The sequence below is a fragment of the Mytilus californianus genome, unplaced genomic scaffold (assembly GCF_021869535.1).
Source record: "Mytilus californianus isolate M0D057914Y unplaced genomic scaffold, xbMytCali1.0.p SCAF_4, whole genome shotgun sequence".
In the NCBI taxonomy this organism is placed as follows: Eukaryota; Metazoa; Mollusca; class Bivalvia; order Mytilida; family Mytilidae; genus Mytilus; species Mytilus californianus.
Window position 1 is genome coordinate 71704023 of NW_026262690.1, and position 72089 is coordinate 71776111.

At 32.6% G+C, this 72089-nt stretch overlaps 1 protein-coding gene across 4 annotated transcripts; it reads left to right on the top strand.

The window, feature by feature from the left end:
- The first annotated feature begins 8026 nt into the window (after nucleotides 1–8026).
- LOC127738450 (monocarboxylate transporter 11-like) lies at nucleotides 8027–58758 on the top strand. Of its 4 annotated transcripts, XM_052249709.1 has the most exons (7): nucleotides 8027–8172; nucleotides 29501–29564; nucleotides 31827–31970; nucleotides 36174–36320; nucleotides 40606–41700; nucleotides 44266–44429; nucleotides 56695–58758. In XM_052249709.1, the coding sequence occupies exons 2-6, from the start codon at nucleotides 29513–29515 to the stop codon at nucleotides 44421–44423; spliced, it is 1596 nt and encodes a 531-aa protein (XP_052105669.1). In that variant the 5' UTR covers nucleotides 8027–8172; nucleotides 29501–29512; the 3' UTR covers nucleotides 44424–44429; nucleotides 56695–58758. The 4 variants fall into 4 exon arrangements, with proteins under 4 accessions (XP_052105669.1, XP_052105665.1, XP_052105667.1 ...); XM_052249705.1 differs by lacking the exons at nucleotides 8027–8172; nucleotides 29501–29564; nucleotides 31827–31970; ... (1 more) ...; nucleotides 40606–41700; nucleotides 44266–44429 and adding an exon at nucleotides 46386–47620; XM_052249707.1 differs by lacking the exons at nucleotides 8027–8172; nucleotides 29501–29564; nucleotides 31827–31970; ... (1 more) ...; nucleotides 40606–41700; nucleotides 44266–44429 and adding an exon at nucleotides 48486–48719.
- The last annotated feature ends 13331 nt before the right edge of the window (nucleotides 58759–72089 follow it).

Genomic DNA, 72089 nt, shown 5'->3' on the forward strand with positions numbered 1-72089 from the left:
TAATTTCCAACAGTATATTGAAGAAATGGATTCCGGACACCCATTTTATATAAGAACCATGCCAATTTCAACTAGCTGGTTTGTAGTAAGATATGACATTTTATTGTATTAAAGTGTCGCCATCTGTTAAGACAATTTATTTTATTAAAGTGTCGCCATCCATTAAAATATCTATACATAAAATTGAGAATGGCATGTATATACACAATATCATAAAAACCTAACATTAAGTAAACGGATGTCAACGGAAAACGTACATACATACCTAAAAAGACAAAACATTTTACATGTTAAAAGTAGTTCGTTAATAAAAAATAATCATTAAATAACTTCTAGATTACAATATGTTTTCTCCGGTAAAATAAATACAATATAGGGAACTAGCTAAAGAGCAACCATATCCTCATTACACATAAGATAAATGAGTTTTTCAATATTACATAATAAATCCAAATCAACATTTAAGAGACAGGCTTTGGCATATAATTCTTGTCTAATATAAAGGGAAAACAATAATTAAAAAGAAAGTTCTTCTCATAATCAATTTGGTCGCTATCACAATAAATATACAAACGACCTTGTTATGGCTCTGATGGTCTAGCATATCGACCTGTTTCAACTTCTAAGTTGCAACGAACCAACTCTGAATAGAGACCAAGTTAATAAGGATATGAATAAAAACCATATTTCATTCACGTAAACTGAATATCCGGTGTCCGAAGGTCAGACGACTTCATCTTACCTTTTATAATTTTTCTATCATAGCAAATTGCTGACACTAAAAAAGGAAAGTTTGATAAAAAAAAAATCCTTACGTCGTAAAAAGCGCGTTTGATCATGCATGTATGGCATTTATCACGTTGAAAATGTAGGGGCTTCATCTGTTACAGGATGTGTAAGCAAGGACTGATATCTTTGATGTCTTATTTTTGCAAACAATGTTTTCTCTACCATTTGTTCAATGATAATCAAGAAGGTTACATCCTTTATGGGTGGACTTTACATAGATAAATAAAATAGTATAATAAAAAAGCAAAATGAGCATGTTAAATTTGATGTATGCCTTTTTGTGCTTATTTGTTACATTTGTTTGTGTTTATAGTGATTAAGATGATAAGACAATGTTGACTGCTGTACCCCTATTTTTGACATTTTTACATCGAATGATCGTGAGGGCATTCCGGTGTATTGCTGTCGCCTAGATTTCCATTGCGTAAATTTCGTGTTGGGATTGTAACCGATATGATAAATACGCGGACATTATCGAGTGCAAAATAACATTTCTTATCGCTTGTTATAAATTCATTTTTTCAATGGATACTCCTAAAAATATTTTTTTAGAACATAAATTAATAATATGAAAATGTTTTGTCGTTAGAAATATATATATAAGTAAAAAATCTTTAATATCTAAGCACACGTACAGAAAATGTGTGTTAACGCATGCGGCAGAATATCTCAAGAACGTTTGCAATCTCCCATGCAGATATCGGTCCTCGCTCTCTCTCTCAAGGACCGATAACTCTGCATGGGAGATTGAAAGTTTGGCGGTAAAATATGAATGCCTACTCAAATCCAATCTATTAGAAAAATCGAATTATTACAGAAGTGTCCACCATGCACTTGCACTGCACTATTATTAATATAGTAGAATAGAATGATATACAAATGGATGAAAATTATATATACATGCAACTGTAATATACAAATATTAATATAATATATAACAACAAACCAGAGTATACTGATTTGTATCACTTCAATATCATATTTATTACGGTGAGGTTGAATTCCCTGTCATTTATTTATCATCCACACACGAACTTGTCTAAGAAAACAAATTTATATCTGTACATTATTATAACCTCACTTTCAGGTATAGAGATGTGATTTTTTTTTTCTGAGACAAGTGCTTGTGACCATCCACAAGAACTTGCAGTCATCCGATGTTCAGTACTTCAGTACTTTGATTACCTATTGTGTCTGTTTGTTTTGTTCACGCATCGTTGTCAATATAATGGAATTTGATGCGACTGTCATACAAGTGAGAGGTTTAGCTAGCTATAAAACCAGGTTCAATCCACCATTTTCTACATTAGAAAATGCCTGTACCAAGTCAGGAATATGACAGTTGTTATCCATTCGTTTGATGTGTTTGAGCTTGTGATTTTGCCATTTGATTAGGGACTTTCCTTTTTGAATTTTCCTCGGAGTTCAGTATTTTTGTGATTTTACTTTTTTCCAGAAGTAAAATATTTTCTGCACCTTGACATCAACATTTACTATCAACACAAATATAATGTTGAGTTTTCAATTCACAAAGAAACTGCTCGTTGACGTCTATGTCGAGATCCCATTACCTAGTTACTTGTTCAATAATTATGGAATTTAAGAGGAAATCTAAAAGGATAGCTGATTCTATATAATTTCTTGTGAGAGTGATGACTCTAGGCAATCGCTTAAATATGAGACTTTTGCCATGCATAATTGATGGGCAGGCTGACATAGTTTTGCATTGGAGTAGTTAAGTACCTGATACCAAGTGTTGCGTGTCAAATTCATACACGACAGCGCTATCTTTTAAAAACTACTTCGTCGTTTACATACCGATGATGTGAGCAAGTTTAAAGGTCGTATCTCTGTTCGGATTGTGAAGATTAGTGACATATAAATTCCAGCTACAACTATCTATGATGTGACCTACTTCCTCTATGTGAGCAATTTTAAAGGCAGTATCTCTGTTCGGATTGTGATGATTGGTGATATGTTGTCAAGTCTTCACAATGCCACACCATCTTTTCCCTGCCTCTAAAAGAATAGGTTCTAGGATATCGAATGTCATGTAGAGTTTACAGGTTGGCTTGCGAAATGATTCAAAATGAGTCTTTTTAAGGCACCCTCAATGGGAATATACCATGCATCTGTTTATGTTCCTCTTTATGAAAATTTTGATGATTAAGTTTTCCTTTTGGTTACTGTAAAACATGTATATGCACACTATTATTTTAAAAATCCATTTTAACCACTATAAACAAATAATTATTACAACATTAAAGAATTGTGTGTGCTCCTTACCAATATGCAACTCAACTGTAATGTCACGCAAAATGCTGAAAAAAATGTTCGAGTGCTAATTAGATGAAGATTAAATCGTATGCAAGGTGTTCATTCTTATCTTCAATAAATGAAAAATTAAATGAAATGCTGAGTTCTAAGCTCTATCAATGATTTCCTCGTGAACCCCATTTGTATCCATGACAAGGTGACATTCGTGGTTACTTGTCCAATCAAAAGCCTGTTTTCTTTCAGTACAATATGAGATGTATAAAATAGGAAAGTTTTAGGAGCACTTACCTGTCAAATACTTTTTCATCAAAGGTGAGTTGAATACACGTATCATCTTGAGGAGCAAGATCTGACTATTTTAACTGTCTTTTATTAATCGGTTCTATCGTCTATTTCATCAATCAATTCAGATGTGATTCAAACTATACAACATGAGTGTTAATGTAGTACTGAATCAAGAATGATCGGTACAGATTTTTCATAAATTGGTTAGTTTGATACAGAAAGGATGTTTATTTGAGGAACTTTTCTTTGATAATGTTAAATTGAAGACAATCTTATGTTTTTTGTTCATATGGTAAAGTTACAATTACATAACCCTTATTTGTTATCTAAATCAAGTGCATTACAAGTTCTTGTACGTTTCCCTGAAGTTCATGACCATGCAGTTGAATAAAGAAAGTGTACAATAAAAGTCTGCTTACATTCTCTTGTTTCTTCACTGTTCAGTTGTGTCCTTGCTCAATCAGAACATGCATGAAATATTTACCACTGGAATTAAGCAACCAATCAATCAAGGACCAATTCTGTACTACAATATACCATAGTGCATGCTATCTTACGAGTGCTACATTGGTATACTGCAAAGGACAACAACATTAATATTTGCACGATATAGTACGATACTGACTTGAATCATGAGGGATTGGATCTCTTCAACAGTGATTTTCTTTTTAGTAATTTCCTTACAGTGCCAATTTTTACGTTGGCTTAGAGTCTCGAAATATGTAGGGCATATTAAACTTCAATATTTACAATCTTGCAACGTCTTCTATATGTTAAGAAATGATAAAGATAGTACTTATCTTAAACCCCCTTCCTCCCAAAAATAAACAAGAAAAAGCAGCAGTAGCAAAAAACTAGAAGAAACATAGTTTTTGTAAATATACAATTATAGCCTGTTGAAGAGGTAAATACTCATTGAATAATGGCATTTTTGTTGTTGATACTGACTACAAGGAAAATAATCAAGCGAGCTAGTGAAGTCAGTATCACAGAGAAAATGTAATCATACATAATTTATTTTTTTTTCTTTTTTAAATTAAAGTGCTAGTATTATCAGAGTGTGTGAGAATACTTGCCGATAGTGTAGACGTTCACTAGTAGCATGAAGAACAATTAAAAACACATACTTACGGTGGTTATAAAAAAATAAATGTAATAACATAAAATTAAATGTAATAACAGCAGCAGTAGAATAAACTAGAAGAAACATACTTTTTGTAAATATACAATTATAGCCTGTTGAAGAGGTAAATACTCATCGAATAATGGCATTTTTGTTGTTGATACTGACTATAAGGAAGAAAATCAAGCGAGCTAGTGAAGTCAGTATCACAGAGAAAATGTAATCATACATAATTTATTCTTTTACTTTTTTAAATTAAAGTGCTAGTATTATCAGAGTGTGAGAGAATACTTGCCGATAGTGTAGACGTTCACTAGTAGCATGAAGAACAATTAAAAACAAATACTTACGGTGGTTATAAAAAATTATATGTAATAACAATGCTAATTAACAGACGTTGTACTTTGACGTCTCCTCATATAGGGACACAATAAAATCCACAAGAATGATTTGTAAATAATTATTTTTCATTTATCGTTAATAATTTCAAAGTCCTTTCATTGTGATTTCTTCTATATGTATGCATATAGTTTTTTAATTCAATCTCTTTAGATATATAAACTCCTCAAAAACCGACGTTTGTTTATATTCATGACATTGCAAAAATTACTGATATAAATCATATAATAACTTGTAATTTGCTTAGTTGGATTATATATATGAATAAAGAGCTGCGCCATGAGCGCATGATACGCACGTCGCTTTTTCAAAGAATAATGTTCCATAACTCATCAATGTCATATCAGAAATTATAACAAAGACTAAAGGGAGGTTATTTTAATAGATTTAAATCAGTCACCAAAGTTTCATGAAAACTACTCAAAGAACTTTTGAGTTATTGTCTAAAAACTGGGAAATCCCCTTTTTTATGAATAAAATCCCAAAACTCGGAAACGTAAAATCAAAAAATTTATAAAAATCGAAAGGGAGCTTATGTCAATAGATATAAACAACTCATTAAAGTTTCATGCAAACTGCTCTAAGCGTTATCGAGTTTTTGTCCGAAAACTGGAAAATACCCCTTTATAAATAAATATAACCCCATAACTCGGAAACGTAAAATCTAAAATTTATAAAAATCGAAAGGGAGCTCACGTCACTAGATATAAAAAAATCACCAAAGTGTCATGCCAACTGGTGAAAGCGTTTTTGAGTTTTTGTCGGACATGTTGACACCGGTATACCATAATACGTCCCGTAAATGGGCGTATAAAAAGAAAAGAAAAATGTTTGACCTCGAAAACGGAAACAATTATAATAGCGTGACAATGAATAAACTACACGTAATAACCAAACACCCTATTGTAATGATGTTAATAACATTCTGCTTTAAAGAAATCATTTTGAATATAGATGAATTGCTGATTATACATTTATGTCTATAAAATAAAGCTTAAATTATACAGACTATATCATAAAAAGGAGGTAAAAGAAATCAATGGACAAAAAAAAAACCAACATAAGTCGACGAAAGGACACAAAGATCAGTCCATAAAACACTACATAAAAATCAAAAGACTGAGAAACACGAACCAAATCAAATACCCTGACGAACCATATCAAATACCAGGGTATTTGATTTTGTTCGATTTCCCAAATTAGTGAAAACCACCACCACCACAACTTCTGTACTTATTTATAAAGATGCATATTTTAGAGTGACCCGAAAGTCTACAACTACCCACCAGGATACTACAGTGTACGGGGGTATAGAAATTGTTCCTCAAGTTCCTTTTATTGACTGATACTAAAAAAAAGTCGTATGTTTGGAGGTTAATGTACGTTAAATCCGATATGACTCCTGGGTATCTGCACGTTAAAATTTCTTGAAACAACGCGTTTGGACTTCCGTTTGTTGCAAGGCATAACAAATCTGCCTTATCCAAAATGTTCTTATTTTCCAGTGGTATTCCGTTCAATTTGTAAACGTCCTGAATATGCACAAAAACAATCAATCTATAACAGTCTGGTAACTGTATTAACAAATCAATTAACAGGATATTATTAGTTACATAGTGTGCTAGTTACCTAATACGATATATATGGGGTCAGTAAATTTCATATGGGGTTCGACCGTTGGTCTATAAAAAACAAATACTTGTTAGCTTTTAATGTGTTTTATGAATTTATTTCAATCGTTCATCAATTTCTTCGTCTGTTGAAACCTTTCAGATTTTTCCTCAACACCGTGTTGTTTTTACAAAGGGACGTAACACCACTACTAACCGTGTATTGAAATTAACCACGCCTACTAACCCAATATGAAATATACACGGTCTCCACGCGGTTGCTTTTAACCAATCATATTCCTAGAAATGTATAGGAGGTAAGATAAGATATGATAACTACACATCTTACTAGTTAAGATGAGACAATGCCAAAAACGGCCTTTTGTGCTGAGGCGACGTACGTAAAGCAAGCACCAATCAAACAATCAATCATTGCCAAAACGACCTTAAAGAGTATTATGATCGATGGACACAATTACCAGATAAATTTATATAAGAAAAATGAAGGAAACTATTATCTACAAGCCATCACCGAATACTATACTAAATATGAGATGAAGATGATGATCGAAAGAAGTTATGTATGAAAACGTTTTATTTTGATTTTAGGCATTTGAAAAATTTGAAAATTCAATATCAACTAAATAAAGTAATAAATCAATAGTGGGACCATAATCAAGTACACATCTTTGTCAAACATACCTAATATATCAAAGTAAAGTTTCTGAGAGAGATAGACCGATGAACTTGGATCATTATTTCCCCTTTCTCGACGTACCATTAACTAGTTTTCTCTTGTTTTCAAGAAAACAATACCCCAAGGGTTGATTGAGTTTAAGTTATAGAAATATGGTTATCCCTTGGTATTCTTCAGATCTGTAGTAAAACGCTTGCCAAAGTGAGGCGTACGTTTGGCTGTGTGGGGTGTTACATTTGCTACCACGTCCGGTAAGTAAGTGGACGTTAAATCATATGCCTCGTGTAGAGAGGGTCTAGCTGTCTGCAATTTTAGAACCCTCGCAATGACTCTTTGAGATTTCCGTAGGTGGCCTGTTACAAGGTCAAATTTCTGTCCCATTTAATATGTCCTGATTTTTCAGTAGCATTCCAAGTTTCCTGCCCATCATCCTGGTCGACACCTATTGTAATCTTTGTGAATAAATTCTCTTCCTCGACATGCTTGAAATATTTGCCACTGGATATTGAGCAAACGACAGTCAAGATTACACAAATCTGTACGACAAATGGTAAATATAATGCGATGTTATCAAAATAACTCATTTTTATTAGCCGATCAAGACGCTCAGGATTAGGAGAATAATAACAAAACCGTAAATAATAAACACAATATGATGATGAGTACACGTGGTTGACCAGAATAGTTATTGACTGGTTGATTAACATTGACTACTAATGTAATGGATTACTATTTTTCACTGATTTGATTGATAAACATTTATTACCTACACACTAAAACATTTGTGTTTACGATACAAGTGAAAGATTGACCGTTCAAATCCAAATATACGTAACATAGTCAACTAATAGAATTGATATACTTGCTTTAAATGTGTACTAAAGAACCCTAACATGTGTACATTTAAGTAGGTTAACTTCCAGTTTATTAAACCATATGATGTTGGAGAAAGTTGATTTGTTTAAATACAACACCAGGTCAACACACTTAAGGTATGTAAATATTTACATTTTAGTATGAATGGGTTCACCTAGATTATCATTTAATTTGTATATCTATGTGGAGCAAAATTATGAATAAATATCAAAGCTTAGCAACACAAATTTGTTGTGTTGAGCGTATATTCTTATATATGTATCGGTTATAAATAGCTCCATCAAACAATAAGATAAGATATTTTATTTCCAATTATGGGCCCCAAAGGGCATAAACATTACAACATCAATAATTTTTCATAATACAATACAAACAATGAGATAAAAAAAAAGTTTAACGAGAACTATTTAAGTTCTTAAAGAATACGTAGATAAAGAATCTATAGTATGTTTTTTTTAATACTAATGCATTTTATTGCAAGTGTGGTTGATATAGATAACAAACAAGCAGCCCAAAAAGAAAAAAGAAAAATAGATATCCATATATGTATAGTACGCAAAAAGTTGGATCAATTAAACATATAATAATTAGCCAAAAAGAAAGTAGATATTTAACATGTCCATGACTCATCCTGTGTCAGCAGCAAATAGGAAAGTATTATGGTTTCCTAAAGGCAGCTGACACCAGGGGGCGATACCTTATGGGCCATAGGCATGTAAAATGTGTGTAAATGTCTCTTTCTTACCTGTATCAAAAGCAAACAAGGAAGCATCATAGGTAACTTGAATGCAGTTGATACCAGGGGACGATGCCTCAAGGATATAAGAGAACATTTGAATAAATAATATATTCTAACAATCAATTTTTTTTTTTAAACGGCTAGTATGTTTGTGATATTCAGATGAATATAATTTTCTATGTCCAATCAAATGTATATACACACATATATTTCCTTTAACTAATCTTCACTAAGGAAGATGTTTGTATATAAAATTACATATTATTTTAAGTAACTCAACATTTTCTACACTAAATAACCAGATAATTTTGCTTTGACTGCTCATATGATTAAAATAAGAATTATATTTTGCAATGCTAGCTAACATACAATTTCTATCATCCTCAAATTTGTTACAATCAAATAGAAAATGAGCCTCATCTTCGACAGTATTGGAAGAACATTTATTACATATTCTGTTAATTCGGGGAATACCCTGATATCTACCTAATTCTATTTGTAATCTATGAGAAGATACACGTAATTTAGTAAAACTTCTTCTAAGTTCAAAATTCTTGATCAATGTTAGATATTTTTCAAAACCAAAATTTGTTTTATATAAAAGGTAGGTTTTCAGTTTACTGTCTGAAAATTTATCTATTTGTTTTTTCCAACAGCTAATAAACAATATTGATAGCTTGGTTTGTATATATTTCTTAAATTTGTATAAGGATTCACAAAATGGAGCATTTATGGCATTTGTATAGTCAATACCAAGTATTTTAAAAATAACATTTATTGAACCATGATACCATGATGTTATATTCATGTGATGTAGTGTCTTTGATTGTGTATATGCCTCTTTTAATAGAGGAAAATTATTACCTAAATTCTCTAATCTATACCAGTACAATAACATTCCTATTATAATATTAAAATATATTGGAAATCTTCCAAGTTCAGATAACACTGCAGCATTTGTTGTTTTCTTGTGTACCCCAAGTATAAATTTACAAAATTTTATATGAAGTTTCTCACAGGGTAAACCTGAATATATAATTTTTCAAAAGATATATCTTCCTTCTTACATTTAGAGGAAAGAGAATTAAACATCCCCCATATTTCGCTACCATAAAATAAAATAGGTTTTACAGTGTGGTCAAAAACATGAATACTTGTTTTTACATCAGGATTAAGTGATAAAAGATCTTTCCTTAATTTGAAATAAGCTTTCAAGGATTTTTTGTATAGTTCATTTTGAGCATAACTGAATGAACCAGATGAGCTTAAATATAAACCTAGGTATTTGTAATTTGAAACACATTCCAGATTTATATTCTGAAATGTGAAAATCTGTTTTACATGTCTGCCTGCCTTGTTGAAAATCAGAACCTTTGTCTTATTAGTATTCACATTGAGACAACAATCTTTGCAAAATTTATCAAGCATTCCCAGCTTTTCTGGTAGTTCTTCAGCTGATGTAGATAATAAAACAATATCATCCGCATACATTAAACAATGTAGATCTTTGTCATTGACATTAACTGGGTCTCTAGTATTTGACAAATATCTGGGCAAATCATTTATGAATATCTTGAATAAATCAGGACTGAGGTTGTCACCTTGTTTGACTCCAATATCTAATGGGAAAAAATCACTTACTTGATTTTGAATTTTGACACATGATTTGCTAATTTCATACATACTTTTAATAATGTTATAAAAATAAGACCCAACCCCAATATCTAGTAGTTTAATCTTGATCCCTGTATGTATAACAGTATCAAAAGCCTTCTGAAAATCAACAAAACAGGCAAACAGTCTACCTTCTTTTGAATTACAGTATTTGTTAATAAGACAGTTTAAAATAAACATATGATCTGCAGTTCTGGCTTTCCTTGTGAATCCAATTTGACTATCATGTATAATGTTATGTTCCTGAAGAAATTTGTCCAGTCTTAGACTTAATATTCTATTAAAAAGCTTTCCAATTGCACTTGTTATTGTTATTTCTCTGTAATTGTTAGGGTCACTTGTATCGTTGCTTTTAAAAATTGGTGTAGTATAACCTTCAGCCCAAGATGTTGGGTATATACCTGAAGACAGACAAGTACTAAACATCTGTTGAAAACTTTTTAAAAGAAAAGTCTGTCCATTCTTTATCATATTATTACTAATGTTATCCAAGCCTGATGATTTATTGCATTTTAAGTGTGAAATGGCTTTGGATATTTCAGACTCAGTGATAACGGAGTCCAACTCGTTGAAACATTTTGAGTTTTCTAACTGTTTCAGTTTTTCACATAGCTCTGTATATCTACTTTGAAATTCACCTTTCAGTTGTGACAACTTTTGGAAATGTGATATCAAAGTTGATGGTTATAAATTTATAAATAGCTACATATACTAAAATGGATGAACTGAAATAGTCCGTATGGTCCAAACGGAAACTACGCGAAAAGATTAACTAGGCGGGCTAATAACACTGAATTTGTCCAAGTTGAGGATTTTCAGGGTCTGGTTTTGCATATTTTTAATCAAACCTATTATCATGGTCTGCATATGTTTATATTTGATGCACGTACGTTTATTTTAAGTAAAAAGATAAGTGATAGTGATCTATTAAAATGGAGAATGGCGTGATAAACCACGGGTTGTTCCACTTATCATGGACACAATTTCTTCATCTTTTCCCCCGATTGTGACATCACTTAATGAGACTTGCAATTCCATTGTTTATAACCAGCGCAACACGACGGTTTCCAATAATGGAGCAGAAAGTGCTAACTCTTCCAGAGCCCAAGGGTAAACCCATAGATATCTTTTAAATTGGTTCCTGTTGCTTGTTCTCTAATATTCAGTGTAGTTCTTTGTTTTGTCAATTCATGTCCTCAGAATCACTTGACGAGTTAGTCCTATACTATAAGCCTTCGTAGGTCCTTATCGTTTGCATACAACGTTTTTTTTTAATCAATGGTAAAATTTGTTATAAAACGTTGAAGGCAAACGATATGGACCTACGATATTCGCTTATATTAAAAGACTAACAAGTAAAACTGCGAGCTACTGCTCACTTGTGTTACCCCCGCAGCAACTGGATAATTTTAATAGTGTAAAAATATGTAAGTGTTCGGTAAACAGGAAGTTGTTGAGTGGTGAATCTGAAAACGCATCACACGGTATAGCGGACTTATATAAACCTTGAAACCAAATTTCAGAAATCCTTATTATGTAGTCCCTGAGATAGATGCGACGAAAAATATTCATGGGACGGATGGACGGACGGACAGACAGAGGTAAAACAGTATACCCCCACTTTTTTAAAGCGGGGGTATGATTATGTCGATATTAAAGCAAGAACTTCAAATCATTTCTCCGTGTATTTTGGTTGGGTTCTCTTGCTCAATTTTCAACTTTTGTGTGTGGTCTTTTGTGAATGACGTTTTCGTAGAAAATGAAAAACAACACTTTATAAATTGTATGCGTCCGAAGCGCTTTTCTGGATTTGACGCATCAGGAACGCTCAAAGCCGAATATTTGAAAGCCAAGGATACAAAGTATTCAATCATTGATAATTGATCATTATAAATTATGCCTATCAAACTTTGACTTCAATTGCATGGCAAGTACACGAAATTGTATTAATGTGGAAACTGAAATTGCCCTGGAAAATGGTCAATGGAAAACATTTTTATAGCACTCTAGCTAATAAAGCCCAATTGAACTACATAAGCTTCAATTGTTGCTATACTGAACCTGATATAAAACCTAGATTTACTTGTACAGACGGTATATAAAGGCATAAAGGATTCATAACGCATTTACAATTTCGCATTCAATTTGGTGACAATAACCATTTTAATACCTTCATTATGTTTTATTACATCTTAAAGATGTGAGATTTTCCGTCCGTAATTTGATGCATTTCCTATTTTAGTAAAAAGCTATTTATCAAGAATACATTTCAAAATTGTACCAATGTTATGAGATAGATTATATCTTGTACATATATATATTAGACTCAGATCGACGTCCGGTCTCAAATCGATGTCCGTTGCTCAAATCGACGTCCAAATCTGACGTCACATTCTCAAATCAGTGTCCAATATTTCAACCCTCTAATCGACGTCCAATGTGACGTCATTTATTGCCAAAACGACGTCCGATCGATTGTAGTTTCACTAATCGATGTCAATATCAATAAATAATAAATTACTGCACGTATACAAGTACATATATAAGACTTTGATTGGTTTTGGAACATTCAAATACGAAATAAAAGAAGAAGTTTTTTTTTGTTTTTTTTTTATAACAACCCAATTTTCGAACAGTTACAGACTTTCCATAGATATTTTTTCAATTCGAAATAGGTAACAGATGTATTTATATTCATTTGCATAAGTTCGATTTCTATCCGACGCAGCAATACTGTTATTAGATTGATCTCTATTTAAATCATCTGTATCAGTTTGCTTGATGTAAAGCTGTTTTAAGAAACTTATTGTTTTTATACATTACGATTTGTAATGAATTAGTAGACGTATGAGAATGAGCAACACTGTCAGTTATATCTCTTCCCAGAGAATCAACTAAAACAAAATAAAAGGACTAACATCGATAAATGACAAGACAACCACCGGCATCTTATAATATATACATGTATATTAATATTTATCTTGATAGAAACTAATCCAATCGATCTATGTTGTCGAATGTCATTCATATTCATATTGATAAATGAAAAGTGAGTATAAGTCAATGAGAAAACAACCCAACGACAAAGAAAACAAAACGACATATAGACGGCAACATTCAGTCTTCAACAATGGACAAAATAAAGAAGTATAGCCAACTGTTTTGAGAGTATTATAATTCGGACTCTTAAGATATTTTTCAACAAATTTCTGAGTTTTACTCCTGGAATGAAAAATATAAAAAAGAAATTGGCATTATGTTTTTATATTGTGGTGCTACACCACTGTTCCAGGTTAGGGGAGGGTTAAGCGCTCACAAACATGTTTAACCCCCGCCAAATTCTTTATGTGCCTGTAGTCCAGTGATTGTCGTTGGTTTATGTCTGTCATATTTGTTTTTCGGAATTTTTATTGTTTTGTTATAAATAAGACCGCTAGTTTTCTAGTTTGAATTGTCTACATTTTTCATGTCGTGGCCTTTTATAGCCGACTTTACGGTATGGGTTTTTATCATTGTTGAAAGCCGTACGGTTGCCTATAATTGCTTACATCCACCTCATTTGAACTCTAGTGGATAGTTGTCCCATTGGCAATCATACCGCATCTACTTATTTTTATATAATCTCTTAAATTTTAAAATTGATATCACAACCTGTATACATCGGTCATTTAATAAAGTTATGACTTCATTGCGGCAAATCCATAAAACGGGCGTCGATTAGAGAAGCCAAATATTGGACGTCGATTTGAGAACAAAAACGACGTCGATTAAAGGGGTATAAAATTGGCCGTCGATTTGTAACACTTTTATTGTGACATCGATTTGAGGAACGGACGTCGATTAGAGACCGGACTTCGATCTGAGTCTAACATATCTATACTTCTAAAATAACGATGTCCAATTTGTTAGCCGGCATGACGTCAAATCGACGAATCAAAGAATTCAACTTTATATATAACTAATATAGGACAATGGTGTTGATTAAAAATTACACCATTACAGGCCCTTTTGTTTTCCACATAATTGACATTACCACTAATTAGCAAGTTCCGGGTCGAATCCGATACCAATAGTATAATGTCACATGTTACCTGTTACCTAATGTGTACGTTCCGCCTCTGTCAGGCGCACCACCAAACGATGTATTTGGGATTTGCTATATACACGGGTCATAATCACACCTGAATTTCGTCATTATACAGGAATTGACACTGCTAAATGCAATCATTGGCCACAAAAATATATCTACAAGTAGTTTCCGGTTGTTTTAAGAAAACCTGAGGTCGGGTTCAAACAAAAAGATTTTGAAAGCAGAGAAAACTGTGAACCTTATAATCAGCATGACTTTATTAAATGACAATACGAATATTAAAAATACCGGCTAAAAATAAGGCGTAGGTACTTTACTTCAGCCACGGATGCGGGTGTGTTCTAGTATATATATATATATTTAAAACACCTATTGTTCATTTCACGCAGAGCCCTTTCATGCATAGAATACAATATAACAGGAAGAAAGAGTGCCGTCACTGTTGGTACCAGTAAACCTTAATTTAAATTGTCAACAATAAGACTTTAAGTTGTGTACGAGCATATGTGATTATTTACATATAAATATTCTGGGAAGGAACCTGTTTATCGGTAAAATATCTCTCATTAGCATATGCCCCTTAATTGCTTTAATTCTGTTGGAATGTTTGTCCAATGAATACACGATTTTTAAGATTATTTGGACATAGTTTCAATAATAATAATGGTTCAATATTTTTAAATGTAAATAAGGTATGAAATGTTTAACGGCGGATCTTGTATTCTCTTGCACGTGAAGAGGAATGTTCAACTGTAACACGGAGTCCGTAATGTAAAATATGGATTCAAGTTTCTAAATACTGGACATAGAGATGAAGATACTTTATTAAGTTCTCCACAGTCAGTACAAAAATGCCTAGAATACAGTCTCTATTTTGATGCCCAAGGGCGACTGTGGAATAGAAATATGGTTACACTTGGTCTTCTTCCGAACGGCAGTAAACCCCTTGCCAAAGTGGGGCGTCCGTTTGACTGTGCGGGATGTACAAGTTCTTAGCCAAGTCCGGTCATAATTGGGACGTTAAATCCGATGCCTCGTGTAGAGAGAGAACCACGTTCTCTGCACGTTAAGAGCCCTTGAAACATTTTTTTTAAGGAATCCGAAGGTGGCCTGTTGCAAGGATAACTTTCAGTCTTTATCCAATGTTCTCTGCACGTTAAGAGCCCTTGAAACATTTTTTTTGAGGAATCCGAAGGTTGCCTGTTGCAAGGATAACTTTCAGTCTTTATCCAATGTACCCTCACTTTCTAGTGGCAGTCCCAATGTCCCCGATCTTCAATCCGAACGGCCTCTACTACAGGAACTACCTATTGAGTTCTCGTCCTGAACATTGATGAAATATTTGCCACTGGGAGGTTAAGCAACCAACAATCAATCAATCCCCGCAGGTAAAACATCAATTAGCTGATAAGGTATAAAACCACTAATTCGGGCCCGGTCGGAAAGAACATACAAGAAAGTAGTACATATTTTAAACAAAATAGTTCCTACGCATAGCTGTATCTTTGTCAATAGGTGAAATATGTGGGTAGTGTTGGTATCAAATGAAAGCTTGGGGACTTGGGATCACTGTAGAACCCTTGTTGAAAGTTTCTTTTGAATAATAAAAAAAATTATATAGAATTATATTATGAGGGCACATTTGCCCTTTGTTCAGATCAGAAGTACCTGTTTTTTGTACTATCAAACTTCCGGGAACCAGTACGCTCTTATATACAATTTTAGGTATGTTGAATTTTTCAGTACAAGTCAGGATAATGTATAGTTTTGACATGAAATGACTGTCAGTTTGTATGAAGTTAAGACAAAGTAGCCATCAATACTTGAAAGTGCAGAATTTAACATAGAAAGCAATGGGGCTATGCATTAGTGGCTTTAAACCATAATGTTAGTAGTGATCAACGTAATGACAATTATACAAATGTTTCCTTTCAATGATGATGTTTATCTAATTTAGCCCAGATTCCATTTCTGAATATTCTGCTCTGTTAAGGACTTTTGGAGAAGAAAATGTAATTTTAACAAATGGCATTAACTTCTTTGTAATCCTATATCTCTGTTTTGGTTTTAAGTTGGATTTTGTTTGCTTTTCTTTCAATCTATTTCAATTAGTGTTTATTGGAATGTGTTTTACCTAATGCTTAGTTTTATTTTTGGAGTTTATGGCCATTGTTTTTCTTGGCGGCAATAATTTACTACACATCAACACTATACAATAAGAAATTGTAGAAAATCTTAATTAAACCATATCTTGGCGACAATAATATATGCATTCGGTGTGGTCACTCTTCATTGGGATCTTTACAATATTTCAACCACTCGGTAAAGTTTTATTTGTAGAAATATCCCATTTTGGAACGGAAATTTCGTACTAAAATGGAAATTATATAAAACGGAACGCCTTAGAGAGGAAACAAGGGAATAATGTAATATTTTTGGCACAGATGGTGAGATAAGCTTGACCTACCGTGTTTAATATTAATTATATATCCTCTCCGAGTTTATTTCATTGGTCCAGCATTATTTCTAAAAGTCCTGAAACATGTAAGAACACCGTGCACCAGCAAATCCAACATAAGTTAAAAACCTTTCATATGTAGAAATTTCTTCTTTTTGAAAAAAAGAAAATTTTAATATCACTTTTATCATCAGCACACAGAGTTTTGTCCAGTCTTTACTTAATTTATATGATAGATATTTCTTCTAGAACAAGACCGAGACTAGGGTTAAATCCCACTCTAGTACCTGTTATAATTTACAATGCGCAATGTGTATAATATATTTAATTGTCGGAAATACAAGTAGTTACTTCCCCTGATGCCTACTTTCAAGTAGAAATAAGAAGATGTGGTATGAGTGCCAATGAGACAACTCTCCATCTAAGTCGCAATGTGTAAAAAAATAAACAATTATAGGTTAAAGTACGGCCTTCAACACGAAGCCTTGGCTGGCACCGAACAGCAAGCTATAAACGGCCCCAAAATGACTAGTGTAAAACATTTCAAACAGGAAAACCAACGGTCTAATTTGTATAAAAAATGAAAACAACAAACGACAACCACTGAACAACAGGTTCCTGACTTTTTTTCTGATAAATTAGGTAATCTAAAATTAAACGCCAACTCGAACTTTCTTATTATACAATATCAAACAAAAATCAACTCATTATAGACAGGTATTACGGAAAAATAGGTACCGACAAATGTTGGATTTTGGAGTTGCGGAAGGTTTGCCCTGCAACAGTGCAGAAAACATAACAATATCCCTACAAGAAAATGACCCAATTCCAACCGAACGTGGCTACGTATTTATACATTCATAACTGCCAAACGGCGGATGCATATACAAAAAAATGAAGAAGTATGGCATTTCCCCCGAGTTAATTTCACGTCGGGACCATTTAAAAAAAAGTTTTTCAATGTCCAGTATCACAGCTTTGTAACCATATTGCATGTCGGGTTGCTGAACATGTAAGCCAATCAAACATTCTTAAAGATGATTCAAAGTTGCATTTAAAAGATTTTGCCAAATTTTCATTAATTATTCAAAAATGGATAAACAGATAATTCTTAACCCAAACCAAAACTCTACCTATAGTAGAGCTATGTATAATTGTTTTTCATATACAAATTAATTCATTTCGGTTAAATTTTCATTTGGTGCAATTTTTGACAAAACATGTAATATTAGCAAAATTAAATTTAAATAAAGGCAACAGTAGTATACAGCTTTTCAAACGTCATAAATCGATTGAGAGAAAACACTTCCGGGTTACAGACTAAAACCGAGGGAAACACTTCAACTATAAGAGGAAAACAACGGAACAACAGAAACACTGAACTGCAAGAAAAACAAACGCCAACATACATAGAAACGGACTATTTGATAACAACTGCCATATTCCTGACTTGGTACAGGACATTTTAAGAAAAGGTGTTGGGTTGAACCTGGTTTTATAGCTGGCCAAACCTCCCGCTTATATGGCAATGTTAAAAAATATATCGCTAAAATGCCAACACTACGTAACAGGAATACAGTACAAACAAACGCAAGAACACTCAGTACAGAGAAATGCCTTCAACACATGGCTTAGAGCCGAATAACATTTTGAGTAAATGGATTATGTAAAATGATCGAAAAATCGTTTAAGGTTTGCTCAGTCTTTAGTTTTCTATGTTGTGTTTTGTGTGCTGTTGTTTGTCTTTTAGTTTTTGTCTTTTTCTTTTTGTGCCATGGCGTTGTCTGTTTATTTTCGACTTATGAGTTTGAATGTCCCTTTGGTATCTTTCGCCTCTCTTTTGATATGCCTTTATCCGAAGTCCAAGCTATCTTTAAAAATATCGCATAAAAGTGTTCCATTTTTGACGATTAGATAAGTGATGGTTACCCGCACATTTATTCTCTTTCTAGTCTGATTATACATTGTATTTCAAATCTTGAATATCTTGCAACAAAGACTTGATCAGTTGTAAAATGTCATAACACTGGAATTATCATAGCAACCCTCAAATTTTTTCTTGCAACGCCTTTCAGTCACGCCATCGCTGGGTTCCTATCATCTGTTCTTAGTAAACGTATAACATGCTGCTCAATTCCATTACACGTTGTCAAAAAAATGTTATAGAAATTGTGATCCGTGTGACGTCATGTAGATGCTGATAGCGAAAATCATTTGATTCGCTAATAATAAAGTTCCGGTTATCATGAGGTCAGCATGTTCAGAAAGCTAACTTTACATAGTTACATTTGTGAACAAAATCATTAAAGCATATACTATAAAGTATATGCTTAATTGATTTTAGGATATGCTGAGTTGACCTTAGATTATGCTTAATTGAATTTAGTATATTTTAAAATGCTAAAATAAATACACATTACCTCGATTCCGCGCCATATTTACATACATTACTGGAAATAGACTCTGCCATTTTATGTCGTATTGAAATACAGCCAAAATTTTCCACTGTCTTTTTTTTAGTGAATTTAAACGGGATTGCGGGTGGGAATGGGATAACTCATGTGACGATTAACTATAGATTTTTTAACGATATGATTTTATTTCTCTATTAAACTCAAATGGTAACCGGCTCGTACAAATTAAAGTGAGAAATTCAAGAAAGAACGATCTATACTTCTTTATGATATTCCTTTCTATTTTTCAAATTCCTCCCTAGGGTGACTGGGGTGGTCAATCTTGGTCTTCGTCCGACCGCCAGTAAAACCCTTGCCAAAGTGGGGCATCCGTTTGGCTGTGTGGGATGTACAAGTACGCAGCCACGTCCGGTCAGAATGGGGACGATAAATCCGATACCTCGACACATTATGTCCTGTCTGGAGGAATATTTTGATATAAAGATTAGTAAGAAATATTAATCGTAATACGAATAAATTTTATTTGCTAACATGCACACGTAAATAATATGTGGGTTTAATATGTTAATTCAAAAATGACACATATGGTTTAATAATATGATTTAAGTAGAAAATATGATATAGTTAATATAATGTTTAATTTATTGCATAGAAGATCTGTAGACCATAAAGACTTAAAAGATACTATCTAAATTTTCAAAAAGATATGAATACAAAAATATCTGGATGAAAATTATTTAATTTAATTTTGTTATGATGATCACACTACGTTTTTAACCACACGTCACAATATATATTATAATATAAAGCTGTAGCTGTTAATATAGTAACGTATTTTTTGTGCATTATCCCTATATTCACAAAAAAGAAACCTTCGTAAAGACAATTTGTTAACAAGATTTCGATATCGTTTTGCTAATTCATACGTGTTAAGAACACTGGTTGTAATCATTATAAAAACCATAGTATTTATTTGTTCAGACCATATGACAGAGAGGGACAAAAAGCAATACCAAGTAGATTTTCGGACTTGACGTCATATCATTTTACATCAGTATACATTATCAGGAGTACCGTTTATGTTTTGAAATTTGAGACTTAAAGTCTTTTCCATCAAAAGAAGCGAATGCTTTAAAGGGGAAAGGCAAAACTCTTGAGACGAAGAGAAACTGACGACATCATTGCAAAAAACGGTAAAACGATGAAAAGACAAACAACCGTTCACAAAACATTACAAAGAACTCAAGACTGAACATCACAAGCCCCGAAGCAATACCGGGGGTGATTTTGTAACAGTAAATTTGGTCCGGTAGTAAAATTTGTCCGCCAGACTTTTTTTCCTAGTTAATCAAATCCATGACCATTATTTTACTAGGAATTTAAGTCACAGGACAAATTTTCCTAGGAAAATAAGTCCATAGCTAGTAAAATATGTCTGGCACTTATTTTCCTAGGAAAAATTGTCCTAAGACTTGTTTTTCTAGTAATTTTTATTATATTTTACAGCCGATTTCATTGAGTGTGTAGGAAAAGGTAAAATCTTTGGTTAGCTTGCTTGCTAGCTGAACCGTGAAGTCATTATTAGGTTAGGTAAACTACCCTCCTTTATGAGTAGACTAGTCCGACAGACAGATAGAATTGGTTATCTGTTGGACTAGTCTACTCATAAAGGGGGATAGTTTACCTAGTAACCTAATGATGACTTCACGGTTCATCTAGCAACCAAGCTAACCAAAGATAATACCTATTCCTACACACTCAATGAAATCCGCTGTAAAAATTATTGAAAATAAAAATAACAACATATTTTCTTAGTTAAGATTGGAAAGTTTCATTAATTTTTCCTATTAAAATAAATGACATGGCCGGACGTTATAACCTAGGCATGTTAATGACATGGACATGATGTCCTAGGAAAATTAGTCTGGGGACATAAATTTTATTAAAATATTATTACACAACTCTAAAACAATATTAAAACATAACATTTAAATTTAACTTTCAAAATAAAGGGAATGGACGTTTTCACCTAGGAATATTAATGACATGGACATGATTTCCTAAGAAAATTAGTCTGGGGACATGAATTTTATTAAAATATTAATGCACAACTCTTAAACAATATTAAAACATAAAAATTGAATTTCCATTGTTAACATGTAAATAATTTGTTTCATTAAAATTTTCTTTTTAAAATAAATGGCATGGACGTTTTTACCTAGGAATATTAATGACATGGACATGATTTCCTAGGAAAATTAGTCTGGGGACAAACATTATATTAAAAAAATTGATACACAACTCTTAAACAATAACATTTATATTTACCTTTTAAAATAAAGGGCATGGACGTTTTACCTAGGAATATTAATGACATGGACATGATTTCCTAGGAAAATTAGTCTGGGGACATAAATTTTATTAAAAACACAACTCTTAAATAATATTAAAACTTAATATTTAAATTTCCAATATTGTTTAAATGCAAATAATTTGATTCATTAATATTTTTTCTATAAAAAAAAAGGACATGGACGTTTTTACCTAGGAATATTAATGACATGGACTTGAATTCCTAGGAAAATTAGTCTGGGGACATAAATTACTAACATCGGACTAAAAATACTAGTAAATTCTGTAACCATGGACTTTTTATACTAGTAATATGTGTCCGCCCGGACATATTTTACCAGGACAAATTTATCTCTTACAATTTCATATGCTCCGGAAGGGTAAGCAGATCTTACTCCAAATGACCTGTCTGTTGCAATTTTAAGTCAGTATTTATTACCATATCGTTATCTGTAAAGCACGTAAGTCCTTTAATGATATCTGAATATAGTTCAGTGATGGACAGTAGTGTCATCTGAATCACTATATATAAAATATAAGAGTAAATCATTGACCCCCAAGGGTGACTTGGGAATAGAAACATGGTAACTTAGGTCTTCTTCCGACCGCCAGTAAAACCCTTGCCAAAGTGGGGCGTCCCTTTGGCTGTGTTGGATGTACAAGTTCGCAGCCACGTCCGGTCAGAATGGAGACGTTAACTCCGATGCCTCTTGTAAAGAGAATGCCACGTTTTTTTTGCACGTTAAGAACCTGTGCAACAACTCTCAAAACAAGGCGTCCGTAGGTGGCCTGTTGGAAGGCCTAATTTCTCTAATTTTCATGGTTTTACACATTTCTCGATCGGTGTGGGAACAATATTTCTCATCTCTATAGAGAAAACTTCTCGGCAAATAATTTTATGACAGCTCATTTCCTTCTGAATTTCCTATTGTGACGTCATGAAAAAAGGCGACAATGCCTGATGACGTCACATATTTCCCATTTTTTCTTCATGTTCAAGGAATTTGCTTTGTTTGTTTGTACGTATATATGCTTCTAGGTTGGTTCCCTCCGTAAAATATTCAGTATGCCTTCGGAATATACAATAACGGCCGGGTACCAGTCTAATATGATTCTTTCTTGGTGTGGAGGGATTAATATAAATGCAGGGGCGTAGGTGCCGGGAAAGGATACCATACCCGCATTACACAAAAATGAGGGGCAAAACTATAAGCCCCTCCACCACTTTGGCAATTTATTTTGTTTTTAAAATGTAAAGTGGCTACAAAAGAGGAGCTTAGTCTCTGATGCATAATTTTTTATTATTAATTGTTTTTGCTTTTAACTAGCTGTCCGTAACTGCGAGTACTCTCAAATCGTACTTTCTTGTTTATTTGACCTGTTGATACTAATTGTAATGCTTTTTTGTTATTTAATGTTTACTTATATCTGGTCTTTATACCAGCTTTGATAAGTGTTTGGTATTACTATAAATTTTCACTTCTTCGTACTATGAAAATCAAAATTATTTATTTTGTAAAAATATTTCCTTTCTCCATTTAAACTGTACACGTATACCTAACAACAAAATTATTTTCATTTACCTGTGTTTAAAGTAATTGCAAATGGCTGATATTTTTGTTCAAGCATATTGTTTTTCTTAAATTGTTTAACATTCAGTCACGGCGGTATAACATGTTACTTTAATTATTCTTCCCTTAGTTCATTTATTTTGTATTTACATTGTATCATAGATCAAATTTATTTGTTCAGTGTATATTCACTGGTGTTAATATGTCTTTTGATTGAGTCAAGCCATTTCAATTGATATTTTATAGTGTGTCTTTCTATGTTGTGATGTTACACTATTGTTTCAGATAAGGGTGAAGGTTTGGTACCATAAAAACGCTTAAACCCGCTGCAATTGTTTGCACCTGTCCTAAGTCAGGAATCTGATGTTCAGTAGTTGTCGTTTGTTGATGTGGTTCATAAGTGTTTCTCGTTTCTCGTTTTTTTTATATAGATTAGACTTTTGGTTTTCCCGTTTGAATGGTTTTACACTAGTAATGTTTGGGGCCCTTTATAGCTTGCTGTTCGGTGTGAGCCAAGGCTCCGTGTTGAAGACCGTACTTTGACCTACAATGGTTTACTTTTATAAATTTTGACTTGGATGGAGAGTTGTCTCATTGGCACTCATACCACATCTTCTTATATCTTTTAACTTATTTTTCTAGACTATTAGACTATCATGATAGAAAATATAGATTAAAGGTCTTTTTTTTTCTTATCACTGTAACCGCCCCCCCCCCCCCCCCCCCCTCTTCTTTCTCAACTTTTCAATCTACTCCTACTTCACTGATATGTATCAAAGGAATACGCAGTAATTTTTTCCTCGCACACAGCTGATCGAATTGAGAAACGCAAGTGTTAACGCAAAATCCTTAATTTATTTAAGACTAAATATCTCCAAACATCGTGGTACATAAACCGGTATGCATATTTTTTGTGTTCAATCTTTTTAATTATGCAATCGTCTGAAATGCAAAATGTATATCTTCCTAATTAAAAGTCAGATACAAAACAAAAGTAGCAAAATAAACGTATATTTTTTTCTGTACTTGTAGTCAGGTCAAGGTCCTCGGCTATCGCATCGGACTTGACTTGACTACTCGTGCAGAAAAAAACTATACCGCAACGGTTGTTACCAGCCTGTATTTTTTTGTTTTTTTTTGTTGTTGTTGTTGTTACCTTTGTTCTGTATCTAATACTTAACTGTCTCGAGGGGCCTCGGTGGCCAAGTGGTCTAAGTAGTTCTACTACTGTAATCACTAGCCAGTCAACAATGAGGTTGTGAGTTCGAACTCCGCTCGTGCGGGTGCACTCGACTCCAATCTTAATTGACTAGGATTGTCCGTTTTCCTATCGAAGGTCGGTGGTTTTCTCTGGGCACTCCGGCTTCCTCCAGCAATAAAAACTGGCCGCCACGAAATAGCCCAAATGTGGCGCTTAAAAGTGGCGTTAAAACACCAACAATCAATCTTAACTGTCTCGAGTTGAGAAATATCGTAACACACTTAAGCTTGATGCAGTGGTGGAATCTATATTTTCACAACCTTCATCCCGGACGGCCTCAGTTTCAGGACCTACTAATGTATTTAATGTTGATTTTTTTTCTCGTCCTGAACATGCACGAAATATTTGCCACTGGACTTTAAACAACCAACGATCATTCAGCATTATATATATGAAGAAAGAGCAGTTACCTTGAAATAACTATCTTTTGAAGTCGATTCTAATATAGAAATATCACATTGATATAGTAATTGCCTTATTCTACATTAAATATTTTTTCCGATAGATATAATCAAAACAACTGCAGACTAAGATAAGTCACAAGTCTGTATGCCTTAGATCTGGATAGTAAAATTCAATGATTGATCATATCAAGGAATTTTCCAAAATCAAGAAATACCATTAAAATATAAAAATAAGGACAAGTGGAATGAAAGCCAATGAGACAACTATCCCCAATAGACTAATTACGGGCGAGGTGGTACACAACTATAGACTAAAAGATGAACATAATACAAAAGAGTACTTCTTACTCATGTCTTTTTTTTTTAAATGAATGTGTGTAGTAATCTCTAAAATAGTGTCGTCATATTCCTGATCATAGAATTGTCAGTAGGTCTTCTTTCCAAAAAACATATATAAAGCAGGAAGTACCGAGATTGGCGTATAGCACAACTGTGCAACTGTTCCAATCTTTATTAACAAATTATTTGCATACATTACGACAATGCATATAACGCAGGAAGTACCGAGATTGGCTTATAGTAATGTCCCAACTGTTCTAATCTTTATAAACAGGTATTTGCATACCCTTACGACAATACAGTTACCTGGATGAACTTAATACAAAAGAGTATTTCTTATTCATGTCTTTTTTTAAATGAATGTGTGTAGTAATCTCTAAAATAGTGTTGTCTTGCTGTCTAATGTCTAATGTTTCACTTGGCTTTGAGTCTAACCATAAACTCCCTCCAAGGTTCCTGATATTCTGAGCGGTAAAACATGTAGTGGTTGCTATCTCTAAATGTTGTCTTATTAATGTATAATATTATTCAACCTGGAGTTGAGTCTAACCTTAAACTCCCAAGATTCCTGCTATTCTGTGCGGTAAAACATATAGCGGTTGTAAACTCTAAATATTGTCGTCTTAATGTATAATATTATTTCACCTGGCTTTGAGTATAAATGAGGAAAAACATGAAGTGGTTGTTATCTCGTGTCTAACCATAAACTCCTAGGTTTCTGCTCTTCTAGGCGGTCAAACATGTCATGGTTGTTATCTCGTGTCCAACCATAAACTCCAAGGTTCCTGCTCCTCTAGGCGGTAAAACATATAGTGGTTGTTATCTCGTATCTAACCATAAACTCCAAGGTTCCTGCTCTTCTAGGTGGTAAAAATATAGTGGTTGTTATCTCGTGCTGTGTTATCTCATTGTAAGCATCTTCATCACAGCTATTACACTTTTTTTAAATTCCTTGGAAAACTAATAAGATTATCCGAAAACAGTCTGCTATCCCTCAATTAATTTCATATGACCACCTTGTCTTTATAGTGAAGAACTCCATGTGTAAGAGAGAATAGTTATAATGGGCTTTGTATGCACCTGTAGTAAGTCAGGAGCCTGTTGTTCAGTGGTTGTCGTTTGTTGGTGTGGTTCATAAGTGTTGCTCGGTTATCGTTTTTTATATAGATTAGACCGTTGGGTTTCCTGTTTGAATTGGGGGTTAATTTAGGGGGTTATTGTCCTAACTGATTAGGAATTAGGGTCCAAAAAGGAGCCAAAACAAGCATTTTACTTGTTTCAGGACATACATGTTTCTGGACAATAACTTGTGTATAAGTGTATGGATCTCTATGGAATTGTACCAAAAGGTTCCATACCTCTAAAGGAAAGTTGTGATTGATTTTAGGGGTTACGGCCCAAATCGTTTTGGAATCAGGGTAAAAAAAAACAAGGATTTTCTGGTGTCAGGACAATAACTTGAGTATAAGTCTACGGATTTTGGGGGTTATGGCCCTAACCATCAAAAATAAACTTTTTTTTATTTCAATAAAAATTGAATTATTTGGGTTCTTTGATATGCTGAATCTAACCGTGTACATTTTTGTACTTAGATTTTTTATTTTAGGCCCGGTTTTCAAATTGGTGCACATTAAGGTCCAAAAGGTTCAAAATTAAACTTAGCCACAATCACCATTAGGGTATCTAGTTTAAAAAATGTGTCCGATGACCCCGCCTGCCAACCAACATGGCCGACATGGCTAAAAATAGAACATAGCGGTAAAACGCAGTTTTTGGCTTATATCTCTGACACTAAAGCATTTAGAGCAAATCTGAAGGAATAAAAATGTTTATCAGGTTGAGATCTATCCGCCCTTAAATTTTCAGACGAATCAGACAACCCGTTGTTGGGTTGCTGCCCCTGAATTGGTAATTTTAAGGAAATTTTGCAGTTTTTAGTTATTATCTTGAATATTATTACAGATAGAAATAAACTGTAACAGCAATAATGTTCAGCAAAGTAAGATCTACAAATAAGTCAACATGACCAAAATTGTCAATTGACCCCTTAAGGAGTTATTACCCTTTATAGTCAATTTTTTACCATTTTTCGTAAATTTTTATTATCTTTTACAAAAATCTTCTCCTCTGAAACTATTGAGACAAATTTAACCAAACTTGGCCACAATCATCATTAGGGTATCTAGTTTAAAAAATATGTCCAAAGACCCCGCCTGCCAACCAACATGGCCGACATGGCTAAAAATAGAAAATAGGGGTAGAACGCAGTTTTTGGCTTATATCTCTGAAACTAATGCATTAAGAGCAAGTCCGACATGGGTAAAATGTTAATAAGGTTTAGATTTATCTGCCCTGAAATTTTCAGACGAATCAAACAACCCGTTGTTGGGTTGCTGCCCATGAATTGGTAAATTTAAGGAAATTTTGCAGTTTTGGTTATTATCTTAAATATTATTATAGATAGAGATAAACTGTAAACAGCAATAATGTTCAGCAAAGTATGATCTACAAATAAGACATATAACCAAAATTGTCAATTGACCCCTTAAGGAGTTATTGCCCTTTATAGTCAATTTTTCGTAAATTTTTGTAATCTTTTACAAAAATCTTTCCTACTTAATCTACTGGGCCAAATAGAATTAAACTTAGGCACAATTTTCAATAGGGTATCTTGATTAAAAAATGTATCTGATGACACTGTCATCCAACCAACATGGCCGCCATGGCTAAAATGGAACATGGGGGTTTACTATAGAAGTCTAAGAGAAAATTGTAAAAAAAAACATTTCAAATGGTCACAACTTGAAAACTAATTTGAATAATGATAAGTGATCTTCAGTAACTATTGTAAGACTACAATGGGATCATCTGCTTTTAATTTAACTACTAGGCCATATTTAAAAACCAAACTTGGCCTCAATCATCATTAGGATATCTAATACTATTGATTATGATTTTAACCTTATTTTACATGATTTCGAAAACAACAGTAGATACAGATGAGCGACACCGGCTCTTGGGAGCCTCTAGTTTTTATTTTGGCCCATATTTCAAGTTGGTCTAAATCGACGTATAGAATTAAACTGTTTGATTTCATCAAAAATTGAATTCTTGGGGTTCTTTGATAAGCTGAATCTATTATACCTTATTTTGATATCGGATTATAATAAGTAAATGTCCAATTCAAAATTTTAAATTCTTAGACCACATTCATTCTGTGTCAGAACCCATGCTTTGTCAAATATTTAATCACAATCTAAATTCAGAGCCATATCAAGCTTGAATGTTGTGTCATACTCGCCCCAACTATTCAGGGTTCGACCTCTGCGGTCGTTTCAAGCTGCGTCTGGAAGCATTTTAGGAAATTTATTATGTCACAGTACTACCATACGTGCAACAAGATTTCTTTTATGCTTCCAGCTTGCAACTTAAATGCTACTATGCTTGCAGCATAAATGACATCTCTTTTCTTTCTCAGTTGTTTCCTCAGCCCCTCAGCCGTGATCCATTGCCGATGAAAATATTGCATAGTTAACAATTAAAAGTCATTTTCAGGCGAAGTCAATAATATTTAATACGCAGATTAATTAGCATTGGCACATATAATTTCATTGAGATTATTTGACCTCGCCCATTAGTCGTCGCCCATTGACCTAGACAGAGTAACTTTTGCATAGTTTACCTGTTAAAACGTGTAATAAGGTCAGTATATCGTTATACCTATTTATTGTTTCATGCAAATGATGTTCATAAAAACTTTTTTTCAAAGAAAATAAATATGGTTGTATTCGAGATTTCAATCCTTGCATTTTACCAGATGTACAGATAGTCATACCTTGTTAACATTTTGATTTAAACATTTGCAATATACTAGCGAAATTAAAACAGGCGTGACATATCTTTGTGTCGTTTATATTTGCATTACATAATTGACATTACGAATTAAGATGATTTCAAAGTCTCATATGACGGTCGTAGTAATGTTAAATTATAAAGATTTACTTGTTCGAAAAGAAATTTCTATCGTGTGTACATGCATGCATAAGTATCAAAACAATCATACAAATCAATTTGGATTGATAACTTAAAAGTATTTGTTGATCGTGTTTATCTATTGCATGATTCCTTTTTTATTTGGATAGGTTTTTGACGATATGAGGAACAACGACAATACAGATGGAGGATATGCTTGGGTGGTTTTATCAGGTTAGTTGAAATTGTGTAATGTAAGGCAATCCGATATATATTAATACATACTTGTTCTTTATTGCTAAAGAGAGTAGTAATTAAACCAACAGACAGTGACATGCATATGTCGTTCAAATTTTGTCATTAGCAATTTCAACTTTTACAATAGCGGTTGTCTTTGATTCTATGACAAACTGAGAAAAATAACAATTTCGTTTGACGAAAACCTCTTACGTTATTTCTTGAATACCAGTAACTACTTGCTTTATCAAATGACAATGCGTATTTAGAAACTATCCAACAATCTATATATCTTTAAGCTTTTCTCCTACAACCTAAACAAACCACCGGAGGTTTCACATTCACTTGTATGAATCAGCGAGTAGATTATGTATTTTACATTCTATTGGGCAATGCATAAATGAAAAGAGAAACAAGAAGGTGAATTGTGAAATTTTTACTAATTCAGAAAAAAAAAATTCTCATATGAAAATAATCAATATATACATTGTACATATGCATTTGTACAAGATAATAATGAATGAAAAACATAAAACGATAATACAATAATACAGAATACAATAGCTTGGCCTAGGAAGGGGTCAACTAAGCCATATAAAAATATTGAAATGCTAAGTGTAATACCTACAACATACATTTGTAAGCATTCAGAAATGAACATGCTCCAAACCTAAAACTGGCTTATTTACAAATATACTTTTGTGATGGACCCAAATATAGATGAACATCTAACAAACATCAAAATAAACCCCAAAAAAAAAGCTTAGGGTGGTGAAAGGGGATGGAGGGAAGGAAAATTTATTAAAAACCAAATAAAAATCTAGTTTACAAATTATCGATCTGTAGATCAGCAAGAATGTGTAATAAAATACATTGTGTAGAAACTGGCAAATAATCATCCAGCCAAATGATCGTAATGCAGGGGTTCCCCGATCGGGGCTAGGAAAATGTAAATTTCGAAACAAATTAATGGTTTCCTTCGTCTGCATAGAAATAGTTATTAAAATAACTTGCCTTCATTCTCAATAAATCATATGCATAAATGGAGAGAAGACATTTATTTACAATACTTATAAAGAAAACAACAAAAAAATGCTCATCAATATATGAAGTGCAATTTCAGCCAGGAGCACATATTCTTTATGACTTTACAAACTTTTAACCAAACTAATTTGTTTTTGAAATCATGATATATATACAAATAGGAAGATGTGGTATGATGGCCAATGAGACAACTCTCCACAAACGACTAAATGACACAGAAATTGACAACTTTAGGTGACCGTACGGCCTTCAACCATGAGCAAATCCCATACCGCATAGTCATCTATAAAAGGCCCCGAAATGACAAATCTAAAACAATTCAAACGAGAAAACTAACGGCCTAATTTATGTACAAAATAATGAACGAAAAACAAATATGTCACACAGCAACAAATGAAAACCACTGAATTGCGGGCTCCCGACTTGGGACAGGCACATACAGAATGTGGCGGGATTAAACTAGTTAGTTGGCGCCAAACCCTCCTGACTGTATTTGATAATATTTCCATTTTTTACCGGATTTGAGTTCAAAACCGTCTTATAGTATTGTGATGTTGGGCGGGGAAAAGTGTATAGTTTGTAAAAAGTCAACTTGTTCTCTTACATTTTTCAAACCAGATCCCTGAAGCTTTACAAGGAAGATAGCACATATGTTGAAAATGTGCACCTGCTATTATGGAATTGTTTAAGGAATTTTTCTCATTTTTCAAGATTTGGGAACTTTTGTCAGCAAAATTTATGAAAGAGGGTACACGTTTTGTGTATTGAACACCTACAATTTTCAAGCCAGTTTACTAAAACTTCAAAGGAAGATTGCACATATGTTAAAGTTGTGCATCTGTTATTGTGGAATTGTTCGAGTATTTTTCTTAAACTACCAGACATAAGAACTTTGTTATTTTCAACAAAATTGGGTCACAAATATGGTAACACGACCATTTGAGACTTAGACCTATTTTTATGTAACAATGGGACATACAAAGTTTTCTGTTTTCTTCAAAGTATTGTTTACATTTTAATACGCAATGAAATTAATCGCCAATATAATTTTTGTTACATAGTACATTAGTCCGATTCCAACTGCCCTGTTCAAAAGGGGAGCTTGTGATTTTTTTTGTTCCAGAGAATTTCAAAGTAATCATAAAAAAGCATCTTCAAAGTTTTTTATGCATAAATGCTGTATAAGTAACTGTTCGTATTTCTTTTTCGTTGTAGCTTGTGTCGTCCTACAGTGTCTGACATCAGGGGTTGTCAGTTCTTTCGGTCTGTTTTTCGTTGAAATTCTTGAGGTATACGATGAAAAAGTGTCCACTGTCACCCTTATCATGGGAATGATGAATGGGGTTTACTGTTTGTCATGTAAGTTGTGTGTATGCAAGTTCAAACTTGAATACAGTTTATATGGACATATTCAATATTAATCTAAAATAGAATTGAGAATGGAAATAGGGAATGTGTCAAAGAGACAACAACCCGACCAAAGAGCAGAATACAGCCGAAGGCCACCAATGGGTCTTCAACACAGCGAGAAAATCCCGCACCCGGAGGCGTGCTTCAGCTGGCGCCTAAACAAAAATGTGTACTAGTTCAGTGATAATGGACGTCATACTAAACTCCAAAACATATAAATGAACTAAAATTAAAAATCATACAAGACTAACAAAGGCCAGAGGCTCCTGACTTGGAACAGGCGCAAAAATGCGGCGGGGTTAAACATGTTTTGTGAGATCTCAACCCTCCCCCTATACATCTAGCCAATGTAGAAAAAAACAAACACTCAGCAATACGCAAAGTAAAACTCACTTTAAAACAAATCCAAGTCCGATGTCAGAATAGGTAACAAAAGAAACTAAGCAAAATGACAATGATACACAAATTAACAAAGGACTACTAGCAGTTACTGACATGCCAGCTCCAGACCTCAATTAAACTGATTGTAAAATTATGTCTTCATCATATGAAAATCAAGCACGATCCCTCCTGTTAGGGGTTTAGTATCATACCATCATAAAATATATGAGAAGAACATAACCCGTATCATGCCAACAACAGTTTTAGAATAAATGTGTTTATTTCTGATGCAAAGACCCTATGAGTGATTCAATATTAAAACCAAAATTAAAAACTAAGCAGATATTCAGTGGAAATTAATTAATACAAATTGAGCTCTAAATTATACAAATAAAAAATATATGACTTGACCTGTTTTTTTGGTTATGTCTATTGCAGTCTTGTAGGTTAAGATTTTTTTCTGAAATATACATATACTTTTTTACTTAAAACATACAGTATGGGACTATAAGATGTAATTATCTTTTGGTTTGGACACACAGGTATCGTCCTCTGCTTTTTGTTGTCCCTAGTGTGGACAATGAATAACTTGCAAATTTATTTCTTTATATTTTATGCATAAAATAGTAAGTAGGGGGGGGGGGGGTGCGGGGGGGGGAATTGCATGTAAAACAAATTTGGGGCATGAATTTTAAGTAGTGATTTGGTCTAGTTAGAAAAGGGAAAAAAATAGTAAGTCTGAATTTTCGAAGCTGTCAAACTGAATTATAGACCCCCTAAACATGATATTGTCCATATTTTGAGTTAGAGCCGATAGACTTTTCTATAATTGTGATATAATTTGTCTTAAAAGTAGTTCTATTGTGACGGAATATTTGATACAACTTTATAACAAACTAGGTCGGAAACTATTATTTCATTTTCAGAGGAATCAATATCAATACCACAACGTATCATTGGATATTGTCAATACTAATTTAAATAATCTTCTAAGACACTATCGTTATCCTTACAAGATTAATACAAATGAATCATTAACTATTTCATGATAGAACAAATCTCTAATGAGATATGAATCAAATTAACAGCACAAGCAGGTCAACATTTATTATATAACTTTGGATATAATAGAAAAATCTGTTCTTAAACAAATTAACAATTGGACATACTTTCGGACAATTCGATATTTTGGTATAATAACTAAGAAAGTTACGTTGCCATAGCATCAGCGCGTACTGCTTGAGCATGTCGCTTGGTCTCTAGTTTATTCTATTCCTTATCTCAAAGAGATGTCCCGTGTTAGCTTTCAGGTCCGCTACCATTTATTGTAATAAATGAATAATTGGATGTTGATATCAGTATAACATGGTACATCTTTGTGCTTCTATCTCTGACTCTCAACACAAGAGCGAGTTCTGTGAGAGTAGAAATTAAACCTTTCCATTTTGGGGAGACTAGCCGTGGACAATGCCTATGTTTTTTGAGGCATTGTCGTCGATGTAGAGACAGGCCAGGATCGACTGACACCTATTAAGGAGAGGTTTGCATTTTTTTTAATAAAGAAAAAGAATTGACAATACAAGATAAAATACAATCTGAATCTGATAAAACAAATTAAAGAATACTAATAAAATTAGACATATCTTTTCAATTAATTCTAAATATTAAAACAGCAAATACTTTCTAAAATAACTTCAGATTAATTTATATCAATTATATTAATAATCAAAGTTTTATTTAACTTTTAAAAGTTTTAAAAGTCCTGAACTTACCTATTAAGGAGAGGTTCGCATTTTGGCGAGCCAGCCTTAATTCAAGCTTATATAGCAGTACGCGCTGATACTATGGCAACGTAACTTTCTTAGTTATTATAGCCAAATATCGAGTTGTCCGAAAGTATGTCCAATTGTTAAGTTGTTTAAGAATAGATGTTTCTATTATGTCCAAAGTTATATAATAAATGTTGACCTGCTTGTGATGTCAAATTGATTCATATCTCATTAGCAATTTGTTCTATCATGAAATAGTTAATTATTCATTTCTATTAATCTTGTAAGGATAACGATAGTGTCTTAGAAGATTATTTAGATTAGTATTGACAATATCCAATTATACGTTGTGGTATTGATATTGATTCCTCTGAAAATGAAATAATAGTTTCCGACCTAGTTTGTTATAAAGTTTTATCAAATATTCCGTCACAATAGTACACTACACTGTAAAAATCTTTTTTGGATAGAGCAGGTGCGATTTTTTACATTTGCGTTTTTTGTCTAAAAGAAATGCACTACGAAATAACTGTGTTCTCGGGCCTTTTATATGAAAAAAATACGTTTAAATATCGGTTATATGGTAGGTTCAAATATTATTGGATCTTGAAGATGCATTTTCATAATTACATTTAAGCCATCTACACAATAATTTTAAGTTGATCAAAACATAATTGATATAAGATATATTAATAGGTAATAATAGAGCAGATGAAACAGTTATGGTTCAAAGTTTTTGTTTCATTTTAAGTATTAAAAAAAAATTCTAATGTCCAACTTGCCAGTATTCAAATTATGTTCATGTAATATGTGGTATGCTTGCCAATAAGACAACTATCTGCCAGGGTCCAAATGACGTACATGTTAATTTCATAGGGTTACCTAACGGCCTTCAGTCAACATTAAGCAAAGCCCATACCGCATAGCTAGCTTTAGATGGCCCCGACATGACAGACTGTAAAACAATTCAAACGAGAAAAACCAACTGCCTGATTTATGTATATAAATAACAAATGATATACAGCAACAAGCGAAAACCAATGAATTGAAAGACACAAAGTACCGATCAGAGATATCTAGCAGAATATACTCGTAAATTGTACTCTTACAAAACAGTTAATATATTTCCTATAGAAAGGTCCGTACAGAAAGCAGTGTTTTTCTCTGGATTCTATTTTATAATTTTTAATAACCAAAGAAAAAAGAGATGATTAAAAAGCCATATTAAGTTGTGACGGTCAAACAAATGTTCGGATAAACTGTAAACTTTTCAAATTGAATCCTGCGTTTAAACGTTACCCGCAATCTGTAAACGATTATCACTACTTCTTCATCAAATATGTCGACAAAAACTTGCGGAGAACATACGAATCTATGAAGATACATAATCTATTCAAATGTAAATATTTTTGTTATAACAATCTTTCTAAAGATAAATCTTTTCAGGACGCAATCTCTGTAATAGCTACCTTTATTTTAATATTATATTGTGGCAAGTAGAAATCTACCTTGGTCATTATGACTACCTCGTTCCGAAGGAAGGGGTATACTGTTTACGTGTGCCCGACCGTGTTTCCATCCATTTCATACAATTTTGATAGCATTTTTTCTCAGGAAGCACAAAAAGAGCTCCCTTTGATATTGGTATAACAGCTTCATGTGAGCATGTTACTGTGTGGTGCATTTTCAGATCGATTGCTCATCATCTTGTTTACCGAATATATATATATTCCGACAAACTTCGTCGCTTTTTTCATAGGAATTATCAAAGCAAGGCTTTCTTAGATTTTGAATCAAGAATTATGTGAGCATGCTACAATATGTGAAGCATTTTCACATCCATAACTTTTCAACTTCCTGAATACTTATAGGGGTATGTCATAATTGAGCAATAGCTCACAGTTCAACTTATTATTTCTGGAAATGTTTATCTTAAATTTAAACAAACACGAACTATGCATAATACTAATGTTTAATGGATCTCTTTTATATATGTTTTAAGCTCTTCCAATAATGATGTATTTGATTAAAGTATTGAAACCAAGAACAACTGTAATACTTGGTAGCTTCGTAACTGCTTGTGGGTATAGTCTAAGTTGTCTTGCTGGAAACATATACTTCCTGTTCTTTACTCTCAGCTTCCTCGTGGGTATGTTTACAGCTATTATATATGTTACATACACAAAACAGAACATGATCGAAAAGTACCTATCTCTTTTGCCTTTCAAGAAAATACTTTTTTTGGCCAAATACTAGTAGACTATCCACCAAAGGACAAATCCCCGTACGGCCTTCACTGTGAACATAACACATACAGTAAGCTATAAACGACCCGGCATGACTAAATGTTTAACAATTCAAAACAGAAAACAACCGGCCCGATTAAACTGGTGTAAGCTTATAACAAAAAAAATAAGAAAAGAGAGGCGAAGGATACAAAAGGGACATTCAAACTCATAAATCGAAAATAAACTGACAAAGCCATGGCTAAACAAGAAAGAAACAAACAACAGTACACAAAACAAAACATAGAAAACCAGAGACTGAGCAACAATTATATCAGATAGCAACAACTTGACCACAAGCTCTAACTCGAAACAGGCACATAAAGAATGTACATTGAAATATATAGTACAAAAAAAATCTAAAAATATAATGGAAGGTAGCACTTTTAATGCAAAGTCCGATAGTAGGCTAATTTGACGCACCCACCTGAATTATAAATGTTCTTGATAAGATACATCTGCAGAATTGTTTTATCAATTTTTCTTCAGATATTTGATATGTCTTCAAAATGAAATGTATTTATCAATGTTGAAGGCCACCCTGATATATTTAGATGAAGAACAGTAATAAAACAGCAATAAAACATCTGTTCCTTAACTTATTTCATATGTGTGTAGTGGTGGTAGTATAGGTTATAAGTTGATACACCATATCCTCCTTTTTCATTTTTTTGTTTAATTTCTAAAAAAAATATATGACATATCTAGAATAATTTTCCCACAGGCCTTTGTCAATTGTTTTAATTGATTTTAAAAAAGCCACATTTAGTTTTTTTGAGATTAAACAAATTACTAGAAATTAAGTAAAACAAATCTCGAGCAAGCACTGTGAAACAAGGGCGTGTTGAACAGGGAAATAAATTTTGCCGTGCAAAATGCCATTTGTGGACCCCTGAAAGAGTTATTGCAATGTTTATATAACGTAAAAGGGCGTGGTACTTTCCCTATAGGAGGCACTTGCTTAAACGTCTTTGCGGGATGTATAAATTCGCAGCCACGTCCGGTCAGAATTGGAACGTTGAATCCAATGTCTCGTGTAGAGAGAGAGAGAGAGTGCAAGGCTCGCTGCACGTAAAGAACCATAGTAATTACTCGTTGAGCGGTCTGTAGGTGGCCTGTTACAAGGCTAAATGTCTGTCACTATCCTATAAAGCCCCATTTTCCAGTGACATTCCAAATTTCCCGCCCATCATCCCGGTCCTCCTCCTATTGCAGGACCTACCTATTGTATTCATTGTTAATTTATTTCCGTCCAGAAAATGCATGTAATATTTGCCACTGGACGTAGATCCAACAACGATCGATCAACTTATACTTTTATTCACTTTGCACTTTTTTTCTTTTAATCTAATTGAACATTTGTCATATTTTATGGAGGGACATCACTAATTCATCGCCCCATTGCTTTCTATGTTGAATTCATCAATTTCAAGCAGTCACAGCTCTTTTGTCTTAAGTTCAAATAAAGTGACAGTCATTGCATGTCAAAGCAACACTTTATGGTGTCTTGTAACCCGAATAATTAAGTCGTTATATTCACCTGATCTACGATTACTCCATTAACGCCTGAATGCATAGACAATGAAAAATCTTCAATCAATCATTCGGAATTAGCTCGGGATTTACCTATCTTGATAAAATTGAGATGATGACTGATTGGTCACCTCTTCTACGGGGCACCAATCACAATCCAGGATTCGTGAAGAGTTTTTATCGTGTTAGGATTTCAGGCCCTCGCAAGTAGGAGAGATCGATTACGGGGAGGGACTGTATTATTCGGATACTGAAAAAAATCTACATACTTTTAACTGCATATACGATAGTACTTGTTGCCGAAACTTCGGAAGTACCATAACAGGTAGTTTATAAGATCTGAGAAACAGGATTAAGGTAGCTGGGGTGTCTTCCACCATCTTGGATTTTGAAAAAGCAGACAACAATCGGTCTAGATCTTTAATGAAATGTGCAAATTTTCACAGTAGTATTTAATTCATGTGTTAGACTTTCATGTTAATATAGAAAATTATGTGTTTTATCATATTTACGGCTGTATTTTATAAAAAAAAACTGAATATTTTTGTTTGATTCGTTTTTTTTTCAACTTTGCCACATAAGGGGAGATAACTCAAATAAAGTAATCTTTATAATAGAATGTGTTGTGAATTTACCTATTGTATTATGTAGCATGAAAACGAGTCAGGTGATCCCATTTTTTCTTTTTCTTATCTGAAAGCATATTATTAGAGCTATATTCTCATATTTTATCTTAAATTTCTTTAGTGTAGTTTTTCTTTTTATCACACAAAATTGGGTTTTCCATTCATAATCTATACAAAATCTGACAATTTTGCACAACCTGTAGCGTGAGAAAAGCCCGGTGACCCATACTTTTTATTATATTTTTGAAAGAAGCATGATATAAACTACATTTTGACAAATTATTTAAAAAATCTATGGATTTTAATTTAGACCTTAATGGATCCTTTTTTTTTTTATCTTATACGTCAATTTCTTTATTATTCAAAATTATAAGTCAAAAAGTGTTCTACAATAATCAATTTTCATTCAGCTTTCGTTTGATACGCACAAAAAAAAATTCTACATATTTTGAAAGCAACACCCAAAACAAACTATTTTGTTTTAAATATGTACTACTTTCTAGCATGTTCTTTCAGACTTGACCCGAATTCCTTATTGATCATGGTATCCGAAAAAAAACTGATATAATGTCCTTTTGAATATGAGTATTCAAAGTTCATGTCTATTAAATAGTCTAGAATCAAATACATAAGATTTCATGGTTGCTTTTTATCGTTTACTGGATTAATAGTATGCAATGTGCAACTATAACACCAACGATTTATGCCATTAAACATAATTAAGACGTATAATTAACCCATAAAGGGTCGTCTTGTAAACTATTATGTTGAATATAATCTTATTTAAATCAACATTTGACAATGAATACCACCTGCAGAGATATCATATTAATATTTCATGAACATTCCCGTTTTGGAATTTTACTTTCGATTTTAGAAACCTTTATATATAATCTTGTACTGCTTCAGGAGTTCAATGCTAATATTATGGAACATATTTCTGTGCTGTCAGATAGTATAATTAACTATTATCTATCCTACTGTGCCAGTAATTAAAGAGGGCGTAAATACGTCTTCTTCATTCCTGCATACACACAAAACAACTGAATCAGATAATCAAAAAAAGTTGAACGCAAACATGTACTTCAGTTTCCCGCGATTCAAAAAGAAATGAAAGTAGGTGAATAAAGGCCACTAATATCTCATAATATAATGGGAAATGGCAAATATTCATAGAAACAAGTAATAATTAATTCACTTCAGTAGAAACAAACCTAACCCGAATAATTCAGTCCCTCACCCATGATCGACTCTCCCACTCGAGAGGTTAATGTAGCCATCGTAGAGCAGCGGAATATAACGACTGAATTATTTAAAATAAACCCAGGTTTCCTACGTGAAAAGATTACAATAGAAGATGTCGTATGTTTTGTTGCTAGGTTGCTTTTCTCACTGACGTATACCTCATGTCTCCTTTCGTTTATTGTAAAAGTAATTGAATTTCGAGAAATTTGTCAAATATAATGACTACCTTGCTGTCTCAGAACATAATGGTATTGTCATTTATGACGATGTAAGGTTATCATTTTGTTGGTTGACTATTTCAAAACGAGTGTCTCGTAGATAACTTGATACATGTGTTGTTATGTTTCTCGTGTGTTACATGTTTCCAACAAAGTGTTTCGCATGAGAAACAGTAAATACTTATACTTTTAGAATACTTGGTATCAAACTCGATATTCAATTTCGACAATCTCGTCGACATTGACATTTGACGACTTCTATTTTATAAAGTGAATTGATCTCTGTAGTTATTTATATATAATATGTATAATATTTCACATTGAAACAAATAATAAAATTCTTCTGAACAATCGAAAGCACAAGTAACGTTTTAATTATCACAGATTGTATGGAACTAAGAAAATATTAATGTGAAGTAAAAAATCAGATTTTAGTTAATTTATTTTGAGTAGCAAATACCATCAAAGGACTTTAACACGAATGATTTTAGATATATATTGCCAAAACACTTTTTTCTTCAACTCAGGCGTTGGAATGGCTTTGATTTTACCACCCTCGATCTATTTACTTGGGACGTATTTTTCAAAGCGGCGAGCTATGGCAAATGGAATAGCTATCTCTGGCTGTTGTTTAGGGGGACTTATATGTCCTCCTCTTTACAGATACTTACTGGACAATTATGGTTTACGGGGAGCTCTGTTGCTAACTGGTGGTATTTTGATGCACGATGTTCCAATGGCATGTTTATTAAGGCATAACGGCAAGTTATCAAACATTTCTAAAAATGCAAGCGAGAAAGAGACCGACAACAAAAGAAATCAAACAGAATCAGAAAGACCAATACGTATTCAGAACATTGTAAAAGATCATCGCATTAATAATGGTGACGTGAACATGTATAATTTTTCTAATGGATCAGATCCGTTGTTGTATAAAAAGGAGAGCAAAGTTAAACTGTTATCGTCAAGTGAAAATGGTCTTAATAGAAACGTTGACACTCAATTACACGATAAACATTATAATAAGCGAGGTTTTTCAATATCAGATTCATTAACATTTGGAAATAGTAGTGCATCTTTAGCATTATCGATGACAAAACTGAATTCCAGCGATGATCAAGTAAGCGATTCGCCTGTTGAGGTACAGAAATGTCCTCATCCATGTACTCCTTTCTTGAATCCAACGTTCCTTCTTTTTGTTATTGCAAACTGTTTGGCAACAACTGTCACTGCTACATTTTTATCTTACCTTCCTCTCTATGCCAGTCATCATAACATTGACAATACCAAAATAGTCATTTTAGTTTCCCTCACTGGAGCAGTGGATTTTGTTGGGAGAATATGTTCTGGAATTATGGCTGACATACCACATATAAAAACATACCATATCTTAGCAATATCGCAGGGTGTATGTGGTGTGATATATAATTGTAATCAACTACTGACATCGTTTGCTGGACTAGTAGTACTTTGTGTTGCAATTGGTCTATTTGCTGGAGTCCAACTTGTATTAATGTTTAGTCATACTGTAGAAATAGTTGGACTTGAGTTAACACCTCCTGCCGTATCGATCCTCATTGTTGGTCAACTACCTGCGTTTATATTTGGACCACTAATTTTCGGTAAGTAGCTTTAGTAAAATCTTTTATTTCAAACTACGAAAATTTTAATAAACGGATACTTCCATGAATAAGTGACTATACAAAAATACTCGATTCTGAAATTAAAACATAGTTTCCGTTGGTTGGTAACGTTTGGTTTTGTCAGTTTGTAAGGACTTCCCCTTTTGATACGACTGCAAAATTTGCGGTTGTATAATGTTATGATGTTGTCGTCATCCTCCAAAGTCATTTGGTTTCCAGACAATAACTTGAGTAAAGGTGTATGGATCTCTATGAAATTGTACCACAAGGTTCCATATCACAAAAGGAAGGTTGGAATTGATTTTGGGGGTAATTATTTGTACTGTTTAGAAATAAGAGGCCAAAAAAAGGGTCAAAACGCACTTTTCTTGTCTCAGGACAATAACTTGTGTATAAGCATATGGATCTCTAAGAAATTGTACCACAAGGTACCACAAGGCTCCATACCTCAAAAGAAAGGTTGGGATTGATTTTGGGGGTTATGGCCCTAACCGTTTAGGAAAAAGGGGCCGAAAACAATACTTTTCTAATACTTTGTATGAATTGCTTATTTCTTGACCAATTTCAATGGAGTTTTAATTCAAATTCTTGAATTCCTGGGTTTCTTTAATATGCCGAATTTAACCGTGTATTAAGATTTTGGATTTTGAGCCTAGTTTTTAAATTGGTCCACTCTGAGGACCAAAGAGTCAAAAATTTAACTTTGTTTGATTTCATAAAAAAATTGAATTGTTTGGGTACTTTTATGTGGTGAATCGAACGTGTATTTAGATTTTTTATTTTGGGGCCCGATTTCAAATTAGTCCACATTAAGGTCCAAATGGTCCAAAATTAAACAGTGTTTGATTTCAACAAAAAAATAATTCTTGGGATTCTTTGATATGCTGAATTTAACCGTGCATTTAGATTTTGGATTTTTGGGGCCCGATTTCAAATTAGTCCACATTAAGGTCCAAATGGTCCCAAATTAAACAGTGTTTGATTTCAACAAAAAATTAATTCTTGAGATTCTTTGATATACTGAATCTAAACGTGCATTTAGACTTTGGATTTTTGGGCCCCGTTATCAAATTGGTCCACATTGAGGTCAAAAGGGTCCAACATTAAACTTTGTTTGATTTCATTAAAAATTGAATTCTTGGGGTTCTTTGATATGCCGAATCTATTCATGTATTTAGATTTTGGATATTGGACCATAATAGGTAAATGTCCAATTTAAATTTTTTAAATTCTTAGACCACATTCATTCTGTTTCAGAAACCTATGCTATGTCAAACATTTAAATATAAATTGCACAATTTATAAAATTATAAGTAGATTCATAGTTGAAAATAGATACAACATTAATTCTATTTTTAGAGAAGAAATTATGTGTAAATATAGTTTGCAATTTACAGTTCATTATTAGATATTTTGAAAATGATGAACAGTAAGTTTTATGGATTTTTTAAAGACATTGTGTTTAATGGTGAACGATATTTTGGAAATTGTTTATTTTTTTTATTCTTTTTTTTGTAAATTTTTTGAAGAACTTCATGGAAGGTTTGTTTGTTATTCTGTATAAATTAATTTTCAGAATGCTATATATGTTTTTTTTTTGTGAAGCGAACCCCTTTAAAACTGAGCTAATATTGTCTATTAATAAATAAATAAATTCAATTCTTTGTGTACTTGGATATGCCGAATAGTACCGTGTATTTAGATTTGGATATTGGACCATGATAGGTAAAAGTCCAATTTCACAATTTTTTTCAGTTATTTCATCACATTCATTCTGTGTCAGAAACCTATGCTGTGTCAAATATTTAATCACATCCAAATTCAGAGTTGTATGAAGCTTGAATGTAGTGTCCATACTTGCCCCCAGCTGTTCAGAGTTCGACCTCTGCGGCCGTATAAAGCAGCGCCCAGCGGAGCATTTTATTGAATGTACCTTTGAATTTGGTGTTTGATATACTTTTTTAATGTAATGGTAAAATGCTAAATTTATACTGGCATGTGAGTTCACCGAATGACATAGCACATGAGTGAACATAGAGAAATTGAAAAACTTTGTAATCTTGAGGCACCCAACAACACGTGCTATCCAAAGAAAACATTTAAAGGAATCGATACTTTTTTCTACTATGGACATCAATAGTTTGTGGAAATTCAAATATGTAGTTTAACTCTTGATCAGAAATAGTTTATTCATTTCGTTTCAAGTGTACATGTTTGTAAAGCAATACTGTAAACCAACTTATTTTCGCGGATACTTTATTTGGCGATTAGGTCTTTCTACCCCATTTCGCGGCGATTTATTTTCGCGATTCTCAAATTTACTTGATGTAGTTAAATATGGAAAAAATTCCAAGTTTTACATATTCGCGACGATTTATATTCGCGATAAATCTACTCGCGAAAGTCGCGCAAATAAATCGCTTGCGAAAATTAGTTGGTTTACAGTATAGTATAACGAACGTTAACAATCCACTTTTCAAATACTTTTTAAATAAACAGTTACCAATTAAAAGGATATTTTTAGGAATTCTTTTTTTTTTTCAGGTCTTTTAAGAGACTCCACAGGTGACTTCATAGCATCTTTCCGTACAATAGGAGCGCTAGCTTTACTGTCATCGGCATTATTTCTCTGTGAACCTATTACAAATCGGATTATCAGACGGGATGTTGTACTCGAGGAGAAAGATGACCTTGATATGTAATTTATGGTACGAACTCCCCACAATGTATATTAGATATTTTAATGACCTTTCTTCTGAAGGCTCTATAGATCAGTAATAGAATGCAGAGCCGATAATCATGATGGGTAAACAAAAACAATACCAGTATTCGATTAGTTATTTTTGTAAAATGACTGGAATTTTTAAACAAAATTCAACAAATTGCCTATTCAGTTTCAAGTAATTTGTAGAAAAAGAGTATCATTGAGATATGACCAAAACAAAAAAAAAAGAAAAAAACCCAATGATATAGTAACATTAAGTTTCTTCTTCAAATACCAACTGGGAGAGTTTGTATGTATTTCATAGATTTTTAGTGAATCTACTTTAAGTTGTACTTACTTTATATTTCAGATAATAATTTTATGACTTTCTTGTCATGGTGACAGAAGGAAAAGTTATTCTAACAATAAAACAAAATTTACAAATATTTTTTTTAGAAAATCTAGATTCAAAACAAAAGTGATATATGAAGCAGAGAAAAGGAAGGATGTTGTTTGATTGACTGATTTTTGTTTGTTTGCGTTTAGTGGCAAATATTTTATGCTTATTTAGGACGAGAACAAATTGATAATAAATCAAATAGGTTAGGTTCTGCAATGGATTGACCGGATAAAGGACATGAATTTTTACTGCCGCTTGAAAAGAAAGTATGTTGAATAGGGACAGATGTTACGTTACAACAAAACGAATTCTCCTCTTAAGCATTGGTTTCACCATACAAGGTCGTGTTTGGTTATAAAGTAAAGATATGAATATCTTAATCGTCACTGCCTCGAGGACATTCTTAGGTCTTTATAATCTGTCGAATTAAGGCAACAGTAGTGTACTGATGCTAGAATAGAACAGCAAACCAAGAAGAGACAAATCAAGGTGAGTCAAAAAGGGCGAGCGTCTTCTACTAGAAATGCATTACCCACTATGCGACGAATCTTATTTAGTCTGATGAATGCTATGATAACCCAAAAGTTTTAAGTCAACCTAATCACGCTAATAATGCTTCGAATCTTTTGGAAACACATGAAAAGCATTTCTTTATGTGTGTGCTGTTTCGAAATCCCAATGTTTTTCAAACGTTTAAATGTTGACAAATCTGAAAAGTAATGGTCCGGGTTTCACCAAATGTGTTTGTAGTGCTAGGACCAGATTTAACGCAAAACGATATATTTGCCAAAAAATCAAGACATATGTGCAACATACCCTGCCGTCCAAATATTTTATGAAATAACAAATAATTGTCGAGTTCAGTACTTGTGGGAATTTTAGATAATTCAGTTGAATTTATTTTTGATAATTTTATCTCTTTAAATGCAAAACGTTAAAATCCAGTTATTATACTATATAAAACTGTTGTGTTGTTCTATACTTTCAGTTTGTGTGTACATTTCATTCTATAAAATAATTCAGGCATTTTGTAAAATGCCTTTCAATTTTTCAAGGCATTATGTAAAATGCCTGAAAAAATTAGTCAATATACAAATTGCCTAAATCTTACAGGCATTTTAGAAAACGCCTAAAGTTTTCAGGCATTATACAAAGTGCCTAAATTTAGAAAAAATGCCTGTTACATATATATAAATATAATGCAAATCAAATGTTTCATCATTTGTGAACAAATTATTTGGCATTGTGAAAAAAAACGCATTTGTGTTGTTACGCAGAATATTATATGCACGTTATTGTGATAAAAAGTAAATATTAAGTTTTGGCTGCATACAAAATGATGCTAACCTTCCCGGAGCGAGTAGGTTCAAATCTGGGTTTTGATAAACTACTTTTACTAAAACTCGTTACTATTATTATAAGTTTTTATGTTTATAACGCTACTATCATCGCTTGTCAAAGTTTCTCTCCTCATTACTATGTTTTTAAAGTCGTATTACTTGTCTACTTAAAAAAGCGATGTTTAGGCATCTTGTAATGATGCGAATGATGTCAACATAGCCTGCTAAGTTTTTGACTAAGCACTGCATAATAGAAATATAACACGAAAGTATAAAAATACATAAAATAAAGAAAGCTGGAGTTTCAAAAAATATTAGGTATAACAACAGACCAAAAAACAATACCCTACAGCACCGAAAAAAGGACAAAGACAATTAACAACAATACATGGTCAAAGATAGTCTAACTTGGTACAGGGACAGAATGTGGTGGGGTTAAACCAGTATAACGTGGTAAAGACAATCATAATTATGATTAATGAAAAATTCTAAAAGGGTAAAAGATAGCAGAAATTGTTAATTCGATTTTTCAAAATGTAAATAATAGGTTATAATATTTTTGAATTGATACGACAATTATCCTTCCAGAGCATCTGAGATCACCCCCGGTTTTTCATGTGATTCGAGTAACTCAGTCTAAAGTTTTCTGTGGTCTCTTTGGTCAGTGTTCCTTTTTTTGCCATGGCATTGTCAGTGCCTCGTTTTTACTCTTAAAAATCACGAAAAATGAAATTGCCTCCTTCCCTTCAACGTTTGGTTAAAATATAATAAATGTACAAATTGACAATTTCTCTCGAAATGAAAATTTAACAAAATAAATATGAAAATCACCTCCTCTCCTTAAACGTTTGGTCTTGTCAATAAACATAACAGTAAAATGTTGTTACATATTTTGATAAATCCCACTATCAATTGAGTTTAGTTTCATACATTAAAATACCTATTTAAGATGTACAATGTAACGGAAAACCTAAGTAGGCTTACCACAACCATACTTAAAAATATTTGAATTAATTATTTATCATTTTTAAATACAGGCCAAAATGATTTCCAATGTGTTCAGTACGTCATTTTCCATTTGAAACAGCAAGTTGGATTTAAACTTTTACATTTTTATTTTCTGACTGGAAACACAATTCATGCAGATTTTGTTTGTCATTCAACGTGGGGTAAAAGGAGCATTAATTACAAGTGTTGTATGTTTTTAAAGTTGTAGTATTGATGAATAAAACAATAAAACAAATAATGCAGTTTTATAAAAGATTTAAAACGCTTGATGACAGATGAAACGCCTAATCAATAACCGTTTGTTTGGTACATAAGTATAGTAATTACATGCCGTCATTTAAAAAAAAAAATAGATCAAGTTGTATTAGTAAAAAGGTTTTATAAATATTCAATATACCCCCGTGTTTTTTTGTTATTACAACTTTCACACAGACATGGTTCTTGGCAGTAAGTATATTATCTTTTACGATATCAATTACCAGTATGTAGTCTTTATTTTTAAATATACTCTGCAAAAATGCATGTTTTTTTTCTCTCTAAAATTTTATTCTGTGTATTGGAAACCGACTTTATACAGCAATGCTTTAATACGATTCAATGCTGTTTGGAAATTCAAAATTGAATTTTTTCGAAATATTAACTTAAGTAATAAAACTTAATCGTTCAGTCTGAAAATTGACTAGAATCGAAGAAAACTCATTCTTTAGTAGACAAAATACGGAATAAACCTGGTACACATGTAAAAAAAAAAGTCCCCGCACAGTTAATATTACTGAAAAAAGAGTTCAGTCGCTTAGTTGTTCTGAACGTAGCTGCCAAAAAGAATACCTGAAAACTCTTGATTTAGTTTTCGATTTAGATTGCTCTTTGTGCATTCAAGCAAAAATGGTAGTAGAGAAGCAATATTGGTTACTCCTAACCGGCTTACGTCAGAAAGCTATGTTTTGTTGCCGTAAATGAGAATTATAGATTATCACTTTCAACCTGAAAATTACCTTTTAAAAAACTTTTTAATTGTAGGACAGTTTTTGAAATAAGTAATCGATCAAAATAGTAACATGTTAACAATACGGAATATGTGTATGTTGTTTTAAAAGGACGTTGGTTAAGACATGATAATTTCAAAGTGTACAAATAAATTCTGTAAATAACATAACAAAATTCATAGAAATTTCACAGCAAATTTGTGTACATACTGATTTGTTTCTCCAATAAGAGACAAAGTGCTAATGTTAGGCTATAAAGTTTAGGAAATAAAAAAAATCCAATAGATATACATACAATGATTAGTTCAAATATAAAGTATTGACTTGTTTTAACCGTTATTTTTATTGAACTGATTTGGAGAAAAAGTGAGATAATTATCATCTTTGTTAAAACGAGTTATAGGATGTGAAAACTCATAAATAAAACATTGATGTCGTTTCATTACTATTTTTTTTCTGGTGTGCATAGTTCGTGAAATGAAAAATTGCTATGGATCTTCATTTTTTGTTGATAAGTACAGCAATACTGAAATTATCTGATTACGTCATGAAATTAGAAGGTATGTAATATATTTATAAGTTTTTTGTCTAAAAATGAATGCCACTGAAAAAGAATCGTAGGTACTTTCTATTGTTGTACTCAATATTGGAATGTTTAGTAGTAAATAGTTTGATTTTAAGGAGCAGTAGGCTCGAATTTCGTCAAGGTTCCTTTACAGACATTTTCAGGAAAGCGATCATCTTATGCAAACTAGTCGACCATCAACTCTTACTTTGATAAAGAGATATTTTATTTTTACAAAATTTTACAAATATCTCTTTCACAAATACCGTTCTGCTGACTTTGATTTGGGTCCCCCTGAACATTTTGTCACTGTCTTGGCAGATAAGTTATATTTTCAGATACTACATTTTCATTTAACGCTAGTACAAGCATGCTTTATGTGTATAATGTCAGCTGATTGGTGTCTTTATGTGTTTTTTTTTTTATTTCTTCCTATCAGTAGGATCCATGTTTTACATCCCTATAATAAATTCTATATCTCAAAAAGAAATACGATCCACATGGTTTAACTTGAAAACATTAACAGTGTATATATCAGACTTGCACATTTCAAAAATCGTTTGACGACTAACACCACTTTCTGTAGCACTATTGGCCATTTCGTATGGAACGCCACAGCTGTCTTATGTGGAACTCTGATATTACTTTATGTTGAATTATTATTACTTGATGATATTTTGTCTTTACTTAATATGATTTTGACATTACGTAATGATGTTTTGATATAACTCAATATGGATTAGTCATTACTTAATGATATTTCGATATTACACGATATGGTTTCGTATTGACTTGATATAGTTTTGTCATTACTCAATATGGTTTTGTCATTACTCGATGTGGTTTCACCATTATTTAATGTGGATGTGTCATTAGTCAATGTGGTTTTAACATTACTTGATGTGAATGTGACTTAACGTTATGTAGTTGTTTCATTACATGATGTGGTTTTGTTATTTTGTAATGATGATTTGCCTATTCTTTATATGGTTTTAACATTACGTAATGCTGTTTCAAAATTTGACGATTTTACACTACATGATGTGTTTGTTTCATTATTTGATGTGGTCATGTCATTCTTTGATGTGGTTATCCCATTACTTGATGAGGTAAAATCACGTGACCAATTCGGAAAACCTGTTCTATTTTTAGATATATTTCCATGTTGTATGTGCCTTGGATGAGTGTGGCCAGCCATCGAATTAACGTTCAAATTAAAGTTCGGGTTACTGTTTGAGTTAAACTTTGAGTTAGTCTTCGATTTCGAATTCAAGTCATTATTAGAATTAAAGTTTTAGTTAGCATTGAGTTTCGAGTTGGACTTCGAGTTTGAGTCATATTTAAAGGTGAAGTTCTAGTTAACATTAAATTTGAGTCACTTTTTGAGGTAGAGTTTGAGTAAGATTCGAATTTAAGTCTCATTTAGATTAATTAAGATTTTGAGTTGAAATGCGAGCTATCTTATATGAGTTCGTAATTAAATTTTCTATCGCGGAACAAGGACTTTTGCTCGGGCTTCCGAAAAGAGGGCTCCGGGGTATGCGTACAAAAGATAAACAATGTTACAGTATACAAAACGCAACATAGAAGTTGAAATAAAGTTAGATGTGGTGTGATTGACAATGAGACAACTATCCAACAGAGTTTAAATGCAGTGGATGTAAGAAATCATATATAGGCAACCGTACAGCCTTCAACACACCGTATAGTCAGCTACAAAAGGCCACCATGCACCTAAGTGAAAAAATTCAAACGAAAAAACAAACGGTCTTATTTATAAATAAACAATCTACAAAAAAAAATGACACACATTTATACAACGACAACAATTGAACTTCATGCTCCTGACTTGGGGCAGGTACATAAAGAAAGTGCACGTGACGGAGTTTAACATGTATGTGAGCGCTAAATCCTAACCTTACATCGGACTGTTACAGTTGTGTAACAGCACAACACGAGAAAAAATGTAAACTAGACAAAGTGATGCCCCCGCACTCAACTCATTTAACCGCTTATACACCAAAAATGACAAAAAAAAGTTCAATTATCTCCCAAAAGTGCATAAGATAATAAAAATAAAAACCCTGACCACATGCACACCTTCAATATATGTACAAACAGACAGTAAAGAGAAAACTTCCTAGGATTCAAACTGACGGACGGACGGACGGACGAACAGGGGTAAAACAATATGCCCCCCAACTTTCAGTTGCGGTGGAATACAAAACAGTTTCATTTGGCTAAATTCAATAGATCGGTATGACTGGGTAATATAAATCCATCGGGGTGATCTCGGATGCTCAAGAAAGGCACCCGTCGTGTTATTCGAGAAAGTACAAACCCAGTGATTTGGTTTTATTTGGTAGTTTACATTCAAGGAAAAGATGACGGTATTATGGTTACGACCACTGGAACATGTCCGTCGTCACATGTGAAACAGATATTCCAAAAAGTTTATTTTTCAATTAGTGCGAGGTTGATCAGGGAATTCAATTGGTTACAAATAAAAGATTGATATTCGTATATGTTCAAATGATCATTTACGCTAAAAAAAATTTGGAGAATTCTTATTTTATAGTATTGATGCTTTGTCACTTAGTCCGAGCCCCCTCCCCCCGTTTCCCTGTAACTTTAGTGTGTGTTGATTTGAAGTGTTTCATTTGTTAACAATAAAGTTCAAGTCTTTTGATTTGTGTCGAGCCTGCGACATCAATGCAGCGGCAGTGAGACACAACAAACCTATATTTCGTCGTCGATAGTGGCGTCGGCGTCTCCATCTCCATTTTTTTTTATTTCTATTGAGTTTAACCTTTCATTATACATGTTACTAAACATGTATGCCATCATAATTTTGTACTTTTAGAATATCATACTGTATTTGTTTACCTCGACTATTGTATCTGTATTAATATTATATGTTTCTCTGTAAACTTGTATTTAGTTTTTAGAGAATAAAGTATATATCTATCTATCTATAGATCGTTAGGTTTCTAGTTTTTTTTACATTTTTCATTTCGGGACCTTTTATAGCTTACTATAGGGTATGGGTTTTGCTCATTGTTGAAAACCATACAGTTTTGTTTTAGTTAAATAAAACCGAATTAAACTGTTTTGACATAATAAATTTGTAAACCTCCATGAAGTGTTTTAAAACTTGTATAGGAGTTATTCCTCAATTTCAAGAAAAAGCATCTACAGAAAAACATTTTTTTTTTTTTTTAACCGATAAATGTATAGATAAATGTACAGCCGATCAACATGACGCTTTTACACTTACAGCAGCAATATCAGGCGAGACACAGGGTTCCGTGAAATATTTTACAAATTTATTACAAAAATACTGCTTCCGTTTGAGAACTTAGGATAAAAACAACAGGACCAAGTGGTTTGGGGATATCCCAATTATGTCCGAAATACTGTAAACTTTTTAATACTTTTTTTCTTATTATTGTCTGCCGTTCCCCTTTTTCATACCAAATAACTCTGAACAACCACTCGAACTTTAATTTGAACTTTAACTCAATGGATAGCGATACCCATCCAAAGCACATTAAACAAACGATATATTGAAATCTGTTTAAAAATAGAACATATTTTTTCCGAATTGGTCACGTGGTTTTACCTCATCAAGTAATGGGATAACCACATCAAAGAATGACAGGACCACATCAAATAATGAAACAAACACATCATGTAGTGTAAAATCGTCAAATTTTGAAACAGCATTGCGTAATGTTAAAACCATATAAAGAATAGGCAAATCATCATTACGAAATTACAAAACCACATCATGTAATGAAACAACTACATAACGTATAGTCACATTCACATCAAGTAATGTTAAAACCTCATTGACTAATGACACAACCACATTAAATAATGGTGAAACCACATCGAGTAATGACAAAACCATATTGAGTAATGACAAAACTATATCAAGTCAATACGAAACCATATCGTGTAATATCGAAATATCATTAAGTAATGACTATTCCATATTGTGTTATATCAAAACATCATTACGTTATGTCAAAACCATATTAAGTAAAGACAAAATATCATCAAGTAATTATAAAACAACATAAAGTAATATCAGAGTTCCACATAAGACAGCTGTGGCGTTCCATAATTTCGTGGCTGTCAGCTTTTAATGGTGAAGAAAGCCGGAGAGAACCTCAGTGTTGACAGGCTAGTGACACAGTAGTTGAACTTCTAAGATCACATGGCCACCAAGGCCTCACAATACTATATAACTGGTTAAAGAAAAGGATTTTACTTTTTAAATTGATGAAATTTTGTAGCTATTATTGATTTTGATGTGACCAAAAGGTCAAACATTAGTAGTGTAGGAGTTTAATTAACAAAAAAAAAATCACTTATGAAATTACAATATTTAAGGTAACATATTGCTACACATGTGTCGACCAAGTAATTAAGCATGAAAAAGCCAGAGACTTAATTTATTCCAAACAAAGTAATGGGCAGTGAATATGTAAACAAAATCCACCGTTTTCGTTTTGCCAGACACTGAGGGGATTCACTTTCCATTTGTATAAAAAGAATCATAAAGTAAGGGTATAATTAAAATAAGAATCCCCGGATAATCAAATCCTTTCATTTTCTCAATTCACAATAATTTGTCACATTTGTATAGACCGTCATATTTGGGAACCTTGCAAATGGTTCTATTGGTGTTTCCATGGACTATTGTTAACTTTTTAAAAACCTTACATTCATCTTAAAGTATTATCAGCAGATATATTTTACGCATTTAAGTATGTTATTTCTTCAGTCGCCCAGTATCTATATCTTCGTCGAGTATAAACCCTTCGGAAAATTAAGAATGTTATCCAGAAATTTAAGAATATCTCATGATGCATTGACTTGATGCAGAAAATGTGAACATTACAAAAGAAAAATATACAACAATCATTGTATCCATTGTGTAAATTAAAAGAGCAGCTGATAAAATATGGAGCTCACTTAAATCATTGTTCTACTTAGTATTATTTCTTATAAACTATCTTTATTAGGTATTAATAATCTAGCTATTAAATCATGATTTTGCATTTCGCTATATTAATTGTATCTATTTCATTTATTTAATGCAAACGAAATCGCACGTAATTCATTTAAATGAGATATGGTTAACGTTTTTGATGTGAAAACATATCAATTTATGTCAATGACTGTAAATAAAATATATTAAAGATTGTAATCCAAATTATGTCTTTAATCCCGGGAGAAAGTTTACCACATTAGCCAAATATACTAGTTGTTACAGTTTAGCGTAGAAATTTCATCGATTGAAATCGGTAGGATTTTTTTCATTAATTAAATTCCTACACATCTAATGTTTGACATCTTTTATTGATGGTATCATATTGAAACAGAGTAACCAATTAAGAACATTTTAGTGATTCAGAAATGTATGCATTTTCAAGTAGGTAAATTTATTGACCTTACTACGACCAACTTATAGCTATATATTTATATCATATTTGTTTTTCGTTCATTGTTTTGTACATTAATCAGGCCGTTAGTTTTCTCGTTTGAATTTTTTTTACATTTGTCATTTTGGGGCCTTTTATAGCTGACTATGCGGTATGGGTTTTGCTTATTGTTGAAGGCTGTACGGTGACCTATAGTTGTACACGTCTATGTCATATGAGTTATCTCATTGGCAATCATACCACATCTCCTTATTTTTATATGTATAGAAGCAATATCATGTACGGAATGACGCAACAGGTGTGTCAGATAAAACTATCCATCGAATTTGAAATGACGTCAGAGAATTCATGGACATAAAAATTGACTTAAACTAAACAATTTCAATTAATCGCATCGCTGTCCCCGTTGACAATTGTCATTCAATTGCCCTGATGACGTTTTTTTGTAACATTCGACTTAATGTCTGTGTGTTTTCATCACATGTTATTTACAACGCGTTGCTTATTAGAAACCTTTAAAACGAAGCCTATGGTAATTTAATGCAGGTCCCTTGTGGACAAGAGATTTGTGTACAACAAAAACAAGTTAAATGAAAAATCCATACGAATATTCTGAGAAACAGACTGAACTGATAACAAAAAAGCGAAATATTATAAATAGCAACCACATTATGCAGGCATGCTAGAAACCATTAGAATTTTAACGTACAAAAGTCACGTCGATTTCTCACACTCTAAGAATTTCAGAAAGCAGAAATCGTTGTGTAGATTTTTTGAGCTGGAAACCAAGAGAAAACAACTACTTGTTTAACAACTGTTAGTTTCCGATGGTATCACCAACCCTTTAGCTCAGAACCTCATATTGGCATGAACAATTTGAAGCAACAGTAGTTTACCGATGTACAAATCTCATAAATCTATTAAGAAGATCAAATCAAGGGAAAAAACCCAAAAACTTCGGGAATCGCATGAACTCATAAAATTGCTAGACAGGGTTAGCGTCTCCTGTTATATAAATATTAAGGAGGTGTAGTATAATTGACAATGAAACAGCTATTCACCAACCAGAGCTCAAATGAAGTTGATGTATGCATGTTTCATCCGCCATGCGAATCGACACTTTGTCAAAATGTCACAATCATGAATAGGACACAATCGATAGTTTGCAGATCAGACGACTATTCTGATATCTTAACATCTGAAACTGCTAAACATGTCGCTATTGAGTTGAACCACAAGAACATTGTTCATTCCAACCAACCCTTAATGATTCCCTTAAAATTTGGGTAGTTTATATTTCCCTCTTTTTTCGTTAATTTGAAAAAAAAGATATTGTTTCAATGAAATTTGCTGGTTTAAAGCTAGGAGAATCATTTGAATGTAAGGAATGTAATTCCCTAGTTTATAGCTCTAATTCCTTGTCCGGTTTTGGCTATACTCTTGGTCCTTTTCGGTTATATCTGCAGTTCTACGTTTTTAGTAGATTTTAAATTTCAACATTTTGGCCTGAAGCACCCCCGAAGAGACATTCAATCGCGAAAGACTTATTTGGTGCAGTAAAATCGGTACCGTATTATGTTGTGAAATGTCCAATGTCGTCGTTTCACTGTTTTAAGACATTCAAATTAGGAATAAACATTATAAAAACTTAACATACGCAAGACGGGATGTAATTTCCTGCATTTGATTTCCGTTTTATTTACGGTTTCGTAGGTGTTTCACTACGTGACGTTTCACAGACGTCTATAAACTTAAAAGTTTAGAAAAGTCAATAAGTTTATCGTATTCTTATGCAAATCTTATTCTATAGACAAAGATAAAGCAAGAGAGTTATTGTTGGGTTTCTATCAATATAGATCGAATGAAAATGTTGATTGCAACTGTTTTTTTTTCCAGGATTTAATTTATATTATTTCACTGTGGTATATGACGATTTATTGAATAAAAAAACTACTTCATTCAAATTGTACCAGGTTAATAATCGGTTAAAAATGAAAAACTTATTTAATATTTTGTTTTGATATTGTTTATTTTGTAGTTATTTGGTTTGTCTGATATGGTTTCTTGTTTTATTGTGTGTTAGTTGGAAAAAAAGAGGCGGAAGATATTTTGGTTTGTTGGTTTACAATGATATGACAAAATGTTGACATTACATATACATTAATTTTCTTACTTGTTTGTATTTTAAGAAATCACATTTCTATATTTCCATGAAAATTGTGCCAGGTTAATGCTCGGTTCAAAATGACAAAAACATATTATCTATTTTGTATATTTTGTGATAGGTTTGTTTGTCTGATTTGGGCTTGCACGGATTTTTTTTCTGCGTTATTGCTGTTTCATGAGGTTGTTGAATGTACTCACGAAAATTTAAATGATGTGTTGCAATCTTTCCAAACTGCCCTATTAAGGTTTAACATGACATTCGTTTTTTTCTGGCTTTTAGCTAATTTCTTTTTTTTTCTCTATATGTTTTAACATGATCAAACCTTTAACTCGTCTAAACCTCTTTTACAGATTAAACATGGTGAAAAAGTCTATAGCATTGTAACATAGTAACACACACATTGCTTAAATATGAAGACGAGTTTTGTTATTCCTTAGCACACTTGACGGGATTTGAAATTCAGTTAGTGGAAATGGAAATGTACGAATATCATAACCCTGATCGACTTAACTCTTCTGTCGGGTTATATTCTAACGAGCCAGTTTTTAAGTATCCTTACTATGAAAGATCATCTAGACTTCGGCGTTCAGCTGAGGATTTTTTCGAAAATAAAAATAATATTGCAATGTATATTGTAGCGCCGATTTTATTTCTTGTTTTCTGTAGCTGTTGTGGACTTTATGGTTGCTATAAATGTAGAAGATATATGAAAGAAAATGATCCTGTTTCAAGTGTTAAGCAAAAGATACGTAATGTCCGAGATTTAATCACCGGGAAAAACAAATTAAGAAGACAGCAATTTTTAGATCAATTAAATAAAAGAAGCCGTCCGTCATCAGCCAAAAGTATTCAATATTATGGAAGAAACAGCAATAAAGATGATTTAGATGAGATCAGATCAGTTATGTCAACACCCGGGATATCTTATTTTCCAGAAAACAAATCATTTGCCAGCTCATCTTCAAATTCCCAGTCTGCTGTTTTCATACACGATTTTCATAATTCGCCGTTATCAACTCTGACCGAGTCTACTATAATTAGCTGTGCGGTCAGTGTTGAGGATCATCCGTTCGGAATTTTAACTTCGGAATCCATTGAAATGCAAAGTCAAACTCCGCTCCCCGAAAAGTCTTCATACAGTAGATTTTTAGATCGTGGTACTGCTATTGTTGAACAAAATGGAGATTTGTTATTTTCTGTGCAAACACCTGGAAAGGCTGCACTTGTACGTAGCACTGTTTATGAACCAAATTCAGTATATAGACAAAAAAGCAACGTTAGTTTTACAGCACCTTGCGTTGGTAAGGCAGCTTTTGTGAAGACTCGGTCTTATGCATCTAACAAAGAAATACAAGCACCATTACCTTATACAACAAAACACTATGAAGAAAGTTCAAACCAGCGACAAATGGAATCAAAATTAACAAATATAGAGCTGTCTGTTTTTAAAGGATCCACAGAAGATTCATCATATTTTCCCTCCATACTTATTTCACCAGTTAAACCAAGTGTACAGAAAAATATAGAAAATGTCAGCCATAGTTCAGAAAATATGCTCGATAGTGACGATTGTTCGTGTGAAAGTTCAGAAATGTCATCAAGATATCTAGACTTAAATGAAAAACCTCAATCACTTTCGATTAATTTGCCTAAATTATCAAATAGTGAAGAATTAGTATTTAAGAGCAATGGAGAGAAAATAAATTCCGATGACCCCCCATCATACTCCTCTATAGAACAGCTCAGTTACAAAATGCGGGGTAGTTCCGCACATTATAGACAGGAAAAGTATCGGACAAATAATACAGATTCAAAACTGGACAAAATCTCATCACCTTTTTCGAAAAATGCAAGTAATCAGTGGAACAATTTTGCTAATAGAGGAGAACTAAGTTATGCTGATACAATGAAATCTTTAAAATATGCAACTGGTAAACAAAAGTCAGAAATTGAATTAAAAGACAAAACATTTTCTGATAATGTCAACGACACAGCCAAACAAGCTGTCATTAACGATTCTTTTCAAGAGTTTGAAGTAAATCAAAAAACAAAGTATCAACTACTTGCAGAAAAATTTATAAAAGAGGCAGCAACCAAACAGAAGACAAAACGACAAAAAGACAGTAGAATAGTCGATTACTGGAGATAATTAGCATTCCCGTATCCACATTTTCAGTTTTGTATGATTTGAAAAAGCCAATTTTCAGAATATGATATAAGATACACAAAAATCTAAAACACAAATCATAACTTGCTGTATATACACAACAGGATGTGTTTGCATTTGTTTCAATTTATTATTAATTTATTTATTGTATTTGTTGCACAAGGAAATTTTTATAAATTAATTAAAACAAATCGCAAAGATTAATGAACCCGGAAAATAAACACCATGTGTACTTTTTGTTCTTTGACTTCTGTACGTTTATGAATTACAGAAAACGAACAGGGTGGGTAAAATACGTGTGTTTGTTTGTTTGGATTAATTTTGCCTTGCCTCTGATGAGTCTTAGAAAGACGAAATGCGGTAATGGCGTAACAAATTATAAGCCTGGTAAATTAAATGAGTTATTTTTATAACCCTCGCGTATTTTTTAAATCTATTCGGGGTCTGAGATTACTTACAAAAGTAAAGTTCTTAAGTAAAGTTTTTAATTCTCGAGTAAAACTGTGGTTCGTTCTATGCAAAGTTTCCTCAATTTTGACTTAATCCGTTTGCTAAATCGACTGACCAGAAAAAAAAACACCACCATTTGACATTTGCAATCATGAAGCACTTACAATTCTACAAAATGTAAATTAATAATACATATTCAATTGTAACGGTATATGCAAGGGAAATGTTGAAATTTGTAACATTGATTCTTTATTGTCTGAAAATGAGTAGTTTGACATTTAATCTATTTGAAACTGATTTGTTCAGATTTGCAAACAAATCAAGCAGATATAATTCATGCATTGTTCCAACATTGATAATTTATGACGTTGTTGTATATGTGGTTTGCATATAAGGTGATAGTTTCTAGCCATCTATTCCTACGTCGTGTATCGACTTTTTGCCTATCTATGAAAGGTAGCAGTATTAAAAACATAAAAGTAGAAAAAATAAATGAAAACTACATATCAAAATATCGCATTTTTTCCAACGAATATAGACGTCTTGATGTTATTATATAGACACTTCATTCAAACACAATATTGAAAGTCAAGGATGTCCGAAGTAGAAATTTTGGTTTTCAATGCTTTTCAACTTCGTTTTCCATGTGGCCTTTCAACTCTTTTAATTCGAGCGCCACTTATAGTCTTATGCAGAAACTCGCGTCTGGGGTACCAAATTATAATCTGGTATCATTGATGATAATTTTTTTTACCGTTTTAACAAATTAACTTATATGAATTCCTGCGGATATATTAATGACAACACTATCGGCGGCGTTCATTCCGTCTCCTCTTACGTAAACTTTCATCTAAAAATATCTTTGTCAAAGAGAACCAAGTTTACAAACATAAATTTCAAAAGCATCTCATCCTAACTCGCAATTTTTAAGCAATTTATTTGGTTGAAACCTTTAGTCCTAAAACACAGTTAAGAGACAGTCTACATAAACTCGTGTATATAATATCTATAGAAGGGCATACCAGTTTTATGTCTATTCAGGGAAGTACTTCAAAAGATAACCTACTTTGATATTAAGTCATAACAACGTGATCAAAACCTGCATGAGATAAAGCATCGACCACTTATAATTACAACAAATCTATTAAAATGACATAAACGGGAAAAACAAAACTTTTCAAAATGCTCAATACCTATTTGCTTTTCACTTTTAAAACTCTATAGTGTCAATATAAATTTAAAAAATGTATGGAGATTTGTTTACCACTATATACTGTTTGTGAGTGCTTTCTGCACAGGCTTTAGCGATTTTTTTAAATATTTTGTTTATGTTCACAAGTGTTTTGTAATAATAGTTGATCTACACAGCTTCGTAGTTTAATTCTATAATGAACAACTAACCGATGCAAAGAATAAATGAAAATTGAATGGGTTTTGAAATTAGGAAAAAGTTATACGAAAATCCGATGAAAAGATATGTATTAAAATGCTGGAGTGTTTATAGAAGGTAAAGAGTAAATGATGTGATTTTGTTCCTGTTCAGAAATCCAATTTGACTGGTGTGCCTAAAATGGGTGGGATAGGTCACACTGTGAAAGATGTTTTGTTCACTTTAACTAGAAAAACAATTCAAATCAAACTTTACTGGTATGTTCCTTTGAAGGTCTTTTACAAGTGTTATTACGTTGGCAGTGGGTAATCTAGCGATGAAATATTAATTCCCCTGTAATCACTGAAAACTAGATCTTTTCAATGTTTGTCCCGTTTTAGCAAGGACGCTATCAATTTTAAATTCACGGGAAAACGTTTTGGTAACGAGTAGAAATAGAAATAAGTTGAAATAAAAACAAAACTTTCATTTAATGATATCATTTCCCTCCTTAAATAGCAAAAGTCAGCAGGCTATAAGAGCTTGATTTAAAACTGGTTTTTAAATGTTGCTTTGCGAATAAATTCCTGGAGTATCAACTTCAATTTATTTTTCTACTGCCTTTATACCTCTCTGGAACATGCTGGTGATCCGTACAAACATGCAGCTAGATCCGAGTAGTTCAGGAAAAAAAATCGATTGATGTGCAGCAAAGATTAAGAAATTCAGTTACTAAGCAAATTCAAAACGGACATTATCCCGATGTAAACATTGAACGTGAATAGATCGAGAAGACCGCAAATACATGTACAAAATTCGAGACGACCTTTTCTTAAAATTGTATAAAATATAGTAAAAAGATACCTACATTTTAAAAATATTTTTCTTTAATTTTGAACCTGCACAGACAGACTTTTAAATTGCTATATTCACGAAGAGATAATATTTCTATATTGAATGTTCACGTGACAAGAGCAGACCGTTGAACTCGAAAACTTAGATGTGAAAAATAAGTAAATTTTTTTAAATTGTAACATGCTAAGGACATTTTGGAACACTCCAAAAATTGGTGACCTGAAAGATCTTTAGATTTTGTATGTATATGATTTTGCCCATTTTTTTTATCAATATGCAACATTTCTAAGATTTTCTAAGCTTCTAATGCAATTATCTCGATAAAAACTGAACATTAAACATCGTGTATTTGCATCTATATTTCTAATTACACAGTTTAACACATAATTTCTTTGAAATGAAAAATTGTTGTAGATGTTACTTTTGATCAGTATCGTCACCGGCATAGTTTTATTATTGATTTTCACGACTTTTCCACAAGAAGAGCGAATTTTCTATTGCTTTCGTTTACTAGATTTCCAACTGGTTGGCGTTAATCAAAAGATAAATTAGACTCAAGCAGCGATCAAAGTTTACTTTTTTTGTAATCTAAGATGAAATCAAATCTAATCAATCCAAACTTGTGTTTTTCCTCCTTAGAAGATATTTACGAAGTGGTATTTTTTTTGTCATGCATTGACTCCTTTTAAAAGTACTTCACAAGTTTTGGTACTACCGAGCCAGTCGAATATTCAACACAATCACCAGCTGAGGACAGGAAAAGTGATGTGCAAAAAACATTTCGATTTACAAACATTACAGGTTTGTTTCCGCTACGTGGTTTCTTCACATGAATTGTTTATCACATGTAATAACATTTATGGTACCCATTTAACTGCACCAGCTCGCATAGTTTTTTTTATAAGTTTATGCGAGTTCTAATTTAATTTCGATTTTATCGTTTCCTATTTGAATTTATTCTGACAATGTAGATACTGACTTAATTTTATAAATGCAAACTTTCCATTTTTATGTAGCAACATTTCAACAGCCCTTAATATTTTTAATATATCCAAGCATTTTGAGACGATAATGTTTTTCTATTACGAGCAAAACGACGTGTGCCACTTGAGCAGAAAGTTCCATTCAGGACCTGAGCTTTTCACCCGCTTTTATTGAGGTTCTAGTTGCTCACTTTTGTAGTTTTGTGGGTAGTGTCTTAGAGACTAGTGTTTGTCATTTCGTCCTTTTTTTCTTTTGATCATGGTGTTGTTCTAATTTTTGGCATTCTTTATTGTCTTTGATAGCTTCGTGCTGTTTAAGAATAACGTAAATTAAGTCATAAAGCCACAAGTTTGATTAAATTAATTTGAAGACAAAAGTACAAATCTGTAACGTGATCAGAACCTGCATGAGGTAAAGCATCGTCCAATAATAATTACACAAATCTATTAAATGGCATGAACGGAAAACAAAACTTTTTTAAAATGCTCAATGCCTGTTTGTTTTTCAATATTAAAACTCTATAGTGTCAATATAAATTAAAACAAATTTAATGGAGACTAGTTTACCGCTATATACTGTTGTTGAGCGCTTCCTGCATGGGCTTACTTGGACGAGTTTTTAAAAAAATGTTTTTTAACTTCATAAGTGTTTTGTAATAATAATTGATCTACACAGTTTCGTCGTTTAATTCTGTAATGAACAAATATACTGATGAACAGAATAAAAGGCAATTGAATGAATTTGAAAATTAGGACAGTGTCGACATAGTAAGCGTCTCCACAAATTGGACGCCGCGGAGGTAAAAGTTTATATGGAAACCTAATGGGAAGAGATGAATTGAAATCAATGAAATCAAACAATGGCAGTGTTTATAAAAGGTACTAAATAAGTGCATTCATTTTGTCCATGACTCCGAGGTGCCTAAAGTGGTCGGATAAGGCGCACTTTGAAAGAAAAACCAATTAAAATCAAACTTGACAGATTATATCCCTTTGAACGTCCTTAACAGTTGGCGCCAATAAAAAAAAATAAAATTACCACCAGCAGAGGTCAAAGTTTACATTTAAATCTAGCTGTAAATTAGACTTTTGTTTTGAAAGATCAGACGAAATCAAATAAAACAAACCATACATGTATTTTAGATCTTCAGAAGATATTTACGAAGTGGTTCTACTTTGGTCATGCCTTTACTGATATGTACTTTTGAAGTATTTTTTTTGTACAACGGTGCCACTTAAGTAATTCAAAAACCAGCTTAGGTTCAATTCAAAATTCAAACCGTATGGGAAATTATAATTCGATTTTTTTTTCAAGGAGTGGAAAAATAAAGTGCAACAAACATTACAGGAAATTTACTATTTCTTCTTCCATCTATCACATCGTTAAAACTAGTTTTAAGGGTAGACTGAATTTTTTGGGTTATGAATTCGCTTCCTTGTAACTAGGATAATATTTCAGAATATGTCGTTTACATTGTAACTAAGTACTTGCTAATGCAATTATTTTGCAGTGACAGTGCAGTCCATTGGTTAGCAGGAAAATTAATAAATGCACCGTTTATTTATTTGATAGAATTGCTAATCGCTACCTCAAATAAATTTATTTATATTTTCATGAATCATTTGATTACAACTTACAGCTTTTAACTTAAACAAACAAATCTATTTAAATATAGAACACTTATTCTTCTTAATTCTTACTTAGAGATATTAATTTCAATATTTAAAATAATTCAATGAACAAACATATATAACAAAATGTGTAACGGGTGGTAAACATGAAGATGTCTATGCTTCTAATTATATATTGACTATATACATTTGTAGGTAAAACAAAAAGATTCAAATATATTCTATATCATTTATTTGACATTTTAACTTTGTTGTGTGCATTCAATGCAATGATCAAATGCAACTTTTACGATAGCTGATCTTTTTCACCAAATACTTATCAAGACTTTGCCAGCTTTCTGTACATTGATTGATGACGCCCGCGTTAAAAAAATTGATAACACCATTCAAAACTTTGCCTAAAAGTTGTAACAATATATTTCTTGCTTGTGCTTTTTTTACAGATATAATAAAAAGTATAGTCGCCATCCTCGTTTACTAGCTATATATTGTTGAAAATCTCATCTATTGGAAGTATTATACACGGACAATCAAAGCGCAAATGATTATGCATGTCTAAACTCAATTATATCGGCGACTTAATACAATTTTATCCTTAGTATGCAAAATAGAATCACATTACTCACAATTAATTTTTAACTGGATTTCCGAAGGAAAATATCGGTTTTTAATTTGATGATGTACGGTGGGCGGCTGCCAATCAGTGTCCGTGCAGTTACATGAAAACGCCTTGTCGAAATCTTGTCAAATTATATATGTTGTTTCCTGTGACTAAATAAAGGTCAAGTTCAATTTTCACGATTTAAGCATTTATCGTAGTTGAGTTGTAGACCTTTAATAAGCGAAAAGTGATACTTAGAGAGTTGTACGTGCAATAACTTGAAAACGCTTTGACAAAATCTTTTCACATTAAAATATGTTGTTTCCTGTGACTAAATGAAGGTAAAGTTCTATTTTCACTATTTTGGATTTTATCGTTGTTGAGTTTTTGACCTTTAAGAAGCGAAAAGTGATACTTAAAGCTTTGTTTGTGCAATAACTTGAAAACGCTTTGACGAAATATTTTCAGTTTTAAATATGTTGTTTCCTGTAACTAAATGAAAGTCAAGTTTGACATACATCTTGAATTACATCTAGAAATTGACAATGAGGGTCGGTTGAAAACAAAACTTTACGACAAACGAGATGATTTCAGCTTCCCAATTGTGAACTTTCCATTTGTATGTAGCAACATTCCAGCAGCGCCTGCATACGGAGTATATATCTCCCAGTTGATCCGATATTCCAGGGCTTGTATTTCCTATCATGATTTCCTTGATAGAGGGTTGCTGCTCACAAGGAAGCTATTAAACCAAGAGTTCCAAGTGGTGAAGTTGAAATCATCCCTTCGTAAATTTTATATTTTTGGGGTGTAAAATTGTTTGAAAAGTATATGTTAAAGACTGTGTTTAGTCTCTTTAATATTTAATAGCAAGTAAGATTCGCGCTTCATACAAAATGTGTTTCGGTCAACGCTTTTACGCCCAAATAAAATTATAATAAGAAGCTTTCAATTCTGAAATATAATTTGACTGTTTGCGTGTTTTTTATTTATACTGGCTTTAATTCAATAGGATTGGACAACCCATAATGAAAGTTTTCCAATGAATTAAGATAACATAGATCTTGAACAGCAAACAATTCGGCTCTACATGTTGCTGGTGGAGGCTTTTTGATGCAAAATTGCAAAAATACAATTTGGCACTTCGTGTTCCTGATAAATGCATTTTGATTTCAAATTTTATGTTTTACAAATTTCTGCTTCGAAGGACATCATTCTCTAAAATAAAATAATATCATGTGTACTTTACTTTAACCATCAATTTGGTTTTAGTTTCATTGAGAATGTCCGCCTACGTGTTGAGGATAAATATTAAAAATTTGCCGAATTCTGGCACACTTGCGTTTTTGTGCAATCTTCAGCGGTCCTTTTCACAAAAAATCTTAAGAGTAAAAATACTCGTAAGTCATACACATTTCAGTTTAACTTACGACCAATTTTAATCGTAAGATTTTTTGTGAAAAGTGTCGCAGGCTTTCAAAACTCGAGTCCAATAATCTGTTTAGAATTAGATCTTGGGATCATCCTCGTTATCAGTACGTCAGTGCTTACATTTCTTAATATATAAATATATGATGGTTTACAATTAGTTGTTAGGCAAATGCAGCTGTACAATTAAGTTTGCAGTCCCACCTGTAAAAGACTAAGATTGAGATGAAGGTCACATGATTTTTCATGATTCAGAAGAGTTGTCTGAAAGTCATATGAAACTAGTTCCTGGTGAAGGTAAATCCAGAAAAGCGCTTCGGACGCATACAATTTATAACGTGTTGTTTTCATTTTTTCTTGTTATTATAATGTTTGTGAAATAATGGAACTAATGTATGCATATATCATTAACTAAGTCCTCTATGCACGTTTTTTTTTACATGTATTATGAATCTATAACGTATTATCGAAAAGTAATATTTCATTCAGTGATTATTTGATGCTTTCTAATTAATTTTCGTGTCTGTTGGCTAAGTTTACCAGACCGTGACATTGATAAACAATCAACACAGAATCGTGGAGCACGTGAAAAATAAGGTAATTGATGGAGCGATGTTATTTCTGTTTATATTTACCATGAGTTCCCTTTTGTTTGTTCAAATTTTCCATAACAGTTGTTAAAATATTTGGTGTATTTAATTTCTTCTTTCCGAATCAATTGTTACCATTTATCTTCCAGTGCACGTTTGTTTACATTTTTTCATCATGCACTTGAGCTGTGCGATGGCCGAAGTTCTAATGAGAGGTCTCGCAATTAAGAACTCTGCATACGGAAATATATCGGCGAATTATACTACGGGAAGACAATAATTCAATAGCAGTACATTTTCGAAGATTCTAATAAGATGAAGGATTTTCTGTTACAAGAAAGTCCACGCACACTTATTTTATTGTAAAACTTACTCATTCAAGAATATAATACATATTCAATATTTTTTTTAATTTGAAGTTTCATATGTCTTTAAGTTCTTAAACTTTTCATATAAAATAGACGCATGCTCCGGTGGTTACCGCGGTATATTAGCAGAGAGATAAAATATGTAAAAATAATAGTTTTCCTCCTCCTCTAGAGTTTAGGAGAAAGTAAAATTATCAATGTGGTGACTTTATGTGATATAATCTGAGCGAAATGACTTTTTATTGGTGAAAATAAAGGACTTATCGTATTTATTCTATGTTGGAATTTGTTATTGTTGGACTTGTGTGAGTTTCACTCATGGACCTTAGTAAGTGTTTAAATAACTGATCAATGAACATTACTTTAAAAACATTGACTCTGTAGATACTCACAACACATTACATACATAATATACATAAAAGATTTACGTTGATTTGCATTCTTGATAAATGTCACAAACACCAAATTTTAAAAAGCGCCAGGAACGTACGAGCAATCCTACGCCACCAGAACAACCCGACGCAAAAAAGAAACAAATCTGATACTGCTAAATCTTTTCCAGTGCCTGAATCTATAGACATGGCTCTATGTAATAAACCTGATCATGCCAATACGTCCGAACAACACGTATCTGCTCAACTGTCGCTGTCTGACTCAGATATAGACAAAATCGCAGAAGCCGTTGAATCAAAGTTGGTATCGAAATTTAATCACATGATACAAGAAATTGTTGATTTCGAAATAAAACCATTGAAAAATAGAGTTGAACAATTGGAAATTGACAGAAATCGTTTGATGTAGAAAGTAGACAACCTAGAACAGTACGGTAAACGCTCTCTCTTATGTGTGTCAGGAATACCAGAAAGTGCAGGCGCAAACACCGACCTCATTGTACGATCTCTATATAAGAAATTGATCCTGACTTTAACGATTAAGATGTCGAAAGGACTCATCGAAATGACCCTCTGTCACCGCCTAATTCAAATACACCTACAGACGATGCTGCAGAAAGTTCCGAAACATCAGCTGAATTCATCACCTCAGAAACGGAACAACCATATGATAACAACAACACGAGATCTAAGAAACAACCACGACAAATCATGGTACGGGTTATAAATCCAAACACAAAGATAAGAATCCTGAGATGTCGAAAACACCTCAAATCGTCCAGGAATTATAACAATGTCTATATCATCGAAGACCTGACCAAATATAGGAACAGATTGTACTACCATACCAGATGCCTTACCAAACAAAAAGGTGCTACACAATGCTGGACTGTCAACGGCAAGATCTACTTGAAAGATACAAATGGCACAGTGTATTATATCAACACTGCACATGACTTTAACGAAGCAGTTATCAAGGCAAAACTGGATTACGAGTACTAGTATCTCTCAGTCGACATGCTTATGAATCCAACTTATTAACACTTAATAAAATCTTCATTAACTTTGAGATTGACTGCATTTAAACAGTAAAATTTTTGTGACTTATTATTCACTTGAGCAACCTTGTATTTTAATCCTCATCTATATGTACAGTATCTTAAGTTTATCAATATTAACAGCGTTTAGTCAGTTAATTGCATGGTATGAGACCTAATTATTTATTTTTTTTTCTTTCTTTTTATACGTAATTATCTGTATGAATACGTTGTCGATACCAATACTGGCTTTAATACAACGGTTTGAGAGAGCGCCGCCGATTTATTGATTGTTTCTTTTCTTTACACTATATGATATGTTGAAATGAACGTAGAGACCTTGTGGAATAAAGATTTAAATTTCAGGGTAGAAAGATCTTACCCTGCTGATAAATGTTTCCCTATCAGTGTTGTTCTAACTGCATAAGGTTTTGAGACATAAGCCACAAAACAGTACTTGTATCCCTATTTTTCTATTTTCAGCACTTGTTTCTTGTTTGTTGATGAATCAGAATCTGAGACACAATTTAACAAGAGGCTGTCAGAGTGACAGCAAACCGGATTTTCCTGCAGAGGTCGAACCCTGAACAGTTGAGCAAGTATGGACACTTAAGGATGTTCGCTACTCTGTTTCAAAATAACAAGCTTTTTAAAAGACTGTTGTAAATTGATAGTATATAAATAAAGGAACTAAAAAAGTAGAAAAAATGAAGGGTCCGTGTGCTTGTTTTCGAGATATAAGCCGTTGAAAATTTGGCGGGAAATAATTCTCTCTTGACTTTTCGTACATTTGACATAGGCACCCTTTTCTTTCAAAAATGATGAAAAAATAACATGGATCTTATAGCATTTTCAAGTATAGCTTTATAAACTATATGTAATAAAATTATGAAAATAAAAGTAGGGGTCAGCGGGGAAATTTTTTAATGGCACTACATGGATAAAACCAGAGGATTCCGAATATCTGGCAAACATTCAATCAAAGAGCTCATAGCCCTGAGGTGGAAGAAGATGCATAAAAGGTAACTTGAATTACCATGAAAGCAGCCCACACCAACCCAGCCAGCTCTGTCCCATTATTGCTTTCTATGTATTTTTGTCTTCCAAAAATAATATTCTTTATAACGTAAACGGGCATATAAAAATGCTAAATATATCCAATGATCTCCAAGGCAGATTTGTCTCAGGTCAGGGATTGGGTTTTCAGCACCTGTTAGTATTTCAAACCCGTTCAATTTCTGTATGTGTTTGACCCAAATCGGGAACCACTAATTTGCTGCTGTTAGTCATATTTGTTTTTCATCTAAAATTTGTACACAAAAGTACGAGGATAGGAATGCCCTTTTCTGTCAGTCGTCAAACGGCCATTTTCTGAAATGTTTCATGAAAAATAATACGTTTGACAGCAACGAATTACTAGTTCTGTACTCGAGGGTCGTAATGGGAGTACCTTCGGTAAAAAGCAGGACTATTTATTTATTAAATCCCGTTTTTGATCACTTAAAACTTCGAAACGTAAGGCAATAAAGGTAATCATCATTGGGGACATTCCAACAATGACTTGACATAAAAACTACGTACTTTCGTCGTTTCGATATGGATTCCGTCAACTGACATTAGTTCGTACATTGATATTACTGTCAACTGACGGTACATCGATTGAAGTGTAAAGTACCAGCAGATTTAGATGTGCGCTTGACTCTTTATTATCGCAATAACATACTGAAATGTTCTAACATTCGTTTTAAAAAACTCATGTTTTCTAAAACCGGAATATGACCTGATTGCGTTAAAGATCTGAACACAGACGGAACAACTAAATCCGTGTATACTAAGTTTGTCAAGCATCATTGAGTTGAAGTCGTACTCTCCACGTAGATACTTGAAATTAACATAAGATGCATTGTATGAATAAATGAAAATTCTGTTTATCATTATTTTGAAACTTTCGGATGCACAATTAAATTTCCCATTTCTGCACATGCGCAGATACGTAACCAACGTGATTTGTATTGACCCGAATAATCCAGTTGTTTTATTCCGATTACTCCAACGAGAAACGTCAGTGGATGGAGGGCGCTGAATCATTCGAGTTAGTTTCGGAAATTATTAATTAAATTAATGCATGCGTACTACCAAATCTACTTTAAAATTATCCGGTTACAAGTAAATAAATAACGTACATGTCTTCATTCGTTAATCAGCAACGGAAAAATACCATCATGTAAGATGAGATGAAATCTAAAAATTAACATAAATAAAAAGTTAGATATTAAAACATGAGAATTTATAACACTAACGATAGTGATTGTATTTTCAAGCCTAGCTATACATTTGTTTTATAAAATGATGCAGATGCTATTTACAAACTTGAAACCGATCATGTGTAAACATCGGTGTCAAGATATGGCACGGAAGTTATGAAATTGTAAAGCACAGAAAGGGATAAGGCAACACTCTTGGTGACGGTTCAATGATTTTACAGCCGGCAGTATAGGATTTCAGACGACTTCAAAGTCTTCTTCCACCAAAAACAAGAGGCCAACAGCTCTGAATTTTGATTGTGATTGAATATTTGACACAGCATATGTTTGTGACACAAAATGAATGTGGTCAAAGAACTGAAATATTTGAAATCGGACATTTACCTATTATGGTCCAATATCCAAAATCTACATATCCAGAAATCAACGCCACTTTGCTTATTTGAATATTATACTAAAGAAATCGGATACGGGTCACGGAAATTATATTGAAATGATAGGGAATTTTGAAAAAAAATGTCTGCTTTAACTTTAATTTAAGCGATAGACAGGTTGTGGGGACAGAAAATAAATTTACACAATAATATACACCATTTAAACGAAACATAATGACTGTCGTTGCAAAAATCAAGGTTCCTGAGCTATTTTAAAAATCAAAGCGAGAGGCTTTTAACATTGCAGTATAAAATACAGGCTAAATATCAGAGTGATTATAAACAAGGACTCTGTGACGGGCAACTTATAATATCCGTGTTTTAAAGATTTTAATATCAAGCCAGTCCAGTTCAAACTATTATCACGTGGTACAATTCTCATTTACATATTATGAATATTAATTAGCAAAAGTACTACTAATTTCTGGCTATGAAGTACATTGTTAGAATCAGCATATCAAAGAACCCCAAGAATTCAATTTTTGATGAAATCAAACAAAAGATTAATTTAGGACCCTTTGGACCTAAATGTGGTATTATCTAATTAATAATGAAAATAAATACAGGTTTAGATTCAGCATTTCAAAGAACCCTATATATATTCAATTTATGTTGAAATCAAACAACAGTATAATTTTGGACACCGATTTGGACCAACTTGAAAACTGGGCCCAAAATCAGAAATCTAAATATATTTTTATTAATAGACAAACTAAGCCTAGTTTTTAAAGGAGTTTGCTTTATCAAAAACAAATATATAGCATCCAGAAAATAAGTTTATACAGAATAACAAAACAAACCTACCACACAATTCTTCAAACAATTTACCAAAGAAAAGAAGACAAAAAATCCAAAATGTCATTTATCATTAATACAATATCTATTTAAAATCTATAAAACTTATCTGTAATTATCTTCAAAATGTCTAATAATGAACAGTAAATTTTAAACTTTATTTATACTGTCCTACAGATCTCTTCATCATCAACACTTAGAAAACAGAAAATTTTCAAATAAATATGTCACTCCAATTACAATTGTGTGATAAGATATTTACCAGATGCTTTGTTATCTGATAACAGGTGAAAATTATTTAAAAATACTTAGTGTAATCAAACTTTATATATATAATTAATAGTTCACAATATTTTTCTTTCATTTGTCACAAACTAATA

Coding starts and splice junctions, on each gene's coding strand:
- LOC127738450 (XM_052249705.1), top strand. CDS start 56,817: ATGGAAATGTACGAATATCATAACCCTGATCGACTTAACTCTTCTGTC.